Source organism: Cinclus cinclus, chromosome 2 (genome assembly GCF_963662255.1).
Source record: "Cinclus cinclus chromosome 2, bCinCin1.1, whole genome shotgun sequence".
NCBI classification, from domain to species: Eukaryota; Metazoa; Chordata; class Aves; order Passeriformes; family Cinclidae; genus Cinclus; species Cinclus cinclus.
In genome coordinates this window covers 30,384,762-30,440,096 of record NC_085047.1, presented here as the reverse complement: position 1 = coordinate 30,440,096, position 55,335 = coordinate 30,384,762, and the positions used below count along the sequence as shown (strand labels likewise).

Below are 55,335 nucleotides of genomic sequence, written 5' to 3'. Positions count from 1 at the left end.
GAATTGAATTAAAATGGCAATAAATTGTACAATCATCTCTGTTTCTGCATTTTTAAATAACTGCCTTTGGTCCCCTATCAGTAGGAACTTAATTTACAGGATCATGCTACTGGAAGTTGTGCTTCCTCTCTGCTGGTTTTGAAATTAACTCAAAGGCATTCTGGATAATATTACAAAGTCATCACTAGAACACTTCCCAGAGTAAACTCTGAGCCCTTATTGCTCTGTTAGTAGTTTAAAATATTTCTGGCTTATATTTTCACAAAGTGTTTTATGTTGTCACTTTAAATTCTCATGAAAATCTACATCGCGTAAAATTAATTTTCAGCACAAAAGTACTAGGATGTGAAGATAGATTCTCTTTTTTTCTGATTGGTTTTTAATTTCTTCTTGCATTTGTGTTGAAAGACACTGTGATGTCCACTCAGAGGAAAATGCCTGCAGCAGCCCAACAAATAGAAGCTAGGGAAAAGTTAGAGGAACTCTGAGACCTGGATCACAGGGTGGTCATGTTTGGTCTAAGAGAGTCTTCCCCAGGCACTGAGCACTGTGTGTCACAGAGCACTGTGAGGTGCTTGGGCAGGGAAGCAAGGGAGGGACTTGAATTAACACCTCAGCAACAACGGAGTCAGTGACACATGACAGAGAGGCTGCTAGAGGGTATGGGGTCTGCAAGACCAGACTGAAGATACATGGGTCCTGCACAGGCCTAAACCTCAAAGGATTGTTCTGCTGAGCCTTGGAGCCTCTCCTCCTTCACTCACCAGCTCTACAGGTGTCTCTTTCTGTCCTGTTAAGACACATCTTGCTCCACAGGCTTCCATCACTTGTGATATTTGACATGTGGGAGGACAAGCTTGTAAGGGTTTGTGGAGCATGACAGCCTTGGTTTCATGAACTTTATCAAATAAATTTTTGGTTCAAAAGGAGTCAGATTGGTGTGATTTGCCAGCAAAGTTTGAGGTGGAGCAGCCAGCAAGAAGGGCGTTGATACAGACAGGGATTTCAGACAGGCAGGACACTCGTGCTGGGATTCAAGGCACCCACGGCTGCCAGAACAGCAACGAGAACAGTGTGTGGTGTGTGGGGGCCGGCTGCAGGCACAGAGCTGCACCAGCCAGGGAGCAGGAGACACCAAGGTGTCCTCTGGTCAGAGAGCCCAGAGCCAGGAACGAGAGCGGGCAGGCTGAGGGCTCTCAGTCATGCTGGAAGCACCTGTGAAGGACGGGGCTGTGTCCCTTCCATCCCTTTCTGTGGGAGTGCTGGTGCTGTCAGCTCTGGGTGGCTGAGGGCAGCCCCTGCTGTGTGGCAGCCGGTGCAGGTGGCCGTGTCCGTGTCCTTTCCGTGCACACCTGTGTGCCTGTCCCTGGCTCACATGGCCAACCCCAGCACGGGCTGCCCCTGCAGCCTGGGCAGTGGCACTGGGAAAAGCAGCCCTGGACAGAGACCCTGCAGCCTGGGCTCAGCAGCTGAGCAGGAGTTCCTGGGGCTGAGCTCCTGAAATCCTGAGCTGTCCCTGCACACGGCGCTCCAGAAGTGGCTTGGCCAGAAGGAAACCTCCAAACCCTTTTGCCACAGAAGAATCACTCTCATGTATCTTTAGCGTTCTTTTCTTTTACTTTCAATCCTGATCAGCTGTTTGTGGGAACTATCACAGGCTTTCTCAGATGACCATCTTGTGTGTTGAAATCCTACAGATCTGCAGATGCTCTTTCAGTTCTTTTTTTTTTTTTTCACTTGTGGCTGGATGTGATTCTACTTCTACTTTCTCGAAAGCAGAGGAACCACATCTTGAAAATTTTCCCTCCAAAAAACCCCAATTTCACCAAGAAAGCCCCAAAGACTAAACTGAGGAGAAGCAAATTGCAGAGACACATTAATTGCTGAATGCAAGGACAATTCAAAGGAGCTCATTAGACCCACTGAGTCAATGTCAGTGCACAGAAATCCCCATCAGGACAGCATCAGTCTGACAAGGCTGAATAGGAGAGATGGACAAGGGACACTGACCATCTTTCTTTTTAGCAAGATTCCTCAGGCTCAGGAAATACTGGGATTTGCCTGTCTTGGTGCTTATGTGATGAGCTTGAATGATCCAGGGAGCCAAGAGGATTTTAGGATTGGTGGATAATTGAAGTTGGAAGTGACCTTAGATTACCACTGGGTCCAGTCAGCTGCTTAACTCAGGGACGACTGCGAAGTGAATTAAGTTTGCTGGTGACTTATCCAGTCAAGTCTTGAAAACCCTTGAGTATGTAGACTACCTAACTTCTGTAGCTGGTGTGATTTAAAATTTACTGACATCATCATGAAAATTTTTTCTCACTATGTCAGTCGAAAAGTCTCCTGGTTTGGGTTATGTCTCTCACATTTTCATCCTCCCACAATATGCACTCTGAAAAGTTTAGCTTCTTCTCTGTGACTTGCTTACAAGTATTAGGAAGCTGCTATTAGGTCCCACCACATTTTCTCCCAGCTGAACAAGCTCTATTCCCCAGCTTCTCCTCCCAGGGCAAGTGCTGCAGTCCCCTGACCTTCTCCATGGCCCTGCATTGAATTCTCTCGTTCTACCAATATCTTTTCATGCTACATAAAACTGGATGCAGCATTCTAAATGCTGCCAAAGAAGAAATGTCATCCTTAATCTGCTGACTTAGGCTCCTGTTAGTACAGCCCAGGATGCTGTTGGTCATTTTTGCTGCCAGGGCAGACTTGGTTCATGTTCAGCTTGGTGCCAACAAAAACCACAAGACCTTTTCCAGCAGAGGAGCTCCCCAGACAGTCAGTCCCAGTATATGTCATTACAAGGGCTTCTTCCTTCCCAGATGCAGGAATTTGTCTGCTTCAAATTCTATAAGGGTCCTTGTCAGTCCATTGCCTCACCTTCAAGACCCGTTTGGATGGCAGGTCTGTTTTTAAGGAGTGTTACAGGCAGATTTGTTAAACAAGCCTCCCCTCACCTCCTGCAGAATATGTGTGTCAGTCATAAATATATGGGGACTGCAGGTCTCCAGCTTAGGGGCGTGAGGAGAAGTGTCCTAGTGAACAAGCAACAAAAAAGCTCTACAGAGCTGGAAAAGAGCAGCCCCAAAAAGGGTAATGATCCTGTATGCCAAGAGAGGGAGAGAATCTGCAAGAAATAGTGTCAATGCTCTGTTGTTTCAGCCCATGGGTGACGTATCCTTTTTATGTTAAAGACTGAAAAACTAAAGTGCCTGTATTTTAGTATTTTAGCAGCAGGGGAGATCTTGCTGATTTATGGATTAACAAACATGAAGATCTAGGTGCGAATGGAGCAACCTGCTGGAAGAGCATCACTTTTTAGTTTTACAAACCTGTCACTTATCCATAGTTATTAGGGTCATTAGGGAGTTTCTCAACTGGCAGAATTATCAGTAATAAGACCCCAGGAAAAATATACTTTATCCATTAAATTCAGAAAGAGATTTTTTCCAGATGTCTTGTCTCAACACCTTCTTCTAGGATAAAGGTTCTCTCTCTTACGCAGCAGAAATGCAGAACTTTCAAAGATTGTGACTCTAACACTAAAGAAAAATATGACTTACTAGGACTTATTAGGACTAGTATTCAAAAAATCCAGTTGTTGAAAAGTGAAAGCACAGTGCAGACAAAATCCTGTGTGACTTGGGTCTACACCCAAATGGGGTTGAGAATTAATGTCACAAGTGTCACTAAGTGTCACAAGCTTTAGGTGCACTCTGTTGCCTCAGTCCAACCAGCTCACACATCAGTCACCCTGTTTCCCTGCCCACCCAAAAAGTGTACACACAGCCTCTGTGTACAGCCCTGTGTTCATCTGGCAAGGGGCCAGCAAGGGCTGCTGTGTCTGTGGTGCACAGCACTGCCCTAAAGAGAAGTGTGAGCTTGGGTCCCAGAGCTGAGTGTATGTGCTGGTAGGGAGCAGTCGCTGTGCTCAGAGCAGCTGATTTACAGCAGGACTCATTAACTCAGGTGTAGCCTCACACTGGCATGTTACATCCATTTAGGCTCCAGAGCAGTTTTCTGTGTCGTGCTGCGCTGCCAGGTGGAAGCCAACCCATTGGCACTGCTGAGGCTGGATCCCCAAATTGTGTGGGGTCGCTGGGCTGCAGGGCTCACTTGGGTGAGTCGTGAGAGTGCCTCCGTGGATGCCTTAGCAAGATAAGTCTTGAACATGTCTGTCCTGTAAAGCCTGTGAAGCACCCTGCAGATAACCTGTCCTCAGAAAGGTGGTAAGAAGAATTACTGTTCCACAGGCAGAACCAACCACAGAACAAGACTGGGCTGGTTTAGTGCACTGCCAAATGCACAAATTAGGCTCAAGGTCAGATCTTGTCTGCCAGGAAACCAGATGACAATAAGGCATACCTGCTTCCTCTATTCTGTAATAAATGTGCAGGATGCTAACAGTTGACTGCTAAAAGACAAGATGCATCCAAAGCCGTGCTCCCTTGCCACCGAGCTGGTTTTAATGGCAAGGTTTCACCTGCAGGAGTAATGAAGCCTTCACACACCATTTAATGACTGAAGCATGGTCAGAACACAGCACTGGAATCCCTGGTTGCCTCTTATTTTTCCATATAATTTAAAATTATATTTCAGTATTTAGATTATTTCCTTTTTATTAAGATGAAAAACTCTTTTTGAAGTATTTGTGCCACTTTGTTTTGACTCATTTGCTGAACAGTTTTTTTCAGAAAACCTCTTCTGAGCACAGTTCTTTGAAAAAGGTTTTTTTCTGAAACTGGTTCCTCAGAAAATACTGGCTCCCAACTCAACAGGTGAACTGATGCATGATAACTGAACCCCCAGCATATTTTTGGCAACAAGATCAAATTTGACAACACGAGTGATCCTGTCATTGGCAAGAGGCTGTGTTGTGAATTTGGAATTAAACTACACTCTTCCATATCATGTTTGGACAAATACTGATTAAGTAGAGGTATCTTGAGACAGAGGAGCTGATTTTGAGAGGAGCAACATTCCCACCAATTGGTTTTTGCCTACCATAAAAGAACTCAGGTTTCCCAGATATACCAGTCTTGAAGAAGAGATTGCAGAGGACCATGTTCATAAGATATGATATGATATATACATTGTATGTTTCATATTTTATATTAAATACTATTCAGTATAGAGTATATACAATGTATAATATATAAATAATATATTATATATTTCAGAAATAATATAGATTTTATCTGTTGTATGTGACATTATTCACACCCTCCACAACAGGGTGCACACTGCCTGTTGTCAGCTGTGGCAATGGGGTCTCAGAAATGTTGGTTTCTGGTGTTAACATCTCAGCAGAACAGATCCAGTGACTTAGGGATGGGTGGAGAATGAGCATAGGCTTTGGCTGGCTTCTTCCCCCAGCCTCTCCTGGTAACTGAATCCTTCTTGATGGGGAGAAATACACACACATGTGCAATGATTTCCCCTGAAAAACCCTTCTCTCCCGACATTATTTATTTGGGAATATTTCTAATCTCATTCTCTAAGGTGTGATGCCACATGTACCAGCACATAAATTGTTCTCTTTATTTACAAGCAGGTGTTGCTGTCAAGGTCAAGCTACAGCAAAAATAGGGAAGAAATGCAAAGCACATCCTTATTAAATTAAATTAAATTCTCATAAAACAATCTTCCCTCCAAACCAAATTATCTGTGTTTTCTGAAAACGTGGAAGGTGGAGGACAGAGCTTGAAAAATATTCAGTCCTGCTAGCATGCCAATGGGAAATACAGTGGTTTCACATGCCTAGTCCCTACAGAGCAGGTTCTCCAGCTAAAGTGGAGCCAGTAGATGGGCAAAACACAGCTCTCTTCCTATACTATGGCCTGAAAAGTCTGGTGTAATACAATTGAGCATGAAGGGAGCCTGTAGTTGGAACAAACCAGGAAATCTGAAGCAAGTGGAAACAGACTTTATTGCTTTGGGGTTTTTTCTGAAACACTTAGACATGTACTAGATGCCTCAACAATAATTATAAGTTTTCATTCATCACTAAACAACATTGTCAAAACTCAAGGTTGACCTTTTGACATGTTTTCTTTGCAACTGCTTTCACAACCTCATCCAATCTTTGCTGCTTCAAGGTTTATTTTCACAATAAGCCAGTTCCCATTCTATCCATGAGATCTACAAAGAGGTGATAGGCACGTGGGGGAATTTGCACAACTTCACTTTCATTTATGGTTTTGTCATTCACCATGGCAAGATTTAAACTGAACTATATATCACATAGACTACAATATTTTTGTTGCCTTTGAAGTTTATCTTATTACATTGTCTGCCTAATAATACAAAATTTCCACAAAGCAAACTGCTCATGTATTAAGACAATAAAGAGTTTCCATTCTGACCTTGATTGATCTTATCTGTACTGTACAGATAATTTCTGGATGCCACAGCTGGGTATATCTTCCTTCATCCTGAGCCTGCATGGATGAAGTGAGATAAGAATTATAAAGGTCATAGGAAACCATAATAAAACCTTTCATCATATCTTAGCAGAGCGCAGATATTTCAGAGCAATTACTTCCCTGCATCTCCTCCTGAAAACATGCAGAAACAATAAATGAACTTTTCCTGACTGTTTCTTTAATCCACAAATATTTCCTTAGGGGATGTGACAAACATGAAAGGTAGAGGTTCAAAATAAACCCTCATCTCTTTTTTTGATCTTTGAAACACTTTCCCTCTATCCAGGATTACGAAGGGCACCCCTGTAGTGCCATCAAAACAGACTCCAGATGAGCTCACATTTCTCTCAGTAGCAGTCTAACCAGTCTAACCAGAAACAGAAACTTTATTTAAATTAGACCATGTGTGATTTTTGTGGCACCTACCTGCTACCTAAAGAAATACCATTATGTAAACCTTCATCCTACACTCCATGTGTGATAAATCCTTGGTGTGTCCTAATTTCTTAATATCAAATATATGATTATTCTGTTAAATTTTGTATTTTTTGTATGGTCAGACTACACGCCTGTAGCTTTATATAGTACACAAAGTTACTGAAAGAAATGGATTTAGACAATATTAATATTTTGCTATTAAAGGGTTGTTTTACGGAAGTTGTTTACAGAAGGTATTTCTACAGGTATTTTTACCAGGCTGATGAGATATAGGGGCTCCTTATTAAGGATGGGATATAGGGGCCATACAGCCCCTATACAATCTTGCAGGACCAATACCTGTAGGTCCCCTCTTGTGTGCACATCTGAGCTCTGGACCACCTGGAAGAATAGGAGTCTGGTGCATTTGATTGTTGTTGCCATTTCCAGATCCAAAAATATTGTAAAGCAGTGTGCAGTGGATTGATGAAACAGCATAAGGATACCAGCTTTGGAATACGCAAGCCTGCCTTTAAAAGTTGTCTGCTAACAAACCCGAGCGTAAACCACAACTTTGGAAAGCAAAGATCCTGAGGGAATTATGAGCATGAAGCCCAGCACTTCATAAAAGACTGCATCTGACTGCACACTGCAACCATGAGGGCATGGTTAATGAACAGCTGGACACTCAAGGGGTTTGCTAAATTGGGGAATTTCTTCTGTTAAGTGTACTTAGGGCACAGGGGTGCACACAAGGCAAGGCAGTTTGTGGAACACTTCTGGCCTGGGTGAAAGCTTCCTGGATTGCTCTTTGCAGTAATTTTTCCTTGGAGAGGGAGCACCATCTGCAGTTAAAACTAGAAAAGCTAAAACAAAATCTGCAGACATTTTTTTTGTTTTTTAATCTTCCCAATGAGATTTTTCAAGTTAGAGATTCTGGAGAAACAGCAAAGACAGCTGGCTACATGGAAGAGTTGTCATGAAATAGGTCAGAGGCAAATGTAGAGTGTGCCAGTAGCACTGAGTGACCTCCTTAGACTGATGATATTAAGTTCCCAGGGTTTATAAGAGGAGGAGGTTAGGGCAGGAACTGATTGTATACCACGTCTCCAGGAAAAACTTCCCTCTGGAAGCACATACTTGATGCCAAATGAACAGCTGCCTGCACTGCAATGACAGAAGCTGAACATCATCTTGATACTCTGAATACTTGAACACTTGTATTTGAACCTGATACAGCCAAAGCAGGGTCTCAGCTGACTATCTCACATTATAGATGCTCATGCTCACCACAGATTTATTGCCTGGTCTATTGCAAAAATAACAATCTCTTCCAGGAAAAACACACATGCACCTCCCTCCCACAACACACATACATCCTGCTCACAATGTCTTCTGGATTTCTGACTCATTTAGAGTAAGAATCTCATCGAGGACACATCACAGGTGCTACCCTCAATTTCATTCCCAGTCCACACCTTCTTTCAGAATTCCTGAAAAATTCTCTATCAGAGAAAGTAAAACTTTCTGTGAAAGAAACTCTTTCTGAGTTTTGTGAAAGAATCAGAGAAAATAGCTGAAAAAAAAAGAAAGAAAATAGTCTCTCATGGGAAAAAATTCCCTGCTTGCCCTAAGGAGCTGTGGTTGTTCCAGATAATGAGTTCTGATTACTGTTGTCCAGACAGCTTCTGAAAGAAGGACAAAAATTAAGCCAAGTTCTAAGGTTATCAGGTCATAAGCCTTGGGTGGCTTATGAGCATCAGAACTATGAAGGCCGATTTCTGGTATTTGAGGAGGGAGAATATGACTTTGTTGGTAAGGATATGAATGACAAGATCAGCTCTCTGCAGGTGATCACTGAAGATCTGCACAATCCCCAGATCACTCTCTATGAACATATTGATTATCGAGGGAAGAGCAGAATAATAAAAGAAGCAACCAACCTGGCTGCAGGACACGACAATGACATGATGTCTTCTCACAAAGTGCAGAGAGGTGTCTGGCTGCTGTGTGAACACAGAGATGGAAGTGGAATTCAATACCTTGCACGAGAGCACGAGCACCTTCCAAATTACAAGGCAATTGATTTCAATGACAAGCTTTCCTTCCTGCGCCCCCTGCGCCCTGGCTGTGGCTGTTAGAATGCAAATCCTGCAGCGCTGAGAAAAGATGCAACCCCGGCAAGAAATCTGAGACCTCGATCTCCTCCTCTGCTTGTGTTGCCTTTTCCCCCAGTGTCACAGGACTACTGAATGTGAGAGCTCTCTGCTGTCCTGCACTACAGTTCTGCACTTCTCTATCCTGCCTTGTACTCTTCTCCCACCCCACAAATGCAAGAATCATCAGGCTTGATCATAAGAAAGAGTGTCCAAGCTAGGAGGCATGCCAGATGTGTGAAACCTAATGAACCTTCAGGTGGCATCCCAGAATCCTTGGCTATGGAATGAGGGAGCATTGCATGTTGTGTCTGTGCCTAAAGGAAACAGAAAATGTGAGAACAGAACCAACACCACTTCCTTTGTAATTGGCTTTGCAATGCCCTTATGGCACTGTGGTCTCTGTCATTGTTTGTAATCCATTTTGGGTTGGTGCCAATAAAGAATCTTTTGCGAGCAGCAGTGAGTCTGTTTTGTGCATTTTTCAAAAAGATAAATACTGCTCTTTCATGGTGAGATGTCTGTGTGTATCCAGAGAATGGCTCATACAGTCACTTGCAAATATTTTCCCTGGATGTCTCCTGGAGAATTGTATCTCCTCCTGGTTTCCCTGGTCAGAAACAGAGGGTTCAAGCTGGACTCAAAAAGTCTTGGTGAGCATGCAGTAGATTGTTGCTGATCCCAGCCAAAGGCCAAACTCTCACCTCCAGATTGTGCCTTGCTATCACATGCTTGGTTGTATCTCAAGGCAGTGATTGCAGTGATGAGGTAGCCTTCTACCAAAGGCATTTTACCCTTAATCACATAATAAACAGAATGCTTTCACTAATTCAAATTCTTTAGTCCTAATGGCAAAACCTGTCTTGTGTTCTTAAACCTGTCCTATCCCGATAAGGCAGGAGGGATGACAAGGTATCCCAGGAAGTGTTTTGCCATGCGCAAGCTCACCTGGAAGTGCAGTGTCAGCCCTCCTCCATCACTGCCTGTGGCTGCTGCACGCCCTGAGCTGTGCATTGTGACAGCTGTCCCATGGCAGCTCTGCACTGCAGGCTTCACCTCCCTCTGTGCTGACCTCCTGTGTGCCCTGATTTCCTTGCACTGCTGGCTGGGCTGCTCACACAGGAGCTGCACTTGGCCTTTTGGAGCCTCATGAGATGCTCATGGTGCCAGTGCTGAAGCTTGCCCAGGTCCCTTTGGACAGTTCTGTCTGTGTGTCTGTGGCTGCCATGCCCAGCTGAAGCTGTGCTCCCTGTGGTGAGACTCGCTGCCTCTATCAGCTCCCCGTGCCTTCTGCAGCCTCTCTTCCCCTCTTCCCAGCCACTTTCCCAGCATCTCCTGTTCCCTCAGCCCCTTGCGGGGAATATTTTCACAGCAGTACAGTAACAAACCTTCCTGTTCCACACTGCTTTCTTTCCCCTGGCTTCATAACCAGCATGTGACAACATCTGCCCATCCTGCATCCTGCCATGAGCAGCAGTTTGAAGTAGAAAACCTTGGGGGTGACTTCCAGCCTAAATTTTTAGAGGAGTCCACGTTTACATTCTACTTGGAATGTCGTAGGCACAGCTACCCCTGGCCCAGAGAGGAGTGCAATCCTACAGAATGGAAAAGGAAATGTTCAAGGAGGGATATGGACGGGAACGTGTCAGAAACTTTGCATTTGCTATTGGATTGGTTTGTTTAGGGTTTCTTTTAAAATCAAAGACAGAATCTAAACAACTGTAGAAGTGTCTGGTCCAAAACTCTAGCAAAGGATTCCAGAAAGTTTTCAGTAATAAGAGGATGAAGTAAAGGTGGAGAAGGACTTTGACCCTTCAGTGGAGGGGATTACATTTGACAACAGAGCAGGCAAGACCTGCTGATGAACTGGGAGGGAAGTACAAATATCCAAGGAGTAATCCCCAATTTCTTGTACACATGACTTGATGAGGGCACTTTTTCATTGAAATTGAACAAAGGATGAAATCAGGCAGAAAGAGACAAAGGCTTTTAAATCTGCCTTAGAATTTCTGACAGAAAGATTTATCCTGCAAGGGACCTCCCTTGTCCAAGGCAGAGCTACCTCCAAACATCAACTAGGCTGCACATGGCTGCCTTCAAGTGCTTTCTGAACAACTGCAAGGGTGGAGGTTCCCCAGGGTCTCTGGCTTTATTAAGCAGCAGGCTGGACTCAATGGCATCCAAAGGTCCTTTTCACCAGGAATTGTCTTATGATCCCCAAATCCTCCTGGCTCCCAGCACCACTCAAGCTCATGACTTAAGGATCAAGACTGGCAAATCCGAGTATTACCTGAGCTCTATTGTTCCTGAGGAATCTTGCTCTAAATAAAGGGTCTCAGCTGACTATGTCACACTATGGATGTGCATGCTCACCACAGATTTATTGGCTGGTCTATTGCAAAAATAACACTTCCCTTCCCTTCCCTTCCCTTCCCTTCCCTTCCCTTCCCTTCCCTTCCCTTCCCTTCCCTTCCCTTCCCTTCCCTTCCCACACCTTCCCTTCCCACACCTTCCCACACCTTCCCACACCTTCCCACACCTTCCCACACATTCCCTTCCCACACCTTCCCTTCCCTTCCTTCTTCCTTCAAAGCTTCTCAGACAAACACACATGCACCTCCCTCCCACAACACACATACATCCTGCTCACAATGTCTTCTGGATTTCTGACTCATTTAGAGTAAGAATCTCATCGAGGACACATCACAGGTGCTACCCTCAATTTCATTCCCAGTCCACACCTTCTTTCGGAATTCTTGAGAAATTGCTTATCAGGGAAAGAAAATCTTTCTGTGAAAGAAACTCCTTCTGAGTACTGTGAAAGGATCAGAGAAATAGTAGCTTCAACCCCTCCCTGCTTTCCCCAAATAGAAAAGTTCACCATAATTCCGTTTGCATACAGCAGCTTTATTGCTAATTTAACTGCATTGAATAATTAATTGGTTGAAGCATTAGAGATACAACAGGAGTGCCCTGTTTCTTGACTTTCTTTGTCCTGTCTCAGCAGTGATTGAACTTCTAGCCAAAATTCCACTCTAAGTTTGCCAGTTAGGAGAGCAGTTTGCTGCCCAACCAAGAAAAGCATAAGAAGAATGCAAATAGATTCTGCTGGCAGGTGAAATTGCAGGAGTGATCTGGTGTTTCATTGATGTTATGTGCCTTTCTCAACACTGAGGTTTCTTGGCCATCCTTGCTTTCCTAATGAATCCATAATCCATCTCTCTAATTGATTGTGTGAGGTGCAATCAAACATCTTTTGGTACAGTCTGCAGGGGAGAGTTTGACCAGGGTCAGCAACAGCAATCAACTTGCTCACCAAGATTTTAATAGTAGTTGAGTCAAGCCTGAGCCCAGTGTTTCTGAACAGTGAAACTGAAAGGAGATAAATTCTTTCAGGAGACTTCCATGAAAAAAGTCTCCAAATGAATGGACGACACATTTTCTGCACAGACAGAGACACCTCTGCATGGAAAGACAATATTTATCTTCACTAAACAGTCCATAAAACAGACCCTCTGTTGCTTGCAAGAGAGTCTTTATTGGCACCAACCCAAAAGACATTGCAGACAATGGCTGACACCAATGTACCACAAGAACCTTGTAAAGCAAATCACAAAGGAAGGGACACAAACAGAGGCAGAGATGAAGATCTTAGATTTCTTACTGAGGCTTCATCTTCCCTCAGGGGGAAGGGTCACAGGATCTGCAGTCTAAGAGTCATGGCCAGGGCGCAGGGGACGCAGGAAGGAAAGCTTGTCATTGAAGTCGATTGCCTTGTAATTGGGAATGTCTTCATGCTCTCGGGCAAGGTGTCGAGGTCCACTTCCATCACTGTTTTCACACAGCAGCCAGACACCTCTCTGCACTTTGTGAGAAGACACGGTGTCATCATCTTCTCCCCCAGCCAGATCGGTTGCTTCTCTTACAGTTCTGCTCCTCCCTTTATATTCTACATGCTGATAGAGAGTGATCTGGGGATTGTGCAGATCTTCAGTGATCACCTGCAGAGAGCTGATCTTGTCATTCATATCCTTACCAACAAAGTCATATTCTCCCTCCTCAAATACCAGAAACTGACCCTTATACCCAACGTGCTCATAAGCCACCCAAGGCTGGCCAATTACTTTCACTGACGACACAACATCATTCCAACCCACAGCTGTTAGGTTGGGAGTGTCAGTGGTGAATTCTCTGGACAAACCCTGGAAGTTGACATGCTCATAAATGATGATTTTTCCCATCTTAGTAGGACTTCTGGAATGCAGATGCCTTGCTATACGAGCTGGATGACAGCCTGCACAAAAGGAAGGCAGAAAACAAATAATGCTTGTAAGAAGCCTGTACAGACGACACACGAAATGATGGAGAACATGGAGGAGAAAAAAGAAAGAACGGAAATCAACATATTTTAACAAAGAATAAACACTGCAGCAGCTGGAAGGGAGTGAGGACACAACACAGAAATTTCGCTTTTGAGGGAAAACATAAAACAAAATATGTGCCCACAAGTACCCAGTTCAAACGAGTTGTGTGTGTTGGTTTAGATGCATACCCAAGATCAAGCTGTAAAATACTCGCACATTCACCCCTCACAATTGTGTTTATCACTGGCCCCCTCCACCCTCTCCCTTTCTGGGTTTGTTTGTCCTGCAGCAGCCATGTCCTCATGCCCTGAAGGATGGGCTCAGTCTCTGCACATGCACAGAGCAGACCCTCACATCTGTGCTGCAGCTCTCACCCCAACACTAAAGACTCCTTCCCTTCCCTTCCCTTCCCACACCTTCCCACACCTTCCCTTCCCTTCCCTTCCCTTCCCTTCCCTTCCCTTCCCTTCCCTTCCCTTCCCTTCCCTTCCCTTCCCTTCCCTTCCCTTCCCTTCCCTTCCCTTCCCTTCCCACACCTTCCCTTCCCACACCTTCCCTTCCCACACCTTCCCTTCCCACACCTTCCCTTCCCACACCTTCCCTTCCCTTCCCTTCCCTTCCCTTCCCTTCCCTTCCCTTCCCTTCCCTTCCCTTCCCTTCCCTTCCCTTCCCTTCCCTTCCCTTCCCTTCCCTTCCCTTCCCTTCCCTTCCCTTCCCTTCCCACACCTTCCCACACCTTCCCACACCTTCCCACACCTTCCCACACATTCCCTTCCCACACCTTCCCTTCCCCTGCATTTCACACCAGCTGCCCCAGAAACCCTTCCACTTCTCCTGTGCCTCTTACCTTGATGTCAGCTGCAGGGCTGGGGAGAGCTGAGGGCAATTCCTGCAGTGCAGCCCTGTGGTTTGTCAAGGGAGTCTCACCTCCCTCCATTTATACTTGCTCAGAAATCTTGTGCAACACCCCAGGTGACAGGATGAAAAGTGAGGAAAACTCTCCAAAAGCCAGATCATCCACAGGAGTTCAAACACACCAAAGTATATTTTGACACAGGGACTATGGAAGTTTACCTGCTTGTGGTAATTTATGTTCTTGGTCTGCTTGGAAGCACTTAAAATGACCAGGGACTTTTTATGGGAGAAATTCAGATCAGGATATCCAGGTCACAGAGATGGCATTGAAGTGCCAGTTTTTGAAAAAAAAATAAAAAATAATTGCTTTTCTCCTTAGAATCATGGAATCATTAATGTTGGAAAAGGCCTCTAAGATCATCAAGTCCAACCTTTGCCCCAATACCACCATGCCCACTAATCCAATATTGCAAATATCACTTCTACTTCCATCTTCTGTCTTAATAACCAGAATGGGACAAAATCTCCCCATTCTTCATCCTAGTGTGAGCAGAAGCTTGAAGTAGAGACCCCTCAACTTTCCTTCCATCTTAAATGCTTCAAGGAGTCGATACACTCTCCTTGGGTTTTCGTAGGGACAGCTAGCCCTGCATCAAGGAGGAGTGCAATCCTACAGAACAACAAAGAAATAGCTCAATGAGGGATATGGATGGGAATGTTTAAGGATATTTGCATTTGCTCTTGCTGAGGTTTGATTTGGGGTGTATTTAACCAAAGACAGTATCCAAAGAAATGAGGAAGTGTCATGTTCATAAACCTAGAAAAGGATTCTAGAAAGATTTTCAGTAATAAGAGAATGAAGTAAAGGCAGAGAAGGACATTGAGCCTTCAATAGGGGGGATTAGATTTCACAAGAGAGCAGGTGAGAGCCTGTGGAGGAATGGGGAGGGAAGTCTGACATTGAGGAAATAGAGTTCATAAATGTCTAACAAGTAAACTCGAGATTGTTGTACACATGACTTGATGATGATAGTTTTTCATTGAAATTGAACAATGGATGCAATTAGGCAGAAAGTGACAAAGGCTTTAAAATCTTCCTTAGAATTACTGACAGAAAGATTTATTCTGCAAGGGATTTTCCTAGTCCAAACTTATTTACTACAGACTTACTTCCAAAGGTGACCAGGTTACCCATGGCCATCTTCTAGAGATTTCTGAACAGTTCCAATGGTGGAGAATCTCCAGGACCTCTGGCCTTTGTTCCAGTGCTGAAAAACACTTTGGGCTACACTTTTTTTTTTTTTTTCTTATTGTCTGACAGAGCTTCCCTGTTTCCAGATAAGACTCTTTCCAGACATCCTTTTGCTGTGCCTCTCTGAGAAACCTTTGTCATATCTCTTCTATAGCTAAGAAAAATTTTCAAGACTAGGATAGAAAATTTTAAATCACACCACCCAGACAGGTTCGGTGATATCTACACTCAGGGGTTTTCAAGACTTGACTGGATAAAGACAGGTGCAAACATAATTCATATTTAATAACAACCTCACTTGTCCCTGAGTTAAGCAGCTGACTGGACCCAGTGGTAACCTAAGGTCACTTCCAACTTCAATTATCCACCAATCCTAAAATCCTCTTGGCTCCCTGGATCATTCAAGCTCATCACATAAGCACCAAGACAGGCAAATCCCAGTATTTCCTGAGCCTGAGGAATCTTGCTAAAAAGAAAGATGGTCAGTCTCCCTTGTCCATCTCTCCTATTCAGCCTTGTCAGACTAATGCTGTCCTGATGGGGATTTCTGTGCACTGACATTGACTCAGTGGGTCTAATGAGCTCCTTTGAATTGTCCTTGCATTCAGCAATTAATGTGTCTCTGCAATTTGCTTCTCCTCAGTTTAGTCTTTGGGGCTTTCTTGGTGAAATTGGGGTTTTTTGGAGGGAAATTTTTCAAGATGTGGTTCCTCTGCTTTCGAGAAAGTAGAAGTAGAATCACATCCAGCCACAAGTGAAAAAAAAAAAAAAGAACTGAAAGAGCATCTGCAGATCTGTAGGATTTCAACACACAAGATGGTCATCTGAGAAAGCCTGTGATAGTTCCCACAAACAGCTGATCAGGATTGAAAGTAAAAGAAAAGAACGCTAAAGATACATGAGAGTGATTCTTCTGTGGCAAAAGGGTTTGGAGGTTTCCTTCTGGCCAAGCCACTTCTGGAGCGCCGTGTGCAGGGACAGCTCAGGATTTCAGGAGCTCAGCCCCAGGAACTCCTGCTCAGCTGCTGAGCCCAGGCTGCAGGGTCTCTGTCCAGGGCTGCTTTTCCCAGTGCCACTGCCCAGGCTGCAGGGGCAGCCCGTGCTGGGGTTGGCCATGTGAGCCAGGGACAGGCACACAGGTGTGCACGGAAAGGACACGGACACGGCCACCTGCACCGGCTGCCACACAGCAGGGGCTGCCCTCAGCCACCCAGAGCTGACAGCACCAGCACTCCCACAGAAAGGGATGGAAGGGACACAGCCCCGTCCTTCACAGGTGCTTCCAGCATGACTGAGAGCCCTCAGCCTGCCCGCTCTCGTTCCTGGCTCTGGGCTCTCTGACCAGAGGACACCTTGGTGTCTCCTGCTCCCTGGCTGGTGCAGCTCTGTGCCTGCAGCCGGCCCCCACACACCACACACTGTTCTCGTTGCTGTTCTGGCAGCCGTGGGTGCCTTGAATCCCAGCACGAGTGTCCTGCCTGTCTGAAATCCCTGTCTGTATCAACGCCCTTCTTGCTGGCTGCTCCACCTCAAACTTTGCTGGCAAGTCACACCATTATGATTCCTTTTGAATCAAAAAGTTCTTTCTTAGGCAAACTTCATAGGACAAATGCTGTCATACTTGAAATATTACAAGCTTGTCTTCCCACACTTTAAAATTTTCCAAGTGCTGGAATCCTGCGGACACAAAGAGCAAGATGTGTCTTATCAGGACAGAAGGAGATACCTGTAGAGCTGGTGAGTGAAGGAGGGCACCCCTACCACAGGAGTCATTGCTGCAGAGCTTATGGGATGCTGTGTTCTGAAACTCTGCAAAGTCCCTGGAGCACTCAAAGCATGTGATCAATTAATGACACTCTCAGCACTCCAACAAACTGTTTTCTTCCGGTGCTCCCTGTAGATTGTTCACCAAATCCAGCAGTTTTCTGGAGAAACACCAGTGAAAATGTCCATCCTAGGTGTTCCACAGTCTCAGATACCAGGAATCACAGAGGCAGAGTTCTCAAGAGCACACCAAAGGTGTTGTCACTTGTGTGATCACAGAAGAAATTATTTGCTATAAGACCTCTGTGTCAGTATCAGTTTGGATCCTGTGACCATGAGGTCTTTTAGTGCACTGCAAAGAGCTCTTGTGATTGAGAGCAAGGTTTGGCATGAGGGAGAATAACTTAAGGTAGGACATAACTTGTGCCCATGTAGTGAAGAAAACAAAGGAGGATCAGGAAGTGAGGAAAACCAAGATCCATGGATCAAAGATTTCAAAAGGAAAAAAAAAAGCTGTGGCAGGACAATCTCTGCTTTCCTGTTCCACAGACAGAAACAGAAAGAGTTGCTACAAGAAAAATATTTAAAATAAATATTATCTGAAGTATTTACTTTAGCCTTAACTGACGAAGTGCTTGGAATCATATTTAGCACAACAAGATTGCAGCCTGACAAGTGTGAAACATCTCTAAACAGATTCAAGTGTTTAGTTGCAAAACTGACAGCACTAAGCACCAATTAAAATATTCAGTATTTAGCACAAAATGAATGCCTGAAAAAATCTGTAGTGGTCTTTTGCCTTTGTTCTGCTTTAAAATTCTGACTTTGAAGCTGGTTTTACACCATGCCAGTTAGTCCCTATTCACCCCCAGTTTATGGGCTCTCTGCTGTGATCTTCTGTCTGGTTTTGAGACCACAACATTGGTGTTTTGACTATCGTCTACAAAAGTACAATGCCCATCTATTATTGTGCACAAATATATACATGATTACACATGTCACAGAATCAGAGAATGGTTTGGGCTACAAGGGACCCTAAAAAACCCTTCGAGGGTTGGGGCATCCACACCTTCAGTGGGCTGTACATGAGCCATCAGTGTTCCCAGGTGGTCAAGAAGGCTGATGGCACCCAACCTGTATCAGTAGTGATGTGGCCAGCAGCACCAGGGCAGTGATCATCCCCTTGTACTCAGCACTGGTGAGGCCACACCTGGAATTCTGTGTTCATTTTGGGTCCCTTACTGTACCACAGACAATGAGGTGCTGGGGCATGTCCAGAGAAGGACAACGGAGCTGCTGAAGGATCTGGAGCACAGGTGTGATGAGGAAGAGCTGAGAGAACTGGGGGTGTTTATTCTGGAGAAAAGGAGGCTCAGGGGGACCGAATCACTCTCTACAACTCCAAGACAGGAACCTGTAGCCAGATGGGTCACTGTTCTGCAGTCAACCAGTGATGGGACAAGGGGAAACATCCTCAACTTGTGTATGGAGAAGTTCAGGTTTGTGATTAAGAAAAATATCTTCTGCAAGGATAGTTAAATTTTGGAATGGGCAACCCAGGGAACTGGTGGCTTCATTATCCTTGAAAATGTTCAAAACAGAAGGAGAAGTGAATTTGCAATATGGATTAGTGAGCATGGTGGTACACAGTCAAAGGTTGGACTTGATCTTGGAGGCCTTTTCCAACCTTAATGATTCCGTAATTCTTGGAAAACATTTTGGGTTTTTTTTTTTCAAAAACTGGTACTTCAATGCCATCTCTGTGACCTGGATTTCTCCCATAAAATGTCCTTGGTCATTGATCCCTGCTTCTGCTTGTGGCACTTCCTTTATGATTTGCTCTACAAGACCCTTGAGATGCCTTGGTGTCAGCCATTGTCTGCAATGTCTTTTGGGTTGGTGCCAATAAAGACTCTCTTGCAAGCAACAGAGGGTCTGTTTTATGGACTGTTTAGTGAAGATAAATACTGTGCTTCTATGGAAAGATGTCTCTGTGTGTGCAGAAAATGTGTCGTGCATTCATTTGGAGATTTTTTTTCATGGAGGTCTCTTAAAAAGTATTTATGTCCTTCCAGTTTCACTGTTCAGAAACACTGCATTTAGGTTTCACTCAACCAGAGCTGAAGTCTTGGTGAGTATGTTGATAATTGCTGTGATCCTGGCCAAACTCTCCCATGCAGATTGTTCCTAAATATCAGATGTTTGATTGCACCTCACAAAATCAATCAGAGTGATGGATCATGCTGGTGAAACAGTCCTCCACTGCCCAAATCACATAATCAAACACTAAGCTCTCTTAACTTTGAATTGACTGATTGGTTGATCCCAGTGTAAATTGCTGTCTTGTGTTCTTAAACCTGTCCTATCCCGATAAGGCAGGAGGGATGACAAGGTATCCCAGGAAGTGTTTTGCCATGCGCAAGCTCACCTGGAAGTGCAGTGTCAGCCCTCCTCCATCACTGCCTGTGGCTGCTGCACGCCCTGAGCTGTGCATTGTGACAGCTGTCCCATGGCAGCTCTGCACTGCAGGCTTCACCTCCCTCTGTGCTGACCTCCTGTGTGCCCTGATTTCCTTGCACTGCTGGCTGGGCTGCTCACACAGGAGCTGCACTTGGCCTTTTGGAGCCTCATGAGATGCTCATGGTGCCAGTGCTGAAGCTTGCCAAGGTCTCTCTGCATGGTCCCTCCCCTCAGCATTATCAAATGCACCCCTTAGCTCGGATTCATCTGCAAACCTGCCCCGGGTGCACTCAACCCCACAGCCCGGGCCACTGATGAGGACATGGAGCACTCCTGGTGCCCTAGGGACCCTTGAGGGAGTCCCTTTGTTACTGGTTCCCACTGAACCTGACCAGGCTGTTTGTGTATGTGTGGCTAACAATTCCACATCTCCAACTGCTTCCTGTGTTTTTCACTTCTGTGTTGGTATTTGTAGGCACGTGGAGGACAGGGGGGTGAGTGGAGACAGCCAGCACGGTTTCAGCAAAACCTTCAGCTCCTGATCTGCAGGATCAGATGCATTTGGGGATGAACAGACTTGGAGCAGCCCTGCTGAGAAGGAACTGGGGACAGTGCTGGATGGAAAATTGGACATGACCCAGCACTGTGAGCTGGCAGCCTGGAAAGCCAGCTGTATCCTGGGCTGCCAAAGGTGTAGTCAGCAGGTCAAAGCAGGGGGCTCTTCCCCTGTAATCCACTATGGAGAGATCCCACCTGCAGTACTGCATCCAGCTCCACAGATTTTTATTGGGGCCTTTGAAACCTACAGAGGGGAGATTTAAATCACCCATTTGACAGCATATTCTTGTGATGAGGCTGAGGAGTCACTGGCACAGGTTGCCCAGAGAAGCTGTGGCTGACCCATCCCTCAAAGTGTTCCAGGCCAAGCTGGATGGGGCTTTGAGCAACATGGTGTAGTGGAAGGTCTCCCTGCTCTTGGCAGGGGCTGCAACTAGATGGTGTTTAAGACCTCTCCCAGCCAAAATCATCCTGGGATTTTGTGGTTGTAGGATGTACAAATTCAGCAAGACCGTGAACCTTGCCGTGGTTTCAGGTCCCAGTCTCTCAGTTGCATATTCCTCTTTTTACATCTACATTACCTCTTTTGCAACACTTTTGAATTTTGAATCTCAGCACAATGAGTCTATCTAGCTCCAAGTACCAGCCAAATCCTGTGCTTTCCAAAGGTGACTGAGGAGGAAAACCACCCTATCCTACTGCGTAGGGCTGTGTGGACAGAAGCCTCTGCTAAAGCTTTAGCATTTTTACAGCTGAGGCTGACTGGTTTATGGATGTGGCACTAAAGGGAAGAAGAATAGTGTCTTTCCAGCTGCCTCTTAGGCATATGGTGGATAATGCCTGAATGTTGTGAAGCACGGTGGAAAAATGCCACATATATGGAAGGAATTCAAGATTATGGAGTGGTTTCATACAATGGAAAAAAAATGAAGATGCAAGAACCTCTTTGTGCCATTTCCTAGTTTCTGACACTATGACCATAAGATTCTTGCAATGTCTCACTTTAAGGTGTAACATATAAGTGTTCAGTAAATCTTTTTTCATTTCTTGGTGGTAGAAACTGCCCTGAAATTGGGGCTTTGGGCTTATTTCTCTTTCTCATAAATGGAAGAAGGCCAAAGTAGTGAGTTACGATTAGCCTGGCAAAACCCAGGTAAAGGCATTTATTTTTCTTCAGGGATATCAGAATCTGGTTATCTTTGACTTCAGAATAATTTGCTATATTTATAAAAGACTACACCTATTCTTGCTGCAGTGTCTAAAAAAGTGTAGGAAACATTTAGTGAAGGAGGGAGGAAGAGAGAGGGACATGGAGATTTCTGTCACTTGCATTTATTCTCTATAATTATTCCTTGTCTTTTTACTTATTGAATAAATACAGAAGGTAATCACTTACATTCAAATTTTAAAATAACCATACAAATACCTGTTTGATCAGCTTGTTATGCATTGCTCCAGCTATCTCCTGTTCCCTGCCTTAGTTCTTTCATATGTTTTGTTTCATTTCCATGGCAGTTCTAAACATAACCTTTCTGTCAAGATGAGCAAGATCCTAGAGAAATCTTGAAGGAGCTGCTAGGAGCATAAGATTTACCTGGAAACCTCGGAAAAGTCAGGAAAGTGTTTGAGTAGTCAGGTAGGTCATTTCCCATCTCTGGAGGCATGAAACACATGGCTTAGGGACCCCTATTCTTATCAAAGGAAGAAACCAGAACTGCAGAAGGGAAGATAAGTAAGGTAACATGCAGTCCTTAATTCCAAACTCCGGTGACTGTCTTAATGCCTGTTCTCCCAGAGAGGCAGTGGTTTGGCCACCTGCTTGCCCTGCCTCTGTTGCAGTAACACCCCATCAGCTCAAGCCAGGCCTGTCTGTCTGTGTGTCTGTCTGTGTGTCTGTCTGTGTGTCTGTGGCTGCCATGCCCAGCTGAAGCTGTGCTCCCTGTGGTGAGACTCGCTGCCTCTATCAGCTCCCCGTGCCTTCTGCAGCCTCTCTTCCCCTCTTCTCAGCCACTGACACAGCCGTGGCCATTTTGGTTTTGTTTTGGGTTTTTTAAAATCAAGAATCTAAAAAAAATGCACAAGTGTCTGGTCCAAAACCATAGCAAAGTATTTCTCTAAGTTTTTCAGTAATAAGAGGATGAAGTAAAGGTGGAGAAGGACTTTGACCCTTCAGTGGAGGGGATTACATTTGACAACAGAGCAGGCAAGACCTGCTGATGAACTGGGAGGGAAGTACAAATATCCAAGGAGTAATCCCCAATTTCTTGTACACATGACTTGATGAGGGCACTTTTTCATTGAAATTGAACAAAGGATGAAATCAGGCAGAAAGAGACAAAGGCTTTTAAATCTGCCTTAGAATTTCTGACAGAAAGATTTATCCTGCAAGGGACCTCCCTTGTCCAAGAGCTACCTTCAAGCATGATCTAGGCTGCTCATGGCCATCTTCTGAACAACTGCAAGGGTGGAGGTTCCCCAGGGTCTCTGGCCTTTCTGCCAGCTCTGAACAGTCCTTGGCACGAGTTTTTTATTCTTTATTTTATGTCTGAGTTTCCCCTTTGCCATTTAAGTCTCTTTCCAGATGTCTTTTTGCTGAGCCCCTCTGATAAGACTTAGCTTTGTCTTCTTCAGGCTGAACAGCACCAGCCCCCTCAGACTCTTCTGGCTCATGGGATGCTCCAGTGCCATCCTGTGGCCTGTATGGGGCTCTCACCAGTTGGTTCACATTTACCTTTTAGTAGAGTATCTGAAATCAGCGCAGTATTCCAAGTGTGGCCTTCATTCAGAGGAGATGGGAATAAACTCTTCCCTTATCCTGCTCCTCCAGTTTTCATGCTGTACAGTCTGAAACTGCCCTTCAACTTCTTATCCACTAACAAAAAGGAGTGAGAAAGAAGCCGTTCTGACACAACTAAAATTAATTTCTCAGTGGTTGCATATAGTAAATACTGTCATTCCGGAGCTGGGTAAAACCCTTACAGAAGTATTGACTAGAACAGCTACTCTTCAAAATAAGACTAAAAAAGGAGTTAGTTGGATTGAAAAGGACAAAACAGGAAAATCCACTGCTCATAGATTACATGAAAGTTGGAGTTAGGTGATCAGGATTATTATCTGTTTCCTCAGACCATGCTCCAAAGAGTTCAGATGTATGAGTTAGGTGAGGAAACACCAGATCACTCCTGCAATTTCACCTGCCAGCAGAATCTATTTGCATTCTTCTTATGCTTTTCTTGGTTGGGCAGCAAACTGCTCTCCTAACTGGCAAACTTAGAGTGGAATTTTGGCTAGAAGTTCAATCACTGCTGAGACAGGACAAAGAAAGTCAAGAAACAGGGCACTCCTGTTGGATCTCTAATGCTTCAACCAATTAATTATTCAATGCAGTTAAATTAGCAATAAAGCTGCTGTATGCAAACGGAATTATGGTGAACTTTTCTATTTGGGGAAAGCAGGGAGGGGTTGAAGCTACTATTTCTCTGATCCTTTCACAGTACTCAGAAAGAGTTTCTTTCACAGAAAGATTTTCTTTCCCTGATAAGCAATTTCTCAGGAATTCTGAAAGAAGGTGTGGACTGGGAATGAAATTGAGGGTAGCACCTGTGATGTGTCCTCGATGAGATTCTTACTCTAAATGAGTCAGAAATCCAGAAGACATTGTGAGCAGGATGTATGTGTGTTGTGGGAGGGAGGTGCATGTGTGTTTGTCTGAGAAGCTTTGAAGGAAGAAGGAAGGGAAGGGAAGGTGTGGGAAGGGAAGGTGTGGGAAGGGAAGGTGTGGGAATGGAAGGGAAGGAGTGGGAAGGGAAAGGAAGTTCCGGGAAGGGAAGTTCCGGGAAGGGAAGTGAAGTTCCGGGAAGGGAAGTTCCGGGAAGTTCCGGGAAGTTCAGGGAAGGGAAGTTCAGGGAAGGGAAGTTCAGGGAAGGGAAGTTCAGGGAAGGGAAGGGAAGGGAAGTTCAGGGAAGGGAAGTTCAGGGAAGGGAAGTTCAGGGAAGGGAAGGGAAGGGAAGGGAAGGGAAGGGAAGGGAAGGGAAGGGAAGGGAAGGGAAGGGAAGGGAAGGGAAGGGAAGGGAAGGGAAGGGAAGGGAAGGGAAGGGAAGGGAAGGGAAGGGAAGGGAAGGGAAGGGAAGGGAAGGGAAGGGAAGGGAAGGGAAGGGAAGGGAAGGGAAGGGAAGGGAAGGGAAGGGAAGGGAAGGGAAGGGAAGGGAAGGGAAGGTGTGGGAAGGGAAGGTGTGGGAAGGGAAGGTGTGGGAAGGGAAGGTGTGGGAAGGGAAGGTGTGGAAGGGAAGGGAAGGGAAGGGAAGGGAAGGGAAGGGAAGGGAAGGGAAGGGAAGGGAAGGGAAGGGAAGGGAAGGGAAGGGAAGGGAAGGGAAGGGAAGGGAAGGGAAGGGAAGGGAAGGGAAGGGAAGGGAAGGGAAGGGAAGGGAAGGGAAGGGAAGGGAAGGGAAGGGAAGGGGTGGGAAGGGAAGGGAAGGGAAGGGAAGGGAAGGGAAGGGAAGGGAAGGGAAGGGAAGGGAAGGGAAGGGAAGGGAAGGGAAGGGAAGGGAAGGGAAGGGAAGGGAAGGGAAGGGAAGTGTTATTTTTGCAATAGACCAGCCAATAAATCTGTGGTGAGCATGCACATCTATAATGTGACATAGTTAGCTGAGACCCTTTATTTAGAGCAAGATTCCTCAGGAACAATAGAGCTCAGGTAATACTCGGATTTGCCAGTCTTGATCCTTAAGTCATGAGCTTGAGTGGTGCTGGGAGCCAGGAGGATTTGGGGATCATAAGACAATTCCTGGTGAAAAGGACCTTTGGATGCCATTGAGTCCAGCCTGCTGCTTAATAAAGCCAGAGACCCTGGGGAACCTCCACCCTTGCAGTTGTTCAGAAAGCACTTGAAGGCAGCCATGTGCAGCCTAGTTGATGTTTGGAGGTAGCTCTGCCTTGGACAAGGGAGGTCCCTTGCAGGATAAATCTTTCTGTCAGAAATTCTAAGGCAGATTTAAAAGCCTTTGTCTCTTTCTGCCTGATTTCATCCTTTGTTCAATTTCAATGAAAAAGTGCCCTCATCAAGTCATGTGTACAAGAAATTGGGGATTACTCCTTGGATATTTGTACTTCCCTCCCAGTTCATCAGCAGGTCTTGCCTGCTCTGTTGTCAAATGTAATCCCCTCCACTGAAGGGTCAAAGTCCTTCTCCACCTTTACTTCATCCTCTTATTACTGAAAACTTTCTGGAATCCTTTGCTAGAGTTTTGGACCAGACACTTCTACACTTGTTTAGATTCTGTCTTTGATTTAAAAAGAAACCCTAAACAAACCAATCCAATAGCAAATGCAAAGTTTCTGACACGTTCCCGTCCATATCCCTCCTTGAACATTTCCTTTTCCGTTCTGTAGGATTGCACTCCTCTCTGGGCCAGGGGTAGCTGTGCCTACGACATTCCAAGTAGAATGTAAACGTGGACTCCTCTAAAAATTTAGGCTGGAAGTCACCCCCAAGGTTTTCTACTTCAAACTGCTGCTCATGGCAGGATGCAGGATGGGCAGATGTTGTCACATGCTTGTTATGAAGCCAGGGGAAAGAAAGCAGTGTGGAACAGGAAGGTTTGTTACTGTACTGCTGTGAAAATATTCCCCGCAAGGGGCTGAGGGAACAGGAGATGCTGGGAAAGTGGCTGGGAAGAGGGGAAGAGAGGCTGCAGAAGGCACGGGGAGCTGATAGAGGCAGCGAGTCTCACCACAGGGAGCACAGCTTCAGCTGGGCATGGCAGCCACAGACACACAGACAGAACTGTCCAAAGGGACCTGGGCAAGCTTCAGCACTGGCACCATGAGCATCTCATGAGGCTCCAAAAGGCCAAGTGCAGCTCCTGTGTGAGCAGCCCAGCCAGCAGTGCAAGGAAATCAGGGCACACAGGAGGTCAGCACAGAGGGAGGTGAAGCCTGCAGTGCAGAGCTGCCATGGGACAGCTGTCACAATGCACAGCTCAGGGCGTGCAGCAGCCACAGGCAGTGATGGAGGAGGGCTGACACTGCACTTCCAGGTGAGCTTGCGCATGGCAAAACACTTCCTGGGATACCTTGTCATCCCTCCTGCCTTATCGGGATAGGACAGGTTTAAGAACACAAGACAGGTTTTGCCATTAGGACTAAAGAATTTGAATTAGTGAAAGCATTCTGTTTATTATGTGATTAAGGGTAAAATGCCTTTGGTAGAAGGCTACCTCATCACTGCAATCACTGCCTTGAGATACAACCAAGCATGTGATAGCAAGGCACAATCTGGAGGTGAGAGTTTGGCCTTTGGCTGGGATCAGCAACAATCTACTGCATGCTCACCAAGACTTTTTGAGTCCAGCTTGAACCCTCTGTTTCTGACCAGGGAAACCAGGAGGAGATACAATTCTCCAGGAGACATCCAGGGAAAATATTTGCAAGTGACTGTATGAGCCATTCTCTGGATACACACAGACATCTCACCATGAAAGAGCAGTATTTATCTTTTTGAAAAATGCACAAAACAGACTCACTGCTGCTCGCAAAAGATTCTTTATTGGCACCAACCCAAAATGGATTACAAACAATGACAGAGACCACAGTGCCATAAGGGCATTGCAAAGCCAATTACAAAGGAAGTGGTGTTGGTTCTGTTCTCACATTTTCTGTTTCCTTTAGGCACAGACACAACATGCAATGCTCCCTCATTCCATAGCCAAGGATTCTGGGATGCCACCTGAAGGTTCATTAGGTTTCACACATCTGGCATGCCTCCTAGCTTGGACACTCTTTCCTATGATCAAGCCTGATGATTCTTGCATTTGTGGGGTGGGAGAAGAGTACAAGGCAGGATAGAGAAGTGCAGAACTGTAGTGCAGGACAGCAGAGAGCTCTCACATTCAGTAGTCCTGTGACACTGGGGGAAAAGGCAACACAAGCAGAGGAGGAGATCGAGGTCTCAGATTTCTTGCCGGGGTTGCATCTTTTCTCAGCGCTGCAGGATTTGCATTCTAACAGCCACAGCCAGGGCGCAGGGGGCGCAGGAAGGAAAGCTTGTCATTGAAATCAATTGCCTTGTAATTTGGAAGGTGCTCGTGCTCTCGTGCAAGGTATTGAATTCCACTTCCATCTCTGTGTTCACACAGCAGCCAGACACCTCTCTGCACTTTGTGAGAAGACATCATGTCATTGTCGTGTCCTGCAGCCAGGTTGGTTGCTTCTTTTATTATTCTGCTCTTCCCTCGATAATCAATATGTTCATAGAGAGTGATCTGGGGATTGTGCAGATCTTCAGTGATCACCTGCAGAGAGCTGATCTTGTCATTCATATCCTTACCAACAAAGTCATATTCTCCCTCCTCAAATACCAGAAACTGACCCTTATACCCAACGTGCTCATAAGCCACCCAAGGCTGGCCAATTACTTTCACTGACGACACAACATCATTCCAATCTACATCTTTTAGATTGGAAATGTTAGTGGTGAATTCTCTGGACAAACCCTGGAAGTTGGCATGCTCATAAATGATGATTTTTCCCATCTCAGTAGGACTTCTGGAGTGTGTATGCCTTGCTATAAGAGCTGGATGACAGCCTGCACAAAAGGAAGGCAGAAAACAAGCAATGCTTGTAAGAAGCCTCTATATTTCAGACACAAAATTTGTGGTGGAGAAGCATGGTGGAGAAAAGGCAAGTGTAATTTTTTAGCAGAGGATAAACACTGCAGCAGCTGGAACAGAGTGAGGACATGACACAAAAATTTCGCTTCTGAGGGAAAACATAAAACAAAATATGTGCCCACAAGTACCCAGTTCAAACGAGTTGTGTGTGTTGGTTTAGATGCATACCCAAGATCAAGCTGTAAAATACTTGCACATTCACCCCTCACAATTGTGTTTATCACTGGCCCCCTCCACCCTCTCCCTTTCTGGGTTTGTTTGTCCTGCAGCAGCCATGTCCTCATGCCCTGAAGGATGGGCTCAGTCTCTGCACATGCACACAGCAGACCCTCACATCTGTGCTGCAGCTCTCACCCCAACACTAAAGACTCCTTCCCTTCCCTTCCCTTCCCTTCCCTTCCCTTCCCTTCCCTTCCCTTCCCTTCCCTTCCCTTCCCTTCCCTTCCCTTCCCTTCCCTTCCCTTCCCTTCCCTTCCCTTCCCTTCCCTTCCCTTCCCACACCTTCCCACACCTTCCCACACCTTCCCACACCTTCCCACACCTTCCCTTCCCACACCTTCCCACACCTTCCCACACCTTCCCTTCCCACACCTTCCCACACCTTCCCTTCCCTTCCCACACCTTCCCACACCTTCCCACACCTTCCCTTCCCACACCTTCCCTTCCCACACCTTCCCACACCTTCCCACACCTTCCCCTGCATTTCACACCAGCTGCCCCAGAAACCCTTCCACTTCTCCTGTGCCTCTTACCTTGATGTCAGCTGCAGGGCTGGGGAGAGCTGAGGGCAATTCCTGCAGTGCAGGCCTGTGGTTTGTCAAGGGAGTCTCACCTCCCTCCATTTATAGCTTGCTCAGAAGTGAAAGCACAAATCGTCCAATTCTAGTTGGGTGGGAATTGTTGATATCATGCTCAGGGATCAAAAATCATTAAATGTTCTATCTTTGTTTCGATGTCCTATGACCGGACATCTCATCACTCTGGTTCAAATTCCACTGAAGTGTAATTTACCTTAGAACTTGGCTTCATGTGTATGTTCAGAAGCTGTCTGAACTCAGAATTCACAGTAACTGGGACACATTATCTGGTACCTCCCCAGCTCCTTTCGTCTCCCCTCATCAGACCTATGCTCAAGATCCTTCAACAGCTCATTTCCATTCTCTGGACACACTCCAGCCCCTCCATGTATTTCTTGGAGTGAGGGGCCCAGAACTGGACACAGCATTTGAGGTGTGGCCTCAGCAGTGTTGTATATGGGGGGACAATCCCTGCCCTGCTCCTGCTGGCCACACTGTTGCTGTCACAGGCCAGTATGCCATTGTCCTTCCTGACCACCTGGGCACAGCTGGCTCATGTTCAGCTGCTGTCTACCATGCATGGGGTTTTTGTGACAGCAGGGCAGGACTCAGCCCCCAGACTTGTTGAACTTCCTACTGTCGGCCTCAGCTCACTGATCCCTCTGCAGAGCCTTCTTACCCTCCAGCACACAACACTCACACCCAAACTGGTGTTGGCTACAAACTGACTAAGGAGGGAGGTCCAAGAAGGGGCACATCTTCTCTAGACAACCTTTTCCAGTGCCTCACCACCCTCACAGTGAAGAATTTCCTTCTAATGTCTAGCCTAAACCTATGCTCTTTCAGCTTCCGAAAGGCCATGGTAAAAAGTCTCTCTCTCTCTCTCTCTCTCTCTCTCTGCCTTTCTTACAAGCCCCTTTACATTTTGAAACGCTGCAATAACGTCCCCTAGAAGCATTGTCTTCTCTAGGCTGAACAACTCCAAGTATCTCTGTCTTTCTTTGTAGGAAGTTCTCCAGCCCTCTAACCATTTTCATGGCCCACCTCTAGACCTGCTGTAACAGGTCTTGTTCAGGAGACCCCACAGTTACATGCAGTACTCCAGGTAGAGTCTCAGCACAGCAGATGAGAAAGGAAGAATCATCTCCCTCATCCTGCAAGCTACACTTTATGCAGCCCAGGATACAGTTGGATTTCCAGGTGGCAAGTGTCAGGTCATGTCCAGTTTTTCCTCCACCAGTTTTCTCAGCTCCTTCTCCACAGGGCTGCCCTCAGCCCATTCATTCCTCAGCCTACACTGCTCCTGGTGATTGCTCTGGCATCCAGTTGCAGGGTCCTGCACTCAGCCTTGATTAAATTTATGGGGTTCACATCAGGCCACTTCTCAAGCTTCTCGGGGTCCTTCTTAACAGTCCCTTCCTTCCAGCATAACAATGCACCACTGAGCTTGGTGTCATCTGCAAACTTGCTGAAGGTGCACCTGAACCCATGCCTATGACATCAAGGAAGATATTTGATAGCACTGGTGGCAGTATGGACTCCTGGGGTCACCATTTGTTCATGGTTTTCATTGATCCTGATAAGGTTTATCATGTACTCACTGTGTGCATGACAGCACAGGCATTTAGGTGCCAGCAGCATAGCACTACTGCTCCAAGAGATGGCACTTCTTCAAGGGGGAAGAGATCTAGAAATATTTATCTTTTATCAGAATATTCACCTCCTCAACTACCGACTTGCTCAGTTAGGGTGATTCAGCAAGAAGATATGTTAACAATTAAGTAACCCAAACTCCTTCCTGATTGTTATTTCTATTGGTATTTGTAGGCACATGAAAGACAGGGAAGTGATTTGAGACAGCCAGCACAGCTTCAGCAAAGGAAAGTCCAGCCCAAATAACCTACTGGACCTGTACAATGGAGTGACTATGTCAGTGGAAAAGGAAAGGGCTACAGATATCATCCACCTGGATTTCTGCAAGGCTTTTGACATGGTCCCCCACAACTTCCTTCTTTCTAAACTGGAAGCATAGATTTGATGGGGAGACTGCTCATTGGACTAGGCTTTGGGACCATGTATATGACAAAAGCAAGTTTACTCCAAGGATGGAAATTCCTTACAGGAACAACCAGCTGTACACATTTCAATATGTCACATTTATTTTCCTGATGACCTCTACAGATCTCTGAAGAAAACTCGCTCATTACTGCCTTTGTCAGCAACATGCTTTGCATTTTTTGAGATTTGATTTACAAGGATGGAGAATCCCATTTAAGCTTTGCCATAGTATAGCTCTGATTAACACAGAGTCAATAAGACACTGCCAAGAAGACACAGCAGCATAAGGGGGAGGAATACTCTGACAAAGAAAACCAAGAAAAAATTAAAGGACACATCAGCAACTGAATTGAAAGTGGGGCAGCTCAGCTGTTAAGTAAAGGGAAGTTGTGTTTGAAGATGCACATGGGAAAAACAAAATGTTGTTTAAGCCCTGCTTCCCAAAATGGCTTTTTCATTGAGTGTTGGATACACTGAAAGATGCTGTAAATTCATGCTGTGGAGATTCCAGTATCAGGTGAAGTGAGTAGGGAAGAAAACCACAGTAAAAACTTGTTAGCTTGCAAACAGCAAGTTTGAGAATTCTGTACTTGGAAAAGAGCTTGAGTTTCCCCAAGCGATGCTAAATCATGTAGCGAGAAAAACATAGATAAAGGCATGTGCAGCAGAATATCCTGCCTGCTGAGTTCTCTCCACTCCTCTGATGGTGGGCTGCTCGGGTGATGGAGCTGCACTGCAGGTGGAAAGTCACAGTGGCTCAGTCACAATCCTGATCCAAAGGAGCTGCACCAGAGCCCTGAAACACAGAAACAAAGGCATCATTAAGGGATAACATTAGTGGTTCATGTGTAACATCACCTCTTTCTGGGCATACAAGACCAGGCTTTAAGCCCACATTTTATATTCCACGTGTACCCAAACACTCCTGGATCTGTTTCTGAGGATGTTTCTGATCAAGCCAAGAAATTTGAGTCTCTGTGTGTATCACCTCTCCGTTACTGCCACAGTGTCTGAGTCTGTTGGACTGCTTCACGTCTAGACATCTCCTTTTGGAATGCCACTTGTTACAAGCCTTCCTTATGCTGCATCCTCTTCAAATGTCTATTTGGACTGTGCATTAATAGTCCCCTCTGTGAAGGCTTTTTACTGACTGTTGATTTTACAAGCAGTCATTTTGCTCTTTCTAATACCGTGTGTAGTAGGGTTTGGGACCTCCAGATACAGTTTATTCCTGGATTGGCAGGCAGACTGAAGTGCCAATGCTTTAGTCCTTACTGGGCAAGAATATTGCACAGTGTGTTTTTATAGGGATAAACACAATGTGAGAAGTGCAGTAGGGAATGCCACAGTTGGTGATGTATCCTTCCGAGAGACCTCTAAAATCTGCCGTGAAGGTGAGGGGTGAGGTTGACAAGAGAACATGATTCCAAGGGTCCTGCTATCTTAGCGGTGTAGAAATTGCCAGCTGGTCTGCACAGCACTGCACTGCACCCCAAGGGCAGCTAGACCACCTCCTCACAACCCCCTAAGTGAAGAAAGTCCCCTCTCTGGTGGCCAGGAGAGACAGAGCCAGACAGTAATGTCAACTGATTAAAATCAGAGTAACAGCAGCCTTGGGAGGTAACGCAATATTTTCTTTGCCCAAGAGAAACAGAGGGAAAATTCAGAGATATCTGCTTCAGAGCAGCCTTCCTGGCTGTAAGGAACTTCTCCGTTACATATGCCAAGAAAATAAGAGAATACTTTCTTTCCACTCTAAGAAATGGTGGTTTTCAAAAAGGAAATATCTTTAAGTGGATTTCCTAGGAAATACAATTAGAGGTACACAAAATTACCTTTCTCCTATGAACAGTGCCTATGTAACATCAGTTATGATGCTGAGATTCTGAAAGGGATCTCTCAGACATGACCAAGGCACTTCAATAAGACTTCCAAAATAATTTCTTCCACAAACTGTTTTGGGCAGAAGGTGACATTTGCCTGTTGACTTGCCACCATAAAGCACGCATTCTAGAGTAGGGAGAATGTCAGATGCTCTTGGAACTGAATTTGGAAATCCCACTTTGGTGAACAGAGCAAGGAAACTTGCAAGGTTTTGTTTTGCAAGGCTGCAAAGCAGTAAGTGCCCCAAAACACATGGATTCTGAGCTATCCCCATTGCATCCGCCCACCTGAGCCAAGCAGAGGAGCTGGCTGACACATCAGCCCAGCCTGCAGTGTTCATTCCCAAGTGGGACAAAGCCCAGCAGGTGATGGCACAGCATGTTCTGGGCTTCATTCGCGGATTGTGCAGATTTTCAGCAATCTGCTGCAGAGAGCTGATCCTATCCTTCATCTTTCACCAGCAAAGCTGTGTTCTCTCTCCTCAAGCACCAGAGTAACTGGTCTGTATAGTTTGGGTGCTCATGAGCAAATGGAAATGGAAATAACTTTACTCTTTGTGTTCTAGCCACACACTTGTAGTTGTCCCAGTTGCCTGCCTCTGTGGATTGACACACCAGGGCTTCTGCAAGAACATTGGGCAGAAAATAAAGGCCAAGTAGAATGTAATTCCCACTCCCCACCAATAAACAAGAAGGAAGAACCGGTGGCAATGGATGTGGAGAAGGCTGAGGTGCTCAGTGTGTTCCTTGCCTCAGTCTTCACTGGAAGTCTGGTTTCCCATGTCTCTGGAGTTGCTGAAGCTGCAGGTAGTGACTGGGGGAGCAAAGTCCCTCCCACTGTAGGTGAAGAGCAGGTTTGAGATAACTTGATGAAGCTGAATAGACACAAGTCTATGGGACTGGATGACATGCATCCCAGGGTCCTGAGGGAACTGGCTGGTGTTGCTCCCAAGCCACCCTCCATTGTATTAGAGAAGTCGTGGCCTTCAAGTGAAATTCTTGGTGAATGGAAGAAAGGAAACATCACTCTTATTTTTAAAAAGGGGAGAAAGGAAGATCTGGGGAACTACAGACCAGTGAGCCTCACCTCTACACCTGTGAAAATCATCGAGCAGATCCCCATGGAAGCAATTCTAAGGCACACACAAGATAAGATGATCCAACACAGCCAGTGTGGCTTTACTAAGGGCAGATTGTGCCCGACCAGTCCAGTGGCTGTCTGTGATGGAGGGGATGCAGCCAACCAAGGGGGAAAGGGGAACAACAAGTGGAAATCAACCAATGTCACTCCCATACCTCAACTTCCTTAAGAACTTTGACACAGTCCCATGTGGCATCATTATCCCCAAACTGAGATACACAGGTTTGAAGGGTGGACTATTTGGGAAACAGCTATACAGTCAGAGAGCTGTGGTTAGTGGCTCTGTCTCCAGAAGAAGACCAGTGATAGCTGCTGTCCATCAGGGCTCTGTTCTGGGATGGGACCAGTGCTTTTTAAGATCTTTATCAATGACACCCTCAGCAAGTTCACAGATGACACAAAGCTGAGGAGTGCAGCTGACACAACAAAAGGATGGGATTCCATCCAGAGGGACCCAGACAAACTTGAGAAGTGATTCCATGCTTACCTCATGAAGCTCAACAAGCCCAAGTGAAAGGTGCTGCACCTGGATCAGGGCAATCCCAGACATAAGCACATACTGGGAGATGGTCATGGGGTGGGAGCACCCTTCCAATGAGGACAGGCTGAGAAATCTGGCGTAGTTCATCCCAGAGAAGAGAAGGCTTCAGGGAGACTTCATTGCAGCCTCCCAGTTCTTGAAGGGGGCTTATGGGAAAGAACAGACGCAGCTTTTTACGTGTGCAGCTGCTAATAGGGTGAGGATGGAATGGCTTTGAATGAAAAGAGCAGAGACTTAGATTAGTTGCTATGAAAAAGTTCTTTACTGTGAAGATAATGAGGCACTGAGACAGGTTGTTTAGAGAGGTTGTGGATTTCCTGTCCCTGGAAGTACTCAAGGCCAGGTTGAATGCGACTTTGAGCAACCTGGTCTAGTGGAAGATGTCACTGCCCATGGCAGGAGGGCTGGCATGAGATTTCTAAGGCAGCTCCCAACCTCAGACTTCGTAGGATTCTAGGATTCTATAATCAATGTCTTGAGATAAAATAATTTATGGGGTAGCTGAACACAGGCTACAGGTGAGAGTTGGCCCAGCATCACAGCAATAATCAAAATGCTTACCAAGCTCTTTAGTCTGGTTGCAATGGTTCTGACCAGTGAAACTGCAAGGAGATAAAATTCTACAGGAGAGATCCATGGAAAATGTTTGCAAGTGACTGCACAAAACATCCTCTGCCTACACAAAGACATCTTTCTAAGAAAGCAAAATGTTTACCCACCCTAAAGAGTGCATAAAATAAACCCACTGCTGATTGCAGAAGATTCTTTATTGGCACCAACACAAAATGGATTACAGACAATGGCAGAGGCCATTTGTGGGGCAGAAGAGCTCTCACATTTGGTCAAGCTGTGACACTGGGGAAAAGTGATGCGAGGAGAGGCAGAGAACGAGGTCTCAAATTTCTTGCCGGGGTTGCATCTTTTCTCAGCGCTGCAGGATTTGCATTCTAACAGCCACAGCCAGGGCGCAGGGGGCGCAGGAAGGAAAGCTTGTCATTGAACTTGATCGCCTTGTAATTTGGAAGGTGCTCACGTTCTCGGGCAATGTACTGAAATCCACTTCCATCACTGTGTTCACACAGCAGCCAGACACCTTTCTGGACTTTGTGAGAAGATGTGCTGTCATTGTCATGTCCTCTAGCCAGATTGGTTGCTTCTTTTATTACTCTGCTCTTCCCTCGATAGTCAGCATGTTCATAGAGAGTGATCTGGGGATTGTGCAGATCTTCAGTGATCACCTGCAGAGAGCTGATCCTATCATTCATCTTCTTACCAACAAAGTCATGATCTCCCTCCTCAAATACCAGTAACTGTCCTTTATAATCTGCGTGCTGATAAGCCACCCAAGGATGGCCGATTACTCTCACTGAGGAGATACAGTCGTTCCAATCTGCATCTTTTAGGTTGGCAATGTTGGTGTGGAATTCTTTGGACATACCCTGAAAGTTAGCATGCTCATAAACGATGATTTTTCCCATCTCAGCAGGGCTTCTGGGGTTTGGATTTTCTGTTGTAGGAGTTGGATGGCAGCCTACAGAAAACAAAAACAGAAAACAAGCAATGCTTGTAAGAGGACTTTACATGCCAGACATGAAATGCTGGAAACCAGAGGGGACAAAAGGTAAAAAGGAAGTCTAAAACAATTTCAACAGAGGATAAAAATAGCAGCAGCTGTTAAAGAGTGAGGACATGACACAGAAATTTCAATTTGGAGGAAAAAAGTAAAATCAGATTTGTACACCACAACAGTCCAGTTTCATTTATCATGTATATGTGTGAGCATGGGATACCTGAGCATTTTGTTTAATATCCTATTGGTATACCCTAAATAATAACAAAATTAAATATACAACTAGTGATAAATCTTTCTGTTGATAATGGATGCTGTGTTTGAGAAATACTTTTGAAACTGGCACTCATTGTTTGCAGTAGGTTTCATGAGCCACCTAGAATGCAATATAAAAGTAGTGAGACAAGCAGATAATTTCTAAGATAAAGTAAATTTTTAACTTAAAATAGGGGCGAAACCCTATTTTTCTAACAGCAGAAATGAACTTTAAATTCATGGAAACACCTTCTTTCTTTTTTTATATGCAATTTTACTGAAATCAAGAGATTCCTTCTCTTGACATACAATGAGAAGCAATCAAGTCGTAAGCATCACTTCTTTAAATCAGGCTAAATTTCAGGTTTTAAATGCATTTTCTTAACACTACTACCAATATACACATCTAATTAGCTACAGTCATCTGAATTCAGTTAAAAAGTCACAGTGTTTATTAGTAACAGCTGCAGGAACAATAATGAGCAGTCAGATATGATAACAGCTCCCTCTCTAAATCATGTAACAGTCGCTGAAGCAAAGATTTACATTTCAGGGCAAATAAATGGGACCAAAAAAGCCATTCCTCTAGTTGATTCTGAGACAGGATGGGAAAAGACAGATATGCACAGTAAGATTAAAAGCCATAGTAATACTGCAAGACATAATTTAAAAGCCTGAATCACTTAAACCTCAATTTTTTAGAAAGAATCTTTTATGTGATTAAAAACATGTATTTTTTCACAGTTATAAAAGCATACATGGAAGCTGACAGGACCTGAACTCAGACTCACTGACTGATTAAGCACTACTGTAATTACTTTCCACCTGTAGAAAAACTATTCATGATGACCCATTTAATTTTGCTGATACAACATAAAGATCCCATGACCAAGATAAATTCATAGAATATTTTCACTTTCACCCCTCACAATTGTGTTTATCACTGGCCCACTCCACCCTCTCCCTTTCTGGGTTTGTTTGTCCTGCAGCAGCCATGTCCTCATGCCCTGAAGGATGGGCTCAGTCTCTGCACATGCACACAGCAGACCCTCACATCTGTGCTGCAGCTCTCACCCCAACACTAAAGACTCCTTCCCTTCCCTTCCCACACCTTCCCACACCTTCCCACACCTTCCCACACCTTCCCTTCCCCTGCATTTCACACCAGCTGCCCCAGAAACCCTTCCACTTCTCCTGTGCCTCTTACTTTGATGTCAGCTGCAGGGCTGGGGAGAGCTGAGGGCAATTCCTGCAGTGCAGGCCTGTGGTTTGTCAAGGGAGTCTCACCTCCCTCCATTTATAGCCTGCTCAGAAATCTTGTGCAACACCCCAGTCAACAGAACTGAGAAATGATCAATAAATGAACAAAAATCATTAACTATTTTATTTAAATTTTTGATCTTTCTACAGCCAGTCGTATTATTGCTTTGGGTCAAAAGTGCATTGAAGCATAAGTGATTTGATAAAACCTTAGAACTTTGGTTCTTGTTTGTCCTACTCCCCCAGGAGCAGATGATTACAGTAATAAAAACATATCAAAGTACTTTCCACCCACAGGCTGTAGAACTTTCTACCTGTTGCAGAAAATACATTTTCTTTACCTGTGAAGCAAGTATAATAAACAATGTTAATTTTCCAAAGGGTTTTTTTCTGGGTGATGTCCACTTGACAGAGGTGGCATTTAGGTAGGGTTTTATTAAATTCTCTTCCTCCTTCTTACCTATGTAGCCATTTAGGCATCTACAGGGAGGCGGAGCTGCTAAAGAAGGGCCAGGAGGCTCTGGTAGAAGTGCAGTAAGTTCATTTTTTTTCTTTTTTTCTCTCCTTGCAGGTTCACTCTGTAATATATTTTCAGACAGGTTCCTTGGCTTGCATGCCAGAAAGCTGTTCTGCAGCAGGAGAAAGCAATAGAATCTTCATTAGTTCACTTGAGGCACTCCTGCTCTGTCAGGTAGGAAGTAACTGGAAAAGATGGGGAGCTGGGAAGGGAGATCGTTCATCTCTGCAAAACAGGCAGCCTGCACACCAGATCCAGACAAATCCTCATGCTGCATCTCTTTCACTGGTACTTGGCTGAGCCCATGGTGTGCCAGATCACAAAATGAAGCCAGCATAAAAAATCTTGAGGTTTTGGGGTTTTTTTCCATATGGTCCATTGTTCTGCTGCTCTTCAGAGGCTGGAAGCAGAGCAATTGAAATTTGTAAATTGAAATTTTGGGGTTTTGCAGAGAAACAGGCCCTCACTTTATAGCAACAGTTAGATGAGAAGTCCTTTTTTGGCATGGGCAAATCACACCTTTAGGACATGTTTTTCTGCATTGCAGTGACCTCAGCCTACAATGGGGTTTTTCATGGCTTTGAGGAAAATCAAAAAACTATGTATGATGGAATTATATATGATGGAATCGTTTACCATGTTCTTTGTGTTACTACAAAGACATGGTAAAGGATCTCTGTACAAATACTCCCAGGTTCACAGAAAGAAATGAGTTCCTAGTTCTCATTGACCATCTGTCCTAGTGTTATTGGATTGAAAAATAATTTATTTTAATGTCATTTATCTCACCTCCATGGTGCTTTATGCACAAGGAAGTAAGTCACTGAACAAAGCAGAACACCACAGGGTGGGGTTGAGGGGTGGATACTGGAAATATTTATGGAGTTTTCTTTGTGGGTTGGATTTGTTTGCCTTTAGTCCTTACGGATCACAGAATTGTTTGGGTTGAAAGAGACCTTAAAGATCATTCCAACCCCCCTGGCATGGGCAGGGACACCTTCCACTACACCAGCACTCAAAGTCCCATCCAACGTGGCCTTGAACTAGTCCAGGGATAGGGAATTCCCAGCTCCTCTGGGCAATCTGTTCCTGTGCCATACCACCCTCACAGTAAAGAATTATTCCTCATAGCTAAACTAAACCTGCCCTCTCTCAGCTTGGAGTCATTCTCCCTTGTCCTCCCAGTGTGTGCCCTTGTTGGAAAGTCCCTCTCCAGCTCTCTTGTAGCCCCTTTGGGTGCTGGAAGGCCACAATAAGTTCACCCCAAAGCCTCCTCCAGGCTGAGCAACCACAACTCTCTCAACTTTTCCTCACTGGAGAGGTGCTCTAGCCCTCTGATCATCCACATGTCTCTCCTCTGAACTCATTCCAACTGGTCCTGAGACTTGCGCTGAGGTCCCCAGAGCTGGACACAACACTTCGGGTGGAGCAAATTTTTGGGAAACGATGTTTCCCAAAATTCCTCTTGTCCCCCTCCTGCAGAAACAGCAGTATCTCAAAATCTGAAAAAGAAAGTGTGTGATAAAAGTGAAAAGACAAGAGGAGGATAAATCCTTCTTCCTTGATTGTCCTCAGCAGACAAAAAGCAACAGAAGGAGAAAGATGAACGATGACACACAGATTGTCTGAAAATGTGCAGTTATGTAAAAGCACTCCACCAAGGGAAGAATAAAGGCTAAAATATTTTCATATTTTTCATGAAACTGGTTTTCTGGGGTATTTTCTTCCTTCTTTCTTTACTAGATTGCAGGGTGATAAAAGAATTTCACTTAAAGCTGTCACATATGCACCCAGTTCACAGAGCTGGAAAAGGAAAAATGGTAGAAAAATCTAATTAACAACAAACTCCTTCACCCACCAGATCCTGTTGTGCTCCTATCCTGCTCTGTCACTGTGGATGCCTTAGTTTGTATCTCAGCACTCATCTGTTTTTACTCCTTACTTTAAAACAAGAGGATTAAAAAAAAATTATAAAGTCACACATGAAGTATAACCCCCCAATTTCTGTTTGCTATTTTTGTCTGGTAGTTTTGGACTCAAGGAAGCAGAACACTGGTTCCTTTATTTTGGAGGGGGTTTTGTGGTTGGACATGGTGGTTTCTTCGGTTTTACTCACTTAGCAGTGGTAATAATGTAATACTTCATCACAAAAATAAAGATTCTTTCCCACTTTTCACTCTCTAACTTCTGCTTCTCAAACAAAACAGCCCCCAAAAATGCAATATAGGAACACACCACTGGACCACAGAACCCAAAACTATGAAAAGTCTACCTGCTAATAAATGCATTCACTACCAAACTCCTCAAGGGAAAAAAAAAAAAAAAAAGGCCCTTTTTTTGCCTAGCATATATCTCACAACCAAACACCACTTTTTAAGCAAAAACAGAATCCTATTGGATGAGTGCTGCATGTTCAGTCACAACACTGGGAGTAAGCCACAAAGAAATTGTCCCGGAAAGAGAGGCACAAAAAAATAGAGGCTGACAAAAGCCTTTTAAGTCCCACACATAAACATCAGTAAGCAAAGTGAAGGTCATTTCTAACTATTACTTCCTTTCCCAAGTCTCCTCTTCCCACATGAAGGAAAAGGCAACAGGTTGTGAATAACTGCTAGTTCAAAATGTCAGAAACCCAGCTGGGCTGGTTTTTGGGGTTTTTTTAATAAATGTACAAACGGTTTCCCATGGAATAGTTGCTAAGCTGGACTCCACAAACACAAAGACCCATGCTCAGCAGTGGGGAGAAGCCAGGGGAAGGCATCACAGACCCTCAAAAGGTCTTAGCTTCCCAGCACCACGTTTTGCGTCTACAGCTGCACCTTTAGAAAATTCACACCGCATTTTGTTCCTTTCGTGTTTTATTCAGCAAGCCGCGCCCCTAAACCCTTCAGTGTCGCCATCTGAGCACATGTGGCAGACACGGACCTGTCCCCGACTCAACACTAGGTGTCACTTCTCCTCCAGAAAAGCGACCCAGCAATGGAAACGCTTCATGAAAAAACCCAACCCAGCTGGCATCAGATTTTTCAGGGGATCTCCGCACCTACAACTCTTGCTGAAGTCGTGGACGGACACGTACAGAGTTTTAAAATTTTACATTTCTCAAGCTATGCATCTAGAAAACATCAGAAAATATTAAGACAGTGCTTTGCCATACTCAATATAGCAGTGACAGAAGAGGTTCTCTTCTCCCTTGGGGGTGCAAAGGAGCACTTTCCTACATAAGCAAGCGACCACGAAGCGGAGAAGCTGCCAGAGCCTGCCCTGGCAAAGAGGCTTTTTTGGCAGGCCTGTCTCTTGGTGGCAACTTGCTGCTGCAGGTGGGAGAACTGCTCTGCTGCTTTCAGTCCTTCCTTGCCTGTCAAAAGGCTTCCGAGCATCAGGGGCCAACTCAGAGGAGAGAAAGTGGCAGTGTGTGTGTGGTCAGGGCTATGAGGCAGGCTAGGGCATAAAGGAAGTACTAGCAAGAATACAGTAAAAACAGAAAAGATAGAGAAGTGGCGTACAGAGGTAGGGAAAAGGGCTCCCCCTGGGGACACGTGTACTGTAGTAGGATTGTTTTATTTGCTATGTCTTAAAGAAACTGAAGTAGGAGACCAGAAAGAAAGAGATATCAGGACAAAAACAGAAGAAAATACCTTAGGAATTTAAGCACCATTCTTGTGTGCATCCATAAGACACCATAAAGACCACAGGGACCATGTGGTTTAAAAAATCAACAAGTCACAGGCAGAGAAAAAAATTCACCAAAGGCTCTGAAGCAAACATACTGATGCGACTTCTGAGTCAGACAGTATTTCAAACAGCAAATTCCTTGAGACCATGAGAGCAGCCACTATCTGCTGGCCTGATGCTCCTTCCATGAAGACTCACATCAAGTCACCACCCCTAGAGAAGGACTGGTCTGAACACCTTCCAGACCAGAAAGACTTCATCACAAAAGGTAAGAGCCTGGGACCCAAAACTTGAACTCAGGGGGCTGCAGCTCAAGAAAACTCAGAACGATAATAAGGCTCAGCAGCACAAGGAGAGGAAACTGCAGTGGTGAAGCAGAATAAGCAATGACAACACAATGTAAACTTCCTTGACAAGGATGGAAGCTAATGAAGAGCACTGTGACTAAAGGTATAAGGATCTGAAAGCATGTTTTCATTTTCTGGCTGGGTGGTAAAGCCATCACCAAGAGATTGTATGACTTCTTGGGACTTTAAGAAGCAAATAAATAAGACACTGAAGGAAGAAATACAGCAGAAATATATTAAGAAACATGAGTGGAAAAACATGTACTGAACTATCCTCTTCAACCACTCATTTATGGTTCTGTGAAAGGTTAGTTTGCATCTTGTAAGCCCAAAAATTGGCAAAGGTCATGCTGGGATCTCTTGCAAATTTTCAGTGGTGATAGGTCATGCCACTGTTCTGTGCCTTGGAAAAAGTGAAAAAAATTGGAGAGCATGATCATTTATAAGGCTTTCAACTCCCCAGTCTACCATTAGGGTTAGATCTCTTGTGAGCAGCGAGTTGGATTAGGGACATGCAAACATCTCTCACTGCCTTTCCATGAATCTCAAGTGTTTGGTACCTGCTACCCACCCCTGCTGTACAACTGGGCTCGGTAACAGAAAATGTGGATGTGGCTGGAAACACAAACTAGGATCATGATGCATACAGAGCACTAGCACAAGCTGGGCTTGGACACCAGAGACAGGGCTGCAGAGCGCAGACAAAAACTGTGCACTGGAAGCAGAATGCAGATCCAGTCAGCCAGCTGGTGTTCATTGCATCAACACCCCATTTCCAAAGGCAGCTCTTAAAAAGACAGTCACACAGGACCTGGACAGAGGCAGCTCAGTCTGCACTCAGCCCTGGGAGACTAAACGGGGACTAGTGCTTAGGTGAAGATACAGCCTCAGCAAAAGGCACAGAAGAGATGCTGAGAGATGATTTAGCAGGGACAGGGGGAAGAAAGTGAGAACAATTTCCAGGGAAAGTGAACAAATGGTAATACCCAACCTACCCACAGGAAGAGGGGGAAATGCGGGATAGGGAAGGACACCAACACAAAGTCAAGAGGTTAAGTGACATTGCAAGGGAAATTGAGGCAACTAGGAAACCTAGGAGAGGAGAAGCACTAATGAAATCTGAGGATGAGAAAAAGGCCAAGCAACGGTAATGGGAATAAGAACAGAGATGAATCTGATACACCAAAGATGCAAAGGAAAAATCAGTGGTGAGAGCAACAGCAGAGAACTGGGGAAGTGAAAACTAGACAGCAAGTGAGGCACAGCATAGGCCTTAACATTTTCTTTCACCAAGCAAAGAATCTGACAGAGGACTGAGATAAGTAAAAACCAGAAGACATCTCCGACCAGCAGTGTGGGTGAGCAGGACATAGAAGCAGCATTTCCCTTCCTTTCAGACAGCAAAAGCAGCAAGTTGTTTTGCATGCACTCCAGCAGTCTCAGAACAGCACACGTATGTCTCAGTGCCACAGGGCTGGATGGGAAACACAGGGGAAAACAAAGCTCAGAAAATATACAACGAATAACAAAGCTCAGAAAATATACAGCGAATACTATTCTCTGCACACACTTGCAGCTCTAGCAGCAAGAGAAAAAACAAGCCGGTGAGGTTGAGGTAGGAAGAAACAGGTGCCTGATGGAACAGGAAGGGGCAGTGCTTCCTGCTTAAGCCCCCAGCCTTGACTACTGCAGAAGTCAGACTCCATGAACGGGTGATAAAATGTAACACGACTTCCCTCACTGCAGAGGGCCAGAAGATGAAACAAAAAAAGTGCGTCACTGACCTCTAAACCTGAGCAAGAAAAAAAGAGCTTCTGGCACATTGAGCCTCTTCTGCTGGCTCACTGAACAGAAGCCTGGGGCTACAGCAAAATGAAGTCCTTTAAGGTTCATTTGCATGCGAGGTTTCAATAAAGCAAAACCTGGGTCAAAAGGGGAGAAACAGAGAGAGAGACTAATCTATATTTTGAAAAGCAGTGGGCTTATACCTTTATTATACAAAATACTTTACAATTAAAAAACATTTTCCCCGATAGAATCATATACAGATATTTATAATTAACAAGATTCAGTTACACACAAGAAGGGGACTTCCACACAAAGGAAAACAATGACAGATGAGCAAGAGAAAATTAAGACTTGACCCCTTTCCCCACCATATTCTGGGAGAGGTTACATTTTAAACTTTTATTCCTATCACCTTCTCTCAAGCATGAATTCTGGGATCTCCCTTTACCCTGACAGGGTAAGAGCCTCCACCCATGTCCCCAGCATCAGTACAATACTCTTGTCTTTAAAGGTTCATGAAGAGACACTGAGAAAGTAGTATCTAGCTGTACCATGAAGTTACCAGTGGCCAGGAAAGGGGACTACTGCCCCAGTTTTCCCTAGCAACCCACATATACACACATGCAAGTACATACATGGGGAAGCATGCTCAAACCCCACCAATTTTCACCCTTTTGGGTGAAACAGCAATCTCACCCCTCCAAAGCAGCCTGAACTTGACATGCCCTTGCGGACAGTCTGCAGAATGGCTCTGATAGCCAAGGTCTCACAGTCAAGCTGGGCACTACTGCAAATGCAGTCAGGCAAGAGGGCAGGACGCTGCTGTCTTCCCCACTTTGATCATCTGTGAATCAGCAGTGTCAGTTGTCATGGAAGTGATACCGTGAACCGTTCAGAAATGCTCATGCCGCAACAGACAGGTTGGGGAAGCTGCACACTTCACCGGGGGTACTTAAACAGTTGCCAATGATCTCCCCTACCAGGGCAAAGATGCATGTGAACCCTTGTGAATTTTCTCCCTAAGAAAGGTCATTCATTGCTGGGCTAGGCAACCACTGCACTCGCAGGGGAGCCTATCCCAGAGTCACTGCTGGAGGCCAAACGCCTGCAGCAGTGTGGGCAGGTCACGGGCATCAGCTGCTCCATACAGGTCACTCTGCCCCAGCATGGAGAGGGCCATGCGCAGGGTGCTCCAGATGTTGTCAGACATAGCTCCTTGCTGCCCCCGTGGACCTCGGCTCTTCTGCTGCATGTGCAAAGCCTCCAGAAAGTGCTCCACAGCCTCCCTGTCAACAGGAGAACATACACGTGCTTAGTGGAAAAGATGGTACATCTCACACTCCCTTCCCGATTTGCTCCTAAAATGTTTCCCCTCCAACACAGTTTCCTCCTCTTCACCAGATCCCACACTGCTCCAGAACCAGAGGCCCCCCTTTTCCCTCTAGAAGAATCAAGAGTTCAGATGGCCTCTACTCCACCTGCAACTGCATGACACTTGGATCTCTGGGCAGAGTCCAGACACTGGCTCTGCTCCCCTATGCCAAGAGAAGGCTGCAAGCAGCGTGGCCCTGCCCTCATAACCTATGGCAGTCAGTCTACCACGAACACACACAAACTGGCGGGTCACAGCAGAGCTGCCCATCCTGTGCTCACCGGTGGGCACCTAAGTTGATGCAGCTGATGCCCAGGTTGTAGCGAGAGCGGATATATCCCGGCTGGAGCTCCAGTGCCCGACGATAAGCGGCCACAGCTTCTTCACTCCGATTCCCATTAGCCAGGGTGGCACCCAGCTTGTTCCACAGAAGGTGGTCCTGGAGGAAGGGGCACAGAGAAAGGGCTGAGATGAACTGGATCTCTTCAAGCTCCAAGCCAACCCCTCCTTTCCTATATGTCTGTCGCTCCAAATATGCACCTCTCATACTTGTAGCACCTCCACCCAAAACTTCACCCATAAACCTCCAAGTACCCCCAACATGCCCCAGTCTGCCCCTTTCTTACATTGGGGCGCACACTGAGTGCAGCACTGAAGCAATCCACAGCCTTCTCGTACTCGCCACTGAGGTTGAAAAGGACACCCAGGCCACACTGGACATCAGGATCCACAGTTGAGGGGTTGCTGCGCACAGCTGCTAAGAACAGCTCTTTCACCTCCATGAACAGCGAGCTGGAAAAGCATAGAACAGGATATTGGTGTACTGTGGAAAGAGCTGGACTCGGGCTGCTCACCCTGCTCCTGCCTGGACTAGTCTGAGCCCTCCAACAAGTCTTTCACCTGAAGGCTGGAATTTGTAACCATAACTCACTCGGAGAGCAGGGAACTCAGGACACGCTTGGGAGGCCCCAGGTTGGTCCCCGAGATGCTCTCCTCTGGTTCCTTGTTCAGCAGGTGGGCATAGTCTGGTTTATGGCGCAGCCAGTCCCGCAGCGTCTCACATGCCTGTTTCTGCAGGGACTCATTGGTGAAGCTGACTGCTAAAGCCATAAGTGCTGTGAGGTTCCCAGGCTGCAGCTCCAGGCACCTGCAGGGCAAAGAAGGGTAAGTGAATGCAGGAATAAATCAGTGTAGGAAACACCCAGATACAGGAGGCAACACAATCAAGACAGAGCACCCCGTGACAGCTACATGGTCCTTGTGGCACTACACACCCAACAAGGAGCCATGCTCAGCAGCTCTGCTGCAACACTCACTGTCTGAGGGCGCTGATGGCCAAAAGCTCCTGTTCATTCTCTGCTTGGGTGGTTCCCAGATATTGCCAGGCCTGGGGAAAACACAGATGTAGAAAGTCAGAATTACAGAGGAAAAAAATCAGCCAATAAGCCACAAACACAGATTAAATCCAGTATATTATCCTGCACAGTTTTAGAGTGCAATCAAATAGACCAAAGTATACACATTAGCCACAGGTGTAAGTTCCTCTCAAAAGATAGACAGATGTCATGGCACATAGGTCCTCAAAGACAATAAAATTGGCATTCTTATAGTGAACAGAAGTGAATGTCTACCTGGAAATCTATCATAAAGCAACTGTTGGTAGTTTTACACTTTTAGATCAGAGAATCTCCACTTTTAACTTCTAACTGTGGTCAAACTGCAGAGGAAGGAGGAAAATGCAGATCTCCTATTTCCCAAGAACAAAATGGCATAGCAGCAGTGCTAATAATGAGACCCCCGAAGCAGGCAGCTGTATGTACTTGTGCAGTGGTCCACTAGCAAGTAGTAACCTTGGAGAGTTGACTTTCAGACCTGAAAGTAGAAGCACTGTTAATTTTACTGAATTTCCAATCATCATGACACCAGTAACATGAAAATGACTTCCACCTCTAAGCAGCTGATATCAGGAATATTTAACTAGGCACTAAATCCAAAGTATCTGTTCACTTTATGTTGATAGCCACACCCCTGGCTCCAAAACAGGCTAGGTAGCTGGTGGGATTGTTAGCATGATGCACCCTCTTTTTGAACGTAAGTCACAAAATTAGGTACCCACTGCCTCAAGGAAGAAAACTGTTTCATTAGCAAAGACACAGGAATCCTGCAGAAGGCAATCTACTCCCTGGAATCTCTCATGCCTCACCACACATAGCTAGCTAGAATTCAAGCAGAGCTGACCAGCGATAACCGCAGTGTTCTGCCAGCAGAAGAGCTGATGAGATTCAAGGTAAAGTTGTGACTTGGACCAAAGCAAACATGACATTTCCTTCAGAGCAATTGTTCGTGTCTATCTGATCACTGTACCATTTGTGAAGTCTTGACTTCTCCTGTACTTTTTGCAGTCACAGTAGAAAAATTCAGAATGTTTCCAATACAGCTAGCCAGAAATGGCCCAAGATTTCTTCCCCCTAAGTTTCAGCTACCTCTCCCATCATGTTCAGCCTACAGCCCACAATGCCTATGAGAAAAAGCAACAGTTCTAGAAGGGAATTAAAACCTTTTGACCACTTTAAAACTAAAGCAGATCTTCAAACCTTCTGCTTACTTTTCATCTACTACCAGTACCCTAGAAAGTTAGATGGCTATTCCCAGAAGCCAACAACGTCTGTTCCAAAATGTCACTCTCCTTTAAGTCTCAGGGTAATCAAATTATGTATGTCCAGTCATAAATAATTAGCAGAGCTTCAACAAGACATGCTGAAAATTCAGCAGTCCTGGATCCTTGAGGCAGGCACTCCAGAAAGGCACCACATGAGTGCATTTGCATTCTTCCCAACAATATCCATGACCTCTACCCCTGGAAAAAGGAACACAGGCTATTCCATTTCTCAATTCATCCTGCAGAAGCTGAAGTGATTCATGGAAAAAAAGTATTCATTGAACAAGGAGCTGGAACTCTGTCTTCACTGTAAAAATCCTTCTTTGGCCCACAACTTCAATTAAGAGTGCGAAAACACCCAACCCTTTTGGGTCACATCTTTTCCTAGCAACTAGATAAAAGACTTAGTCAGAATCCTGGTGTCTAATGAGCTTGTCAGAATTAGATTTTAACACAGATACAGAAAGCAGTGATCAACCATAAGCTCCTCCAAACTTACAATGCCAATAAAGACTTTCACAGAAACAACATGAGAGATGAGAACTCCTTGCCTTGGCTCCATGCACAGCCTTATGTGCTCCAAAGACTTTACACAGCTCTGGGCCAGACAACTTTGTGCTTCCTGTAACTGACCTTAAGTAGGAAACCTCCTCCCTCAGAGGATCCCTGAGGATTCACACGTATTAGCTACAGCACAGAGCTGGAAAAAAAAATGAGGCGTTTTCATACACCCTGCACAGGTCCTACCACTGAATGGAGTTTTCTACACCTGCCCGGACAGCTCAGCCCATTATCTCTGCTGCCACTCACCTCCATATGATCTGGTTTTTGTTGCACTGCAGCCTCAAAGAGCAGGACAGCATTGGGGAGGTCACCTTCCTCTAAGCGCTTCCGCCCCTCTTCAAATGCATCCGGGTGATCCCTCATGGGATTGTCTTCCTCAAACTGGTAACCCTAGCAGGACAGACAGACACAAAGGGGCTACAGCTACGATACAGGCTTAGGGAGAAGAGCACTCTCTACAACACAGCACAGTCTAATCTTGGCTGCATCAGGAACACTTAAGGCTAGACTAGCCAGCACTTCACCCTCACTGTTCATTTGTAGCAGATCAGAGAACAAGGGTGGTTCTTCCTGGCTGCTCTGTGCTGGAAAAATCCCCCCAAACCAGACCACGAAAAAGTTGCTAGAGAGACAAAACATTTAGTACGGATCTCATTAGCTTGGAGGGGAATGGGGAAGAGGGGCAGGGATGGGGCCAGGGGACACAACACTTGAACTCATTGCAAAGAACCCCTGTATGCACTGGTATTTGGTGCTGGACAAGAACCAGACAGCATTTGCAAACAAGCCCAAGTGAAAACAGCATTTAACCCCTAGCTGATCCAGGACAAGGGTGTAAGTGGCAGTAAAGCATCAGCAACAGAAGGAATCTCAGCAGCATTCAGGGTCTGTGGAGCTCACCCTATCAGTAGTCCCCAGGGCAGCCCATCACAATGCTAGGGCTGAGAGATCCTGTTCTCCCCTACCTTGTCATATGATGAGGAGTTGAGGTCTTCATATTCAGAGAGCCAAGGGTGAGCCTCTGCATCTCTCTTGGCCATCTCCTCACATTCTGCCTGGAGCTTGTCCCAGAACTCCACATCTGACTGAAGGGAGAACAAAGCGTGACTAGAGTACCTCAGCCATAAATCCAGGTCTACAGACATGCCAGAGAACTCCCTCCTGGATGTTTCCAGCCCTCCTCAGAGCATGCAAAGGAGAGAGGTAACCCTACCATGGGCTCTCAGTTGGCACCCCAGCCCTCCTCCTCAGCCAGCTTTACCTCCACAGCAGCCTTTGCCTGCTCAAATTCCGTATCAAGAGTTGACATGTTCCCAGATCGCGCAAATTGATCCACCCAGGCATCGGATGCCCCCTGGGAGTTTGGAAACAGAAACACACCTTTCTTTTCAGAATTTGGCAACCTCAGGGCACATCCCAAAACAGCAGGAGGGTCTGTAACGACCCTTCCTCCCCATCAGTAAGAACTGATGGCCTATGAAGTGGAAACGAATTCATCTGAATTTCCTCTTCCTCACAGATGCTGTGGGAGATGAGAAAACTTGAACTGTCCAAATACATTCCCAGCTTCTGGCTAGACTCTGCTAAGAGCCCAACAGCCCCTCCCTTGTCTCCCTCAGCATTGCTGAGAGCTTGACTCGCCATTTTCCTTCGCTCCCAGACTGTGCACTGTGGCAAAATGCTTTCTTCCTTCAGAGCATACAGGCCTGGGGCTCCTACCTGCTGCTGTATAAACTCAGCTGCCCATTGCTCTGCCTGATCTTGGTCTCTGTGGGTCACCTGATTAGCTTCGATCGATACCCTCCCATCTCCGATCTGGCGGACAAACTTTAGGAACTGCGGCAGAGAAATGAAACAAGGGTGGAGCTGGGCAGATGCTGTGCCCACCAGCCCTCAGCCCATGCCCCCGTCCTTCACTAAGAGGGCTTCTCTCTGCAGAGCAAGCCCAGAGGGTGGCCCAGAAAGGTGGGAAGGACTGGACTTCACAAGAGTGGAGATGGAAAATATCTAAAGCAGATTGTAGGGTTCAACTCCCAGGAATCAGAGAAGAAATAGAAACATGGGACAACAGGAGGCTTTATTCCTTTACTATCTTCACCCTTCTCAATTCCCCACACCCTTTATTCACAGTAATATAATTACTACTGATTATGTAATTACCAATTCACAGTAATAATGTCAGCCCCAGTCGGATTTCTCACCTCAGTATTCTTGAGTTTCGGATCATCCACTTTGGACAGGAAATCAGTAACAGTTTTCTTAAGATCATCCTCAGGATGGTATTCCTCGTACCTGCGTTCCAAGACAGTAAAAGGGAAAGAGAGAGTCTGACACCAGGCAACAGCAAACTCCTTCACTAACAAAGAGTCTACACAATGGGGCAGACAACAGTATTGAGGATACAACCCCTCCTCAAAGATTCTGGGCTTCTCCTAAGTGATACAGTACCACTATCCATCTGTAAAAAGTCAAAATTACTACTACGTTAGCTGCGCAAGCAACTAACACAAACAGCAGCAGAATTAAACAATTACAGAGTCAGCACAGTTCCGCAGAGCAGTCTGGATTCCTTGCCAAGCTCACATGCCATCAGACATTGCAAGTTTTAGCACTACCAGAAACAAGGTCATATATCCAGGAACAAAGAAAGTAGGTCATGCCCACTGAAGAGGAAAACAGTGCCTTGGAAAAGCATCAGCTCTGCAGAGGATTGACAGCTTACAGCAAAGACACAACTCAGTGTCTTGTCTGGCTTACAATAGGATAGGACCACTTCTAGGTGTTACCATTACATTCACTCTTGGGGAAGTCTTTGGAACTGGTGGCAGTAACTCAGGAACATCCATTATTTCTGGAAAGCTATCAGAGAAGGCAAGAGCCACGTGCAATGAGAATCCAAATATACAAAATTTTTGTAAGGAAAGAAGCCCAAACTGCTTGTGTGTGTTTTGCTTTTTTAACTGAAAAATTTGATTGTACTCAACAGGTACCTACAGAGAGATGATCCATCTTTAATCTACCACAAAAAACATATTAAAATAACATGCAGAAAGCTGAACCTAGAAATATGTAAAGGAAAGGCTGGAAGTGGTTTGTCAGATAGGAAGAATTACATGATGAAAGTCTACAACTAGTAGAGACCAGCAAAATGCATCTGTTGCAGAAAAAACGGTCCTGAACTCACTCCTGAAGTTACTTTAAGGAGCATTGCATCAGGAATGAGATTAAGTAAGCCTACAGGATCAATGTATCTTCCTGGAACTAGAGAACAGAAAAGCTACATTCTCTTAAAAAACTTCAGTTTGCAAGCATTGTTTCCCTCCTTTCTCTGAAACCAAAGGCCTGAGAACACCAGTCTAAGCTAAATAACTCAAAAGCATTCAGGCCATAACAGATTTCTATCACCTTTCCAAACTTCACCTACCCAAGTGCCTAGCAGCAACAGAGAAGCCTTGAGAAGTCAAACTCACCATTTATCTGCCAAAGACTGATCTTCCGAGTCCCCAAGCCACAGTTTCTCCTCTGACTGCTCTAGGTATTCTTCTGCCCACTTGGCAGGAGACACAGACAGTGGATCTGCAAAAGAAGAACAGGGAGAAAAGTAAGACAGGCAGACCACCACACCTTTTTTATGCTCACTTCTTCTATCTTTGTTTATTCTGATCTAAAAATCGAACCTTTGGTTCAGACAGTGGATTAATACAGATGCCACTGCAGTGACAATAAACTTAAAATCTTCTACTTTAATATCACAACTTATTCATCTGGTCCCTGGGGCACAGTACGTAGGTCAAGAAAATTAGCAATGCATTACAAGTCTCCCTCAAAAGCACAGCCTACAAGCACTAGGTTTTCATCAAAACCTTCTCAAAGACCTTTGTAACTTCTAATTTATATTCCCAGAAATGTAAAGAGTGAAGGTCCAAGAGTGGGACTACCCAACTTGGCACAGTGGCCACTCCTGGAGAAGAAAACAGTATCTACTTTATTCTTTCCCATAATTTCCAGATTATGGCATGGATGGCAACAGGACCCTATTCCAGACCCAGTTCTATACACAACACAGGATGGCTTTTGAAAGCTTAACCTTTGGGCCAGAAACATTCACTTTGCACACTTCCAGGCTGTAACATCCGTCTACCTTCATAGAACTGACACAAAATATTGGACCAAAGCACACTAAAGAGTATTTACCTTTATACCAAAGGCAAATTTAGCCTTAGAAGAGGGAATCAGAAAACATGTAAGCAAAAAGCAGTACAAGGCTCTCTCCAACTTGCATCAGTTAAATCAAAATTTTTATAAAAGCAGTTTAAATAGCATGCTTCTGTTAAATTCCCTAAGCTAAAAACAAAAGACCCTGACACCTAAACAAAAGCTTCCACACCACATTGTTCGTAATTTGACTTAACCATAACACCTTCACAAAGCAGCTCTCCTACCCTCCACCCCTATTAAAGCTGCTACAGGAAACACTGACTCCTGGGCTCAAGGCAATCAATACTCCAATTTCACATTCAGTAGCTCTTCACTATTACACAGACCTGTGACTGGACATCATCTTGACAGTAATCCCAAAAAATGACACTTCACCTGTCACTTCAGCAATGAACTCCTGTGACCAGTCAGCCTCATTGTAATCTGAAGAGGTATCACCAGCATTATCTGCTGCAGCCAAGAATTCCTGGGTCCAGTTTTCAGACAGTGCCAGGGCTGCCACACCTGGAGCTACATGAGAAAAAAAACAAAAAACAAACAGAAGTGAGGACTTGAGCACCCAAAGGCATAATTTATGTTCTCCAGGCCAGTTCTAACCACCTCTGATCTTTCTCTTTGTTAGAATAAAATCACAGTAATATTTCACTTGGAAGGAATCTCTGGAGGTTGCTAGAGTTCTCACAGCATATTAACATGAAAGTTAGAGATGAGGTTGTTCAGGGCATTCATCAGTTAACTTCTTAATTTGTCCATGACTGGCAATTCCCCAGTCTCCCTAGATACCTGTTCCAATACTGAACTACCTTCTCCAAGGGAAGAAATGTTCCTCTTTCCACAAACTGTGCCCATTACCCCTTGTCCTTCTCCTGACCACAGCTGCTGAAGACAGCAATAAAACACACTGTCCCCTGCCCCTCAGGCTCTTCTTCGCCACGTTAAAACATCCAGTTCCCTCAGCCTTTCCTCATTACAACATGGATTCCTGTCCCTGAATATTTTATCGATCTCTGATGAACTTGTTTCAGCAGATCAGTGTACTGGGAAGCCCAAATCCAGACACAATACTCCAGATATAATCTCAGAAGAGCTCAATAGATGGGAACCACCCTGCTAGGAGCTTAACTGTAACATCAAGATCTTTTCTAGCTCTCCACCTACTTCAGCTCCCCTCACCTCGCTGAGGGGCCTGTCGGAAGCTTGACTGTTCAATCTCTTGCATCTCAGCCAACAGGTCATCCATCTTAAAGGTCTGGGGTGCACGGGACAGCAAAGGGGCATTCTGAGCTTGCAAAAACTCTCCAACCAGCTGCCAAAGACAGAGATGGATTATAAACATTGCACAGAAGATGAACAGGCAGAGCCATGAAGTGTGAAAGAAGGGCTTGTCAGAAAAAAAATATTAGCATCAGGTAAGGGGTAAAGGAACAAATGCTGTTGATGAGAAAAGCTTTAAGAAGATTAATCAAAAAGTTATAAGGAGAGGAATCAATCTGTTCTTACCTCATCCTCGGTGGCTACTCCCAGTGGCTTGGATACCTGCAGGGAACAGTGGGCAACTGCGTCAACAGTTTTCATCCCATGCCCCTCTCTACACACACACAGTGTGACCCAATTAGATTGTATCTTCCTTGAGCTTAGGCTGTCAACATTTTCTTGCGCTAGCTGCCTGCTAAAGGAGCAGAAACACTTAGAGGGATCCTGTCCAACCTCCTCCCACTACCGCCTGGCTTAGGGCCTGTGACAGCAAGGCACACAGCTCACCACAGCCACCAACATCCCTTGAGCGCCCACAGATCTGCCCTCGCCCTACAACGCTGCTTCGGGTGAGTCCTGGGCTGCACGGAGACCGCCCCCCCTCGCCCCCGGCAGGACGCAGAGCAGTACTCACGGCTGCGGCTTCGGGCGCCCCGGGAGGCCAGGCCAGAGGGCCCTGCAGCCCTTCCTGCCGCAGGGCCTTGTCCTGGGTGAAGTGCCCCGCCAGCTTCATCAGGGGGTTAGAGCCCCCGCACTCCGGCTCCACCAGCTCCCTCATGGCCATGGCGCCCGGCGCGGAGGGAGAGAGGGTCGGCGCCGAACCCCGCCGCGCCTGCACCTGGCGCCGGGGCGGCACAGACAGCGGGTGAGCGCCGGGCGGAGCGACCGCCTGACCCCGACCCGCCTGCCGCCCGCCAGCGCCGCCTCCCCCGCGGGCCCGGCCCGGGAGAGGACGGACACCCCGCCCGCCGGGACAGCAAGGCCGGGACAGCAAGGCCGCGGCCCCCGGCCCGAGCCCCGCCCGGCCCCCGCCCCCCGGCCCGCTCCGCCCGGAGGGGCCGCGGGGCTCCCCCCGCCCGCTCCGTACCTGGGGCCGCCGGGGCGCGCTCGGCTCGCGCGGCGGGGCGGGGCCAGCCTTAAAGGGACAGGCGCCCGAGCGCCTTAAAGGGGCCGAGCGCCAGGGTCGGCGCCTGGCTCGCCGCACCCCGACCCCTCGGTGGCTGCACGGCTCGGCGGCCTGCTCTTGCAGCTCCGTGAAACCGTGTGTAAATGTATATGGTATGTGCTATTCGCATCCCACTGTATTTGCAAATATACATAAATGTATGTATATATAGGTATGTACATTTAATGAGATGTGTATGGTATGTGTGTGTATATATATATATATAGTGTATGTATATGCAAGAGATAGATACTCGTATGCACCACACACATTTCGTTGTATTTGTGAATGTACATATGTACATATGTATTCATATGTACATATTAAATGAGATGTATATGGTACGTATG

At 45.7% G+C, this 55,335-nt stretch overlaps 4 protein-coding genes across 11 annotated transcripts; all 4 read right to left on the bottom strand.

Annotated features, from left to right (window-relative positions):
• Positions 1-12,711: 12,711 nt before the first annotated feature.
• LOC134057842 (epidermal differentiation-specific protein-like) lies at positions 12,712-13,242 on the bottom strand. The gene has a single exon (XM_062514889.1). It carries the CDS (start codon positions 13,240-13,242, stop codon positions 12,712-12,714), a length of 531 nt encoding a protein of 176 aa, XP_062370873.1.
• A 14,010-nt stretch (positions 13,243-27,252) lies between these two features.
• LOC134057841 (epidermal differentiation-specific protein-like) lies at positions 27,253-27,783 on the bottom strand. Its single transcript, XM_062514888.1, has one exon. The coding sequence runs from the start codon at positions 27,781-27,783 to the stop codon at positions 27,253-27,255; it is 531 nt and encodes a 176-aa protein (XP_062370872.1).
• Positions 27,784-35,288: 7,505 nt separating this feature from the next.
• On the bottom strand, positions 35,289-38,095 carry LOC134057840 (epidermal differentiation-specific protein-like). The gene is made up of 2 exons (XM_062514887.1): positions 37,887-38,095; positions 35,289-35,872 (listed from the first exon to the last, which is right to left on the bottom strand). Exon 2 carries the CDS (start codon positions 35,817-35,819, stop codon positions 35,289-35,291), a length of 531 nt encoding a protein of 176 aa, XP_062370871.1. The 5' UTR covers positions 35,820-35,872; positions 37,887-38,095.
• Positions 38,096-43,947: 5,852 nt separating this feature from the next.
• PEX5 (peroxisomal biogenesis factor 5) lies at positions 43,948-54,707 on the bottom strand. Of its 8 annotated transcripts, none has more exons than XM_062487393.1 (15): positions 54,380-54,707; positions 54,067-54,102; positions 53,740-53,872; positions 52,942-53,076; positions 51,819-51,924; positions 50,550-50,640; positions 50,068-50,184; positions 49,610-49,702; positions 49,314-49,433; positions 48,595-48,738; positions 46,442-46,512; positions 46,057-46,272; positions 45,752-45,917; positions 45,407-45,564; positions 43,948-45,039 (listed from the first exon to the last, which is right to left on the bottom strand). In XM_062487393.1, the coding sequence occupies exons 1-15, from the start codon at positions 54,602-54,604 to the stop codon at positions 44,838-44,840; spliced, it is 2,013 nt and encodes a 670-aa protein (XP_062343377.1). In that variant the 5' UTR covers positions 54,605-54,707; the 3' UTR covers positions 43,948-44,837. The 8 variants fall into 8 exon arrangements, with proteins under 8 accessions (XP_062343377.1, XP_062343378.1, XP_062343379.1 ...); XM_062487394.1 differs by having other exon boundaries at positions 54,455-54,707; XM_062487395.1 differs by having other exon boundaries at positions 48,595-48,729; positions 54,455-54,707.
• Between the last annotated feature and the right edge of the window lie 628 nt (positions 54,708-55,335).

What these genes read in the sequence shown, in the direction of transcription:
- LOC134057842 (XM_062514889.1), bottom strand. Translation starts at nt 13,242, where the DNA reads ATGGGAAAAATCATCATTTATGAGCATGTCAACTTCCAGGGTTTGTCC.
- LOC134057841 (XM_062514888.1), bottom strand. Translation starts at nt 27,783, where the DNA reads ATGGGAAAAATCATCATTTATGAGCATGCCAACTTCCAGGGTTTGTCC.
- LOC134057840 (XM_062514887.1), bottom strand. Translation starts at nt 35,819, where the DNA reads ATGGGAAAAATCATCGTTTATGAGCATGCTAACTTTCAGGGTATGTCC.
- PEX5 (XM_062487393.1), bottom strand. Translation starts at nt 54,604, where the DNA reads ATGGCCATGAGGGAGCTGGTGGAGCCGGAGTGCGGGGGCTCTAACCCC. An exon ending in CCGACAGGCCCCTCAGCGAG is followed by an intron (nt 53,077 to 53,739) that starts GTGAGGGGAGCT and finishes TTTCTCATGTAG; the next exon opens with CTCCAGGTGTGGCAGCCCTG. An exon ending in CACTCAGTGTGCGCCCCAAT is followed by an intron (nt 45,565 to 45,751) that starts GTAAGAAAGGGG and finishes CCCTTCCTCCAG; the next exon opens with GACCACCTTCTGTGGAACAA.